Raw genomic sequence first — 72089 nt, forward strand, 5'->3', positions numbered from 1 at the left:
ATGATTGACGGTCGATGCCCGTTCCTCGAGTTTCAATGGACTCTATTTTTTTTTTCTTCCGACCTTCAACGTCGTCGGAGCTGCTGCTGAGTTGCAGGTAAGTTCTTTCTAACTCGTCGCCAGTGTTAAGTCCGTGAATGATTGAGACACGGACTAGCAGGAGAGAAACAAACAAGTCTTTACTGGTGAAAGGCATAAACGAAACTAACCAACAGAGGCTCTCTAGCGCCTTTTATACAGGGGTGGTCACTGCCGGTATTGCAGTCTGAGACCAGTTATTCTCTTAAAGGTACATACACAACAGACTAGACAGACTAAATGCAGGAAGGATGTTCCCGATGGCCGGGGAGTCCAGAACTAGGGGTCACAGTCTAAGGATAAGTGGTAAGCCATTTAGGACAGAGATGAGGAGGAATTTCTTCACCCAGAGAGTGGTGAACCTACATAAGAACATAAGAACATAAGAAATAGGAGCAGGAGTAGGCCAATCAGCCCCTCGAGCCTGCTCCGCCATTCAATAAGATCATGGCTGATCTGATCCTAACCGCCAATCTACTATCACAGAACCATCTTCTGAATCTAACAGAATTAGACACACGAAATAGGAGCAGGATCAGGCTACACGGCCCCTGGGCCCGCTCCGCTACCCACAGGGCCATGTCCGATCCGAACCTAGACTCATGTCCAAATTCCTGCCCGCTCCCCGTAACCCTTAATTCCCTTTACTTCTAGGAAACTGTCTATTTCTGTTTTAAATTTATGTAATGATGTAGCTTCTACAGCTTTTTGGGGCAGCATATTCCATGGACCTACCACCCTCTGAGTGAAGTAGTTCCTCCTCATCTCAGTTTTGAAAGAGCAGCCCCTTATTCTAAGACTATGCCCCCTAGTTCTAGTTTCACCCATCATCGGGAACATCCTCCTCGCATCCACCCGATCCAACCCCTTCACAATCTTATATGTTTCAATAAGATCGCCTCTCATTCTTCTGAACTCCAATGAGTAGAGTCCCAATCTACTCAACCTCTCCTCATATGCCCATCCCCTCATCCCCGGGATTAACCGAGTGAACCTTCTTTGTACTGACTCGAGAGCAAGTATGTCTTTTCTTAAGTATGGACACCAAAACTGTATGCAGTATTCCAGGTGCAGTCTCACCAATACCTTGTACAACTGAAGCAATACCTCCCTTTTTTTATATTCTATCCCCCTAGCAATGAAAGCCAACATTCCATTTGTAGTGTATGTACTTTGCAGAAGGAACTATATTCTGCAGCCCCTGTATACTGCAGTACCAGTAGTGACCACCCCTGTATATAAGCCTGTGTAGTAACATTTGCATAGTAGTTCCAGGTTGTCTCCATTCAGTAAAGACCTGTTATAACCAACTCCTGCCGTCCGTGTCTCAATTATACACGGACATAATACCATTGGCCTTCTTAATCACTTGCTGCACCTGCATACTAACCTTTTGAGTTTCGTGCACCAGGACCCCCAGATCCCCTTGTACTTCAGTACTTTCCAGTTTCTTGCCATTAAGATAATAACTTGCTCTACGATTTTTCCTGCCAAAGTGCATAACCTCACACTTTCCAGTATTGTATTCCATCTGCCAAATCTCTGCCCACTTACTTAGCCTGTCTATGTCCCCTTGCAGGTTTTTTATGTCCTCCTCACTCACTACTTTCCCTCCCATCTTAGTATCATCTGCAAACTTTGATATGTTACACTCGGTCCCCTCCTCCAAATCGTTAATATAGATTGTAAAGAGTTGGGGACCCAGCACTGACCCCTACGGAACACCACTAGTTACTGATTGCCAGTCTGAGAATGAACCATTTATCCCAACTCTCTGCCTTCTGTTAGATAGCCAATCCTCTATCCATGCCAGAATATTACCCCCAATCCCGTGATTTTTTATCTTAAGCAATAATCTTTTGTGTGGCACCTTGTCAAATGCCTTTTGGAAGTCTAAATACACTACGTCCACTGGTCCCCCTTTATCCACCCTATATGTTACTTCCTCAAAGAACTCCAGCAAATTTGTCAAACATGACTTCCCCTTCATAAAACCATGCTGACTTTGTCCTATTAAATTATGATTATCCAAATGTCCTGTTACTGTCTCCTTAATAATGGACTCCAAAATTTTACCTACCACAGATGTTAGTACCACATAGTTTCCAGCCTTCTGTCTACTGCCCTTTTTAAATAGGGGTGTTACATTAGCAGTTTTCCAGTCTGCCGGGACCTTTGCTGAGTCCAGGGAGTTTTAGAAAATTATTACCAATGCATCCACAATCCCTACCGCCACTTCCCTCAAGACCCTAGGATGTAAGCCATCAGGTCCAGGTGATTTATCCACCTTGAGTCCCATTATTTTACCGAGTACCACTTCCTTAGTGATTTTGATCGTGTTTAGCTCCTCCCCCCCTATAGCCCCCTGTTTGTCCAGTGTTGGGATATTCTTAGTGTCCTCTACTGTAAAGACTGATACAAAATATTCATTCAGTGTCTTTGCCATCTCCATATTTCCCACCATTAATTTCCCGGTCTCATCCTCTAAGGGACCAACATTTACTTTAGCCACCCTTTTTCTTTTTATATAACTATAAAAACTCTTACTATCTGTTTTTATATTTTTTGCTAATTTACTTTCATAATCTATCTTCCCTTTCTTAATCAATCTTTTTGAAATTTTTTGCTGTCTTTTAAAGTTTTCCCAATCCTCTATCCTCCCACTAGATTTGGCTACCTTATATGCCCTTGTTTTTAGTCGAATACTATCCTTAATTTCTTTACTTAGCCACGGATGGCTGTCTTTTCTTTTACACCCTTTTCTTCTCAGTGGAATATATATTTTTTGGAAGTTGTAAAATAACTCCTTAAATGTACACCACTGATCATGTATCGTCTTACCCTTTAATCTATTTTCCCAATCAACTCTACTCAATTCTGCTCTCATACCTTCATAGTCTCCTTTATTCAAGCTTAGCACGCTTGTTTGAGATCCAACCTTCTCGCCCTCTAATTGAATATGGAATTCAACCATGTTATGGTCACTCATTCCAAGGGGATCCTTTACTAGGACATATTTAATTAATCCTGTCTCGTTACACAGGACCAGATCTAAGGTTGCTTGCCCCCTGGTCAGTTCAGTTACATACTGCTCAAGAAACCCATCCCTAATACACTCAATGAACTCATCCTCAAGGCAGCCCTGCCCAATTTGATTTGTCCAATTAATATGATAGTTAAAATCCCCCATAATTATAGATGTTCCCTTATTACAAGCCTCAACTATTTCCTGATTGATACTCCGTCCAACAGAGTTGCAACTGTTCGGAGGCCTATAGACTACGCCCACTAGTGTTTTTTCCCCTTATTATTCCTTACCTCCACCCAAACTGTTTCATTATCCTGATCTTTTGACCCAATATCATTTCTCTGTATTACAGTGATTCCTTCCTTTATTAACATAGCCACCCCACCTCCCCTTCCTTCCTGCCTGTCCTTCCTGATCGTTAAATAATCTGGTATGTTTTGTTCCCAGGCATTGTCACCCTGCAGCCATGTTTCTGTAATGGCCACAAGATCATACCCATATATAGTTATTTGTGCCATTAACTCGTCTATTTTGTTACGAATGCTACATGCATTCAGATAGAGAACTTTCAAATATGTTTTGTGACGCTTAGTTCCTGCTTTTGCCCTTTTTATTACTTTACCTTTTACTCCATACCTTCTGCCCCTTCCTGACACGCTCTGGTTTTTAATTTCCCCACTGCTACCTAAGTCTATGATGTTTCCTGTTGTCATTTTTATTATTTGCTCTCTAGGAACCTCCCCCCCACTAGTTAGTTTAAAGCCCTCTCTACAGCCCTAGTTATATGATCCGCCAGGACTCTAGTCCCAGCACTGGCCAAGTGAAGCCTGTCCCAATGGAACAGCTCCCTCCTGCCCCAGTACTGGTGCCAGTGTCCCAGGAAGCAAAACCCATTTCTCCCACACCAGTCTTTGAGCCACACATTTAACTCTCTAATTTTATTTGTCCTAGCCAAATTCGCTCGTGGCTCAGGTAATAATCCAGAGATTATTACCCTTGAGGTTCTGTTTTTTAATTTGACCCCTAGCTGCTCATATTCCTTTAACAGAACCGGCTTCCTAGTCCTATCTATGTCATTTGTACCAACATGGACCACGACAACTGGATCCACCCCCTCCCACTGCAAGTTTCTTTCCAGCCCAGAGGAGATGTCCTTAACCCTGGCACCAGGTAGGCAACACAGCCTTCGGGACTCTCGCTCTCGGCTGCAGAGAACTCTATCTATCCCCCTAATAATACTATCCCCTACCACTACAACATTTCTATTTACTCCCCCCTCTTGAATGGCCCCCATTCCACGGTGCTGTGGCCAGGTTGCTCATCCTCCCTGCAGTCCCTGCTCCTGTCCCCACAGGGAGTAAGAACCTCGAACCTGTTGGACAAGAGCAAGGGCTGCGGCTCCTCCAGCTCTACCTCCTGGATCCCCGTACCTGCCTCACTCGTAGTCACACCATCCTGTCCCTGACCATGGGCTACATCTGAATTAATTAACTTCATAGGTGTGGCCACCTCCTGATACACAGAGTCCAGGTACTTCTCCCCCTCCCTGATGTGTCGCAGTGTCTGAAGCTCAGACTCCAGCTCATCAACACGGAGCTGGAGTTCCTGTAGCAGCAGACACTTGTCACAGACGTAATCACCGTGAGCCTGAATGGGGTCGACCGGCTCCCACATATCGCAACAGTAACACATCACCTGCTCCATTCTATGTAATTAATTAAATTTTTTATTGTTAGTTATGGACACCCTCTGCCCGATTTTAGATGCTAGTATCCCCTTTAATTAATTGGGTTTAAATTAAATCAATCCCTCTAATTACACCAGTTAAATGGTTTACCAACGTCACTCTGCACCAGAAAGGCCTTATTAACTACAACCCACAGAGTTAAAGTTTGAAAAGAGCACCTAACACCCCACTTACCCTAACTCACACTTACCCAAACTCACAGCACTCTCTGCTGACTCGCACTAGCCTGGTCTTTTTATATTGTTTGTTTGTTTACAGCCAAATGAGTCACCCCTGCTGATTTGTTAGAAAACTGGTTTCCACTGCCTGCTGTGCCAATTTACTCCTACTGCAGTGTAACCTTGTTTTACTCTTCTTAAACCAACAGAATCCCAAATATTTAACTTTTCCCCTTTACTTAAACTGCTTAAGTAATCTTATCAAGAATGATTTAAAGAGAAATAACAATTAAAGAACTCTCACACTTACCCAAACTCACAGCACTCTCTGCTAACTCGCACTGTGGAATTCTCTACCACAGAAGACAGTTGAGGCCAATTCATTAAATATATTCAAGAAGGAGTTAGGTATATTTCTTAAGGCTAAAGGGATCAAGGGATATGGGGAGAAGGCAGGGACAGGGTACTGAATTTGGATGATCAGCCATGATCTCATTGAATGGTGGAGCAGGCTCGAGGGGCCGAATGGCCTACTCCTGCTCCTATCTTCTATGTTTCTATGAGAGGATTCGAGTACAGGAGCAAGGAGGTCTTACCATGCACAGGGCCTTGGTGAGACCACACCTTGAGTATTGTGTGCAGTTTTGGTCACCTTTTCTGAGGAAGGCTGTTCTTGCCATGGAGGGAGTGCAGCGAAGATTCACCAGACTGATACCTGGGATGGCAGGAATGATGTATAATGAGAGATTGGATCGATTTGGCTTATATTCACTGGAGCTTAGAAGAATGAGAGGGGATCTCATTGAAACATAAAATTCTAACAGGACTAGACAGACTAGATGCAGGAAGGATGTTTCCGATGGCCGGGGAGTCCAGAACCAGGGGTGACAGTCTATGGGTAAGGGGTAAGCCATTTAGGACAGAGATGAGGAGGAATTTCTTCACCCAGAGAGTGGTGAACCTGTGGAATTCTCTATCACAGAAGGCAGTTGAGGCCAATTCATTAAATATATTCAAGAAGGAGTAAGGGATCAAGGGATATGGGGAGAAAGCAGGGACAGGTTACTGAATTTGGATGATCATCCATGATCTCGTTAAATGGCGAGCAGGTTCGAGGGGCCGAATGGCCTACTCCTGCTCCTATCTTCTATGTTTCTATGTTTCTATCTAGGAGTTGAACCCCATGCCTGTGAATGATGTAACTGAGAGGCAGTATGTAAATAATGATAGGGGCCAAGCAGAGCCCTTGAGGAACTCTGGAAGTGAGATTGTGGAGGTAAAAGAAGCCATTTGCAGGAGATGCATTGGCTGCTATAGATACCTGTGGAAATTGTAAATGGACCATATTAGCAACAATTTACAGAATATTGGTCCTTTTTAAATGTATCATTTAGAACCCAAACTCATTGAAATTATCAAATACAGATGGCACAAAGCCATCTGTATAATACTGTGGATTATTATCCAAAATGACTAGATAAGATGCAATAACACTCATCTCAACCCCACCGAAGTTATATGGTGAATCTTTCCACATATCCAGTATTGATGGGCAATGCATTGAAAACTGCCATTTATAAACAAGCCCGCATTCTTCTCTTAATAGTACTCTCGTTTTTTGTCCATTTTATCTTATATATATACTATTATTATTACTCTGTGGTCGGTGTTATTGTCACTCCGAATATTTGACTGTCGGAAAATCTAAAACCCTAGGTTGCACATAGCGCAGTCTCTGTCAGCAATAAGACTGGGTCAGATTGGGATGAGGGTGGCCAGGTCTGAGATTGCCGGTCTGGAAGACTCCCCCTAGTGGAATATTACTGAACCCATGTACCGAACCACCTCCTCTGTCTGCAGCAGTTCAGCGACAATCAGCACCAGAGGCAATGGGTGTATCCAGTTTTTCTCGCGGTTATTGAACCATCCCCCTACCCCCCAGCGAACGTGTTGAGGATGAAACCCCCGGGCGGTATCTTCGTGTCGGTCTTTCTCTTCGCTGCTGAGATGGTGGCAGCCCTGTATCTCAGCAGCACCTACAGATCTGCTGGGGACAGGATCTGGCAGGGGCTCACGCTGGTCTTCGCCCTGGTGCCATCGATCCTGGTCCAGTTCACTCTAACCTTCGTCCACCGGGATGTGAGCAGGGACAGACCCCTGGTGTTGTTCCTTCATTTGCTGCAACTCGGACCATTCGTCAGGTAGGCGCCTTTCAATCTATTGGAGATTTTTTTGCCCCTGGTCGGGGTCAGGAATCGGCGCGTCTGAGAGATGTGACTCGGAGATGGACCAGGACGTGTGACGAGATGCTGTGCGCGATACTGATTGCAAGTGCATTTATCGGGGAACACACGCTTTCTTTTCTGTGTTCGGGTGTCTCGGCGGTGAAGAGAGAAGTTGGGATCACTGTTAAGATGGGATCGTTTGTACATATCAGTTTTGAGTTAGCTACGAACACTGCCCTCAGCACCATGCCCTCAACACCAACAATGTTACGAATTCGATGTTGTCATCAAAATGGGGAGAATAAAGGATAAGAATTATTGCTTATGTTGCTATGCTTTAACCCGAAGCTGTTTCACGCAGATTCGGTTCACTAACCAACTAACTCAGCGCTCTCGTTTCCGATTTCATTTGCCTCCGTGACACAACATTTAAACAGCAGAGCAAATATGCATAAAAATCGCATAAAATCTGATTATAATAGAGGAAAATGCATGTAAAAAGGAGGGGGTCCTGTTTCTGCAGATAACAGGGCGAATGACAAATATTTGGTGAATTAAGAATATCCAGTGTCTCCTTATAGGAGGTGTGAGTAATATTGAAAAATACGCGGTGACACTCTATGTATCCATGCACACCGTGGGACTTTCTGTGGGCCTGCCTCGGCTTGTAGGACCATAGATCATCGCTGCATTCAATTATTTTGATTTTCAAACACTGTTCAGCTGGACTAAATCAGGTTAGCGACTGGATTCTTGAGTAGCGCGTGGGCTCATTTCTGTGTATTGAAGTTTGCATTAAACGTTTTAGGAAGAAAATCATCTCCGGGTAAAAATATTTCGACAGCAAAATCACCAAGTAGCCATTTATATGAAATAATAATTTGCCACTGTCCATCCTTCCTCGCTGTAACTGGACCCGATGAACCGGAAACTGCAACCTGAACATTTATGCATAATACAAAGGGCATTCTGCACAGAGACAGGTTCCACACTGACACACCACCACAATGAAATTTAAAACTCGACACAGAAATGTTAGGCCGAGAATTCAGAATTCCAAGGGATAGCTAGCTTTGCCCCCACACTCAGCTTTTCAGGAATCACCCATCATGGAGCTCCAGCAGCAACGCCTTTATCCTTCTAGAAGATTTGACAGCTAAAGGTGATACAGTCCAAAGGTTACTATAATAAAATCACCTTATCACGTATATGAATGTGTCTATTAGAAAAAAACCATAGCATTATTAAATAGCAATAGGCATCTCTATAAAAGGCCACGGAAGATGTGGCTAGTGGGGAGGGGGTTGCGTCGAAATTAAACAGCAATGCAAAAAATGATATTTCACGCAGTGATCTTTGTAATATTCTGTTTCAGCAACATTGTGTTAGTCTCTGGTATGTTAACCTGTTCGTGTTGAGCCATCACTGTGTGTTTATCCAGGCGTGTCTAAGCAAGCAGTTCCTTTCATTGTCGGCCTTTTATCACGCTGAGCTGCTTGTGTTGCAATGGATGCTGACGGAATTATTATAGCTCTTTATTAAAGTTTCACTAGCAGCAGTAGATCGTGGCTGTAGATAATGGCGAGCAGATAGTGCGGATTGTATTAACCATGTTGGGAAAGTATAGCATTGTATATCATATGTATAAATAACCCTTCATCCCCGCTCTATTAAAATAAATAATTATATGCTTTATTTTAAAGGTCATTCGCCAGTTCCAATACTCAGTAGCAGGTCATAATGATTAAACAATAAAATACCAGACAAAATAATTAGATTGCAATATCTTTTAATATATTAAGTATTGCATATAGTTTGCACTTCATGTAATACTATCCCAATCACACTTTGTTGATAATCCTCCTTTTGTTAAAGATCAATACACCCTCCAATTCACCAAAAACAGTGCAGTGGGAGGCCTACACATAACATTCTCTTGAAGCGTTTATTTGTCAACAAAAAAAGGTTGAAGACACTGGGTAAGGGCAACGCAGGATAAAGAAGGTGCAGTAATCCAATCTTTTGGGAAGACCTCACCACTATCAATCGTGAGTGTGTGCTAGCAGATTTGTATGTGACGTTAACTCAAATGCATCAACCACAGATGACTTTCCTTTGGAGAACGGGGAAATATCCCTGTGGAAAACCAGGGACAGTGAAGACTGAGTAAGCAATTAATGTTGGAGTATGGAGACAGTGAATCAATGGCTGTATGTGAAAGTACTGCCAGTGAACATATGCCTGTTTGTTCCTGGGATGCGGGCGTCGCTGGCAAGGCCAGCATTTATTGCCCATCCCTAATTGCCCTTGAGAATGAACCGCTTCAGTCCGTGTGGTGAAGGTACTCCAAAGTGCTGTTAGAGAGGGAGTTCAGGATTTTGACCCAGCGAATGGAGATATATTTCCAAGTCAGGATGGTGTGTGACTTGGAGGGGAACTTGGAGGTGATGGTGTTCCCTTGTGCCTGTTGTCCTTGTCCTTCTAGGTGGAAGAGGTCGCGGGTTTGGGAGGTGCTGCCGAAGAAGCCTTGGCGAGTTACTGCAGTGCATCTTGTAGACGGTACACACTGCAGCCATGGTGCGCTGGTGGTGGATGGAGTGCCAATCAAACAGGCTGCTTTGTCCTGGATGGTGTTGAGCTTCTGGAGTGTTGTTGGAGCTGCACTCATCCAGGCAAGTGGAGAGTATTCCATCACACCCCTGACTTGTACCTTGTAGATGGCAGAAAGGCTTTGGGGAGTCAGGAGGTGAGACACTCGCCACAGAATATCCAGCCTCTGACCTGCTCTTGTAGCAGCAGTATTTATGTGGCTGGTCCAGTTAAGTTTCTGGTCAATGGTAATCCTCCAGGATGTTGATGTTGGGGGATTTGGCAATGGTAATGCCGTTGAATGTCAAGGGGCGGTGGTTAGACACTCTCTTGTTGGAGATAGTAATTGCCTGGCACTTGTGTGACGCGAATGTTACCTGCCACTTATCAGCCCAAGCCTGAATGTCATCCAGGTCTTGCTGCATGTGGGCATATACTGCTTCATTATCTGAGGAGTTGCGAATGGAACTGAACACTGTGCAATCACCAGTGAACATCCCCACTTCTGACCTTATGATGGAGAGAAGATCATTGATGAAGCAGCTGAAGATAGTTGGACCTAGGACACTGCCCTGAGGAACTCCTGCAGCGATGTCCTGGGGATGTGATGATTGACCTCCAGCAACCACAACCATCTTTCTTTTTGCTAGGTATGACTCCAGCCAGTGGAGAATTTCCCCCCTGATTCCCATGGACTTCAGTTTTGCTACTGAAACGTTGATAACGGTTGGGAAACTTTAAACTTTGTTCCTGAGAACTAGATCTATGTCAGCTGGCACTAAAATCAAACAGTCAATAGTAGAGCCATTCCTCTTTTAAAATCAAATCGATTTATGTTAATGCTATTGTAAAAGAATGGCAGATTGAATAATATCAAATTATTATAATGTTTGATGCTAAGTAGAGCCACTGGGCTTCACGTGAGAAATGGCATGAAGATTTAATAATAAAAAAACAAATGTGTGCACAGGCAAAGTGCCAGTAATGTTCCTATTTTGAAATTGTTTTAAGGTTCTTTGTAATCCAAGATTGAATGATCTGAAGGGACAGCTCTAAATAATTATAGGGGTGATTCCACGATCCCATGTTTCCATTGGGGAACTGCCCTTGCAGAAAGCTTGGCCCGAGAATTGGGGCTATAATGGTGTAGATTTGTCTCCGACCCGTGAGATAATAATTATTTCATTGCAGTGCTCACATGCGCACAGTAATTTAATTAAAAAAATTTAAACTTTAAGCTCACACTTTTCTTCAGCTGGTATACAGATATCAACTAAGAGAAGCAGAGTAAGATGGTGCAAGCCAACTATAATGTAGCAGGAATGTGCAGGGAGACACCAGTCATGTTCTTGAGGCAGATGTTATGTTCTTCTCTACTTGTCAGCTAAAAATGTGTTTATGGAGTACATGGGGCAGCCTTCAGAGCCAGCACACACAAGGACATTGGAAAATGGACGAGGCATGACATTGGTAAGTGCTGGTAAAACTATTGCATCTCTAGCAGAGCGGCAGGAGTGAAAAGGCTTGTGACAGTCTGCTGGAGAAACCACCCTTTTACAAACAGAGTCATTTAGTCAGCAGGGAAATGGGTTCTGTAGTGTATGTACCCGTCTACCTTTAAGGGAACGATTGAGTATAACCGTTCACCTTTAAGAGAACTACTTTAGGTGTGGCACTATTTGATTGGCTTCTGTATACGGTAATACCGACAGTGACCACACCAGTATATAAGTGATGTTACAGGATAACTAGGGCAGATTCGCCCTGACCTCTGAATAGTAAAGACCTGTTTGTTTGTACTTCAAAAGTCTGTGTATTTATTTACTGCACAACCCACAGACTTTACAGTGGCGACGAGTCCGATCGTACCCTGCGGCAAGAATAGCAAAGTAACAAAGAGCGTCGAAGAGAGGCAACCGCCCTCGTCGTGCTACCAAAAGAAAACACGAGGCTACAACAACAAGAAGTGTGGTACTTTACAGAAGCTGGAAGACTAGCAACAAAAGCTTCATCAGCAACAGGCACTGATTACCCTGCTACCACGGTGTGGAGTGAGCCGACCAGCAAGAAACAAGGCGGCCGAAGAGACTGTGAGTAGGGGAAGGGGTAGAAGTATCCGGAGGAGAAGGGCAGAGCACTCGACCTCGGTCGAGGGGGAGCTGTACCGGCCAAAAGTCGGGTCCAACGGCGTCGGGTGACAGCCGGACCGCGATCGGCGGGAAAAATCCGGGCAGCGACCGCAGCCACGAAGCGCTGAACCTGCGAGTAGGCGCGGGAGGAGAAACCCAGCCGCAGCCGGGGAGGGAAACACCGGTCTGCGAGAGGGCTGGGGAGGCGAACGGGAACCGTGCGGGTGAGAGCCGGGTGCGGAGTGAGAGACTGCGAGGAGCCAGTCCAGCGGCTGAGCTGTTCTCCACCAACGGGGTACTCAGAGCCGGCAAAACCGAACGTGCGGGAGTGGGAGAGCGAACAGGAGCCGAGAACGGGGAGAGAGACTGCGCGAGAGCCAGTCCAGCGGCTGAACTGTTCTCCACCTACGGAGTACCCAGAGCCGGTAGAACCGAACGTGCGGGAGAGGGAGAGACAGAGCCGAGCACGGGGAGAGAGAGACTGCGCGAGAGCCAGTCCAGCGGCTGAACTGTCCTCCATTAACGGGGTGTACCCAGCGCCGGTAGAGCCGTGCGGGCGGGAGGAAAAGACAGAGCCGAGTAAGGGGAGCCGTGCGAGAGCCAGCCCAGCGGCTGAACCTGTCCACTGTGGGGAAAGCGTATCCCTTACACCAGGGAGAAACGCGGAAAGCCGCCATTAGGCGGAGAAGACGACAGAGGCGGGAAACCGCCATTGAAGTGGGCGGGGAGAGAAAGGAAGAGCGGGAAACCGCCATTTTCGCGGGAAAAGAACCGCCATCTTAACTGCCATTGAAGTGGGCAGAGAGAGAGAGAGAGAGAGAGAAGGGAAGAGCGGGAAACCGCCATTTTCGTAGGAAAACCGCCATTTTAGAAAAGAAAAAAAAAAGATAATAAGTAATACTTAAAGAAATACTGGTGCTGCTCCCAAGGTAAGAAAAATGCCTAAGCGAGGGAATATTAACGACTTTAATTCTGAAATAGAAGACTGGGCCACGTACGTGGAACGCATCGAGATCTATTGTGAAGCCAACAAAATAGAGGAAGACGACAAGGCGATAACATTGTTAAACTCGATGGGCGCAAAGACATACGGGCTCTTGAAGGGTTTACTAGCACCAGCTAAACCGGCGGATCAGTCTTTCGAAGAGATTGTGGTTGTTCTGAAGGACCACTTGAACCCCACACCGTTGATGTTGGCTGAACGATTCAAATTCTATGCAAGAACGCAACGGAAAGACGAAAACAACGCAGAATACTTGGTCGAACTGCGTAGGCTAGCGAAATACTGCCAGTTCGGAGGGAATCTGACAGAGGCACTGCGAGACAAGTTCGTAGGCGGATTGTCCAAGGAAGGGACGCAAAAGCGCCTACTAGAAGAGAACGACCTTACACTTGACAGGGCTGTCCTTATAGCCGCATCACACGAAGCCGCAGCGAAAGGAATGGCGGAAATGCAACTAAAGGCGGCGGCGCTCGGGGTGGACCAAATTACCTCGAGTACAACAAAATGCTATCGTTGTGGGAAGACAACACACGACCAGAATCAATGCTGGTTTAAGAACCAAGAATGTAGGAAATGTGGCAAACTGGGTCACATCGCTAAGGTATGCCGGTTAGGGAAGAAGACCAACAACCAAAGGAAGCCATCACAAGAAAAGTACAACAAGGTATACAAGGGGGCTGAGAAGAGTTCAGACGAACAGAATCCAGACTCAGATCCAAACGGCCAGGAGCTGGGTAGTCTGAGTATCCACCATGTGAGTAAGGAAGCTGACCTACAAACTATCTGGGTCATGCTAAAAATAGCTGGAGTCCAAGTGAAAATGGAGTTGGACACTGGATCAGCTGTATCAGTCATAAATCGAGGGGATTACCACCGGCTATTCTCACACATACCCTTAAGAGATACCAAGTTCGTATTGCAGACATACACGGGGCATAAAGTATACCCCATGGGAAAAATAAGAGTCAAGGTGAGAGATAGGGGTAAAGAACACCCAAGAATGAACTTGTATGTACTACATGAGGGAGGACCAGCACTTCTAGGATGGGAGTGGATCAAGAAAATAGACATGGAATGGCACTACCAACAAGCAATGACGAGTGAGGACTCGGTGCAGACAAGCAGCTCAGACTCTGAGCCGGAAGACGATAAGTCCAGCCCACGTATGAAAAACAAGGTTAACATGAACTCACTGACTAAGGTTGGAAAAACGATGGCGTGCATAAAGACAGAGAATTCTGAGTCTGTTCAAGTCACAGACATATGCATTACGGAGGAACACCGAGCTCGAACTCAACGTTATTTCAAAGTACGACAACAATTCGAACAATTAAGTTACCGTCTCGTACAGGAGATGAAAACAATGAAAAAGTTCTATGACACCGAATGGGAGAGTCTGGAAAGACAACAGAACCTGCTGGCTCAAGCAGAGAGCGACCATAGAGCCATCGTGACCAATTCACCGATCACGCCTCCCTTATGATGTTCAGGAGTTAGAATATTTGCATGTTCTAGAGATACAGCATAAAGGCAAACCACGCTACACTGAGGATTTTGTTCTGCAATTGGAGACGGAGCTAGGGCAGGCAAGGTTAAGAGAAGCTGAATCGCAGTGTGCACGTAAAGAGATGCAGAAAAAAATCTTGGACATGGAAAAGAGAAACGCTTCTTTACCTGATGTGAATAATGTGGCCATGTTGCAAGAGGAGCTTATCACTCAGTTAAATGAAAATAAAGGGAAAATGACTGAGATAGACTGCAAGAATAAAGAAGATTTGATGGCAGTGAGACTTCAAGAGGCAGATAGCATAGCAGCCTTGGCTGAACTCCAACAGGAAATTGCGAAAGAAGCAAATGAAGAGGAATCTTCAGGAAGCCGGGATTTTATTCCAGTTCTTCTCTACGACTCCCTACAAGCAGAGTGTGAGAAGTGGAAAGAACAGTATGAACAGGCCCAGGCTACAATTCTGGAGGGGATTAACTCGGCAACCTCCGAAAAGCTAGTTTTAGTAGAAGCATATGAACAACTAAAGGTTGAACATGAGCAAGAAGTCCAAAGGCTGCAGGAAATTCTTGATGAGCTCAAGGCCAAGACAGACTCATCGGTAGAGATTCCATCCGTAGATGGAAAATTAGAGGTGGAAGACATAGCAGAACGTGAAATTCAAGATGTCCAAGAACTCGTTAAATTATTGAAGGAAACCCAAGACAAATATGAGGCGGCAATGGCAGAGGTCCAACAACTTGAAGAACATATTCAACTAGGAATCCGGGCAGTGGAAGGAAAGGCCAATGGAAGGAACACAGAGACTGTAGGAATGGCCCCTGATCAGGAGTTAGAGAACACCAAGGCGCAATTTCTTCGAGCGCTTAAAACCAAAGGACCGGAGGAAAGGAAGGTGAAAACATTGGAGGGAAAGGTGGATGAAATGGAGAAGGCGCTAATCCACAGTGTCCCCGTAGAAGAGTTAACGGCCAGCCAACTCTTATACACGCTGAGGGACAAGACTCCAAAATGGGAACACGAGTTTCAGGTTTCAAAGGGAAAGAATTCGGAGCTTCCAAAAGTCACGGAGAGAGCTGAGGGGGCAACACAGCTTGCACATGGATGTCAAAAGTATGCTGAATTACGTCAAGGGGAACAGAAGAATGCGGAAACAGCTACTTCAGTAGAAGGATTAAATAGCCTGATAACGGAATCCCCGATGGAAGGGAAGGTATTGAACTCACAAATGAGGCCAGGCGTGAAGGAATGGCAGACATCCCAGGAAGAGCGGGATGAATATGAATGCTTGAAGAAGCCTTTTCAAGAAAGATGGTCAGAGAAGGAACCACCGTCGGCTAACGTCCAGTTGGATAAGAAGGAAGTAGAAGGGCCCCTCACTGGCCTAACTCAGGACGACCCCGAATACTATCATGACCTATTGAGTGACACTGAATATTACGAAGATCTGGTCTGCCCAGTTTGTGATGAAAACTCCCAAAGTACAGAAATCCGCATGAAGCACTTAAGGTCTAATGAACATAGAGAGTTGGTGGCGCTACAGATGGCCGCAGAGAAAGGAGCTCCGAGAGTTTCAAAAAGGCAGAAAAGAAAAAGAAGAAGCAGGAGATAATAACTGTCTAAAATACTATCATCTCAGGCGGGACACCATGAAAGGAGCTAAATTAGTTGAAAACCCAAAAATTATCAAGACAGCCAGTTGGTTGTAAAAGTCCGCACTGCTGGTTCAACAGGACGGAAGGTCAAGCTGTTACGTTAAGAAAAAGGCTATGGAGGAGTCACGCTAGCCACGTGAACCGGCTACACCAAAGAGATGCTGTTCGGAATGAGTCAAGATCAGAGACTGAATCTATGAACTGTTTCCGCAGAGACTGAACCTGTGAACTGTTCCCACCGAAAGTATATCTGTAAACTGTTTTATATGACGTTGACTCCACCGGAATTATCTCTGTAAATTGTTTGTTCTCCACCGAGAGTATATCTGTAAATTGTTATGTGAAGTTGAAGATATGTATGTTTAACGGGGACCCTGTAAGTAATAAGCTAAAAAGGGAGGATTGTAGTGTATGTACCCGTCTACCTTTAAGGGAACGATTGAGTGTAACCGTTCACCTTTAAGAGAACTACTTTAGGTGTGGCACTATTTGATTGGCTTCTGTATACGGTAATACCGACAGTGACCACACCAGTATATAAGTGATGTTACAGGATAACTAGGGCAGATTCGCCCTGACCTCTGAATAGTAAAGACCTGTTTGTTTGTACTTCAAAAGTCTGTGTATTTATTTACTGCACAACCCACAGACTTTACAGGTTCTACATCAGGACTCAGTATCATAGTAATTATTTAGCAGCTGAGGCTTGAAATCAATCATTCCTCCCAGCTTCCTCACAGTATGAATTGGAGCAGATTTTGCATCTTAAAGTGATACACCAATTTAACAGAGCTTCAGGATACTTTTTTATTCTCCTTTCTCTTTAATATTTTCAGGTGTCTTGAAGCATTTTGCATCTACCTTAATGTTGGTAAAGTTGAAGAACCTTATGTCAGTATTACCAGAAAGAGACAGATGCAAAAACATGGCTACTCCGAAGAAATTGAGAAGGAAGTGGGTCAAGCTGAAGGCAAAATGTTCACACACAGAGCTGCTTTTAACCGGACTTCGGTGATTCAGGCTTTCATAGGCTCTGCACCCCAGCTTACCCTCCAGCTGTATGTTAGTGTAAAGGAACAGATTATAACTCCTGGTAGAGGTACGTATTGTTTGTAATGCTGGAATTGCACATTTAGCTAAAGTTACTTACACCTTTGGGACCTGGGCTTGAATTCACTCTAGACTAATTGGATGAAGGTCTGTTATTAGGTCAGATGCTCCCGTTATATTCAGGGATCAGTAGCTCTGCTATTGAATCTGGTGCTGCATTTTTCTTTTAATTTTTATTATTAAAAGAAATCTTTAAACTATAATCTATTATCGTCAAAGAATTACTCTGGTCACCAGGGATAGCAACATCACAAATGTGTTCAAAAGAATCAAAACAATTCTTCTGCTATTATTCATGTAACTGGAATAACCCCCTTAGAACACTAAAGGCTGAATTTTCCGATGGATCAGCGGGCGCGATTGATGGCGGGTCGGGTAGAAAAGTGTTTTTTCCCCCAGCAAGTCGGGACCCCGCTGTGAACTCGCTGCCACGCGCCTTTACCAAATGTCGGGTCTGTCAACACTGAGCAGACCCGACACGCAGCGGGGGCGGGGGGGGGGCAATTAAAATCATTAGTGGCTTGTTTACAGCCACTTATCAATGGTCTTTCCCCAGCTTTTTGGATTTGACTGGTCGCCCACCGCTTTCCCGCTGTGCCTAGACCTCGTCTGTGAAGCTGAGGCGTGAGGTCAGTGGCCATTGAATCAGCTGATGAGTTGACAGCTTCAACTGTCAAGTCAAAGCTCCCAGCTGATTGAGAAATGTTCCCTTAACCACCAGATTCTCTAAACTGCATTCCCACTACAGATTCAGGATGCTGCAAGTCTTTACACAAGTCTCCATCCAGTCTGACCTCATTACCTCTCTCACCATTGACATATCACTTCTGTCATTTCTACTTCACCTGCCACTTATTCCATCAGCAAGGGTGCCCTTGAAACTCTCTCACCTTGATCCGAAGAATCCCACCATGATCAGCCCCAACACCAACATCACCAGGCACACCAGCAGCACCAACAACAACACCTACCTTCTCCGCAATCAACTGATGCTGCACAGGACACAGGGTATCAGCACCCGACCACATTGCTGCCCAAGAGGCCAGGGATGGCCTCACCATGGTCAGATTTACTTCACTTGACACTGTACACCCTGGCTGCCATATGATACGCATGGTTGGCACCACCACGCAACAATACCATAAAGCATCCCTACAATGCCCAAGCTATTCCTTTCACACTCATCACCATTGCGGGAGGTACTATTATGTCTCACCATTCACTGTAACTCACTAAGTCACTTCCAAAGGTGCGCACACATCTGTCCAAGAACGCAACGTGTTGAAAATAAAGGTTTCAATGTTTGACACCACATTAACAGAAACTTTACATGAACATTGCATAAAACACCCAAGTGCCTACCCTTGTGTGTTGTCAGTTGGTATGATTGCACTAGGATGAGGGTGAGTGTGAGGGGTGGCTAGTGAGATGGGGAAGTGATAATGTAGATAGAGAGGGATGGGTGGAGGTGCAAGTTAAGTTGGTGTGAGTAAGGATGTGCAGGAGTAGGGTAGGGAAAGCAGAGTGATGGGGATGTGATGAGAGGCACAACAGGATGAGGTTGAGTGTGGCTTTGTACCAACATTTTGTGATCTACTGAGATCATTGAAGCATTTACGACACTGCACCCAGGTCCTCCTGACCACATTCCTGCTTGTGGCCTCCTCTGCAATGTGCAACCAGGCTGTGTTGATATCCTAGGGAGGTCTCTTCTGCCCATGGGAAGGGAAGAGGGCCTCCCTGTATGCTGTGACTCCCTCTATAAGCACATGGAGGGAGTCATGGGAGAGCCTTGGTGCAGCCCTGCACCTCTGTGCAGTGCTTGTCAGTGTTTACAGCACCCCAATGCTGTAGAACACTGACAGCACAAATGTCAAAATCAGTTTGCGCATGGTCCCTTTAAGGAAACCGGCTGATGACGCGTCATCACGCGACGTCACCAGATCCGCTTCATTCAATTGGCCGGGAAACGCGCTGGGCGAGCTTAACAAGACCAATCTCGGGAAATTCATTTCAGAGGCCGGGATGGAGACAGCCGCGGGGCCGGGATCTGCCATGAACCTGCCGAGGTTCGTAAAATCCAGCCTTAAGTTTTTGTAAAACACATACCCAAAGTGAAATATTTTACACTTAACTTGTGTTTTAAATGACTGAAAAATGTAAAAATGTAAGAAGTCACACAACACCAGGTTATAGTCCAACAGTTTTATTTGAAATCACAAGCTTTCGGAGCGCTGCTCCATGAAAAATGTAAGTTTTTATTGTGACTACCTCAGATGCGTGCAACTGCAAATATTCTTATTGAGAAATCTAGAAGCAGGGCAGAAGCCAATTGTACAGAATACCACCAAAGTTAAAAAGAATGGGAGAAGATGTGGTAAATGAAGAAGTTTACCTCCAATTAGACATAGAAACATAGAAGATAGGAGATAGGAGCAGGAGTAGGCCATTCATCCCCTCGAGCCTGCTCCGCCATTCAATGAGATCATGGCTGATCATCCAAATTCAGTACCCTGTCCCTGCTTTCTCCCCCTAACCCTTTAGCATTAAGAAATATATCCAACTCCTTCTTGAATATATTTAATGAATTGGCCTCCACTGCCTTCTGTGGTAGAGAATTCCACAGGTTCACCACTCTCTGGGTGAAGAAATTCCTCCTCATCTCTGTCCTAAATGGCTTACCCCTTATCCTTAGACTGTGACCCCTGGTCCTGGACTCCCCGGCCATCGGGATCATCCTTCCTGCATCCAGTCTGTTCAGTCCTGTTAGAATTTTAAAAGTTTCAATAAGATCCCCTCTCATTCTTCTAAACTCCAGCGAGTATAAGCCCAATCGTCCCAATCTCTCCTCATACGTCATTCCTGCCATCTCAGGTATCAGTCTGGTGAATCTTCGCTGCACTCCCTCCATGGCAAGAACATCCTTCCTCAGATAAGGCGACCAAAACTGCACACAATACTCAAGGTGTGGTCTCACCAAGGCCCTGTACAATTGCAGCAAGACATCCTTGTTCTTGAACTTGAACCCTCTCGCTACGAAGGCCAACATACTATTTGCCTTCTTAACCGCCTGCTGCACCTGCATGCTTACCTTCAGCGACTGGTGCACAAGGACACCCAGGTCTCATTGCACTTCCCCTTCTCCCAATCTATTGCCGTTCAGTTAATAATCTGCCTTCCTGTTTTTGCCACCAAAGTGGATAACCTCGCATTTATCCACATAATACTGCATCTGCCATGCTTCTGCCCAATCACCCAACCTGTCCAAATCATACTGGAGTTTCTCGGCATCCTCCTCACAGCACACACGCCCACCCAGCTTTGTGTCATCTGCAAACTTGGAGATATTACATCTAGTTCCCTCGTCAAGATCATTTATATATATTGTGAATAGCTGGAGTCCTAGGACCGATCCCTGCAGTACCCCACTAGTCACTGCCTGCCACTCGGAAAAAGGGCCGTTTATTCCAACTAATTGCTTCCTGTCTGCCAACCAGTTCTTTATCCAAGTCGGTACCTTGCCCCCAATCCCATGTGCCTTAACTTTACACGCTTATCTCTTATGCGGGAACTTATCGAAAGCCTTCTGAAAGTCCAAATACACCACATCCACTGGCTTGCCCTTATCTATTCTACCAGTTACATCCTCAAAAAATTCCAGTAGATTAGTCAAGCATGGTTTACCTTTTGTAAATCCATGTTGATTTTGTCCGATCCTGTCACTGTTTTCCAAGTGCTCTGCTGTTACATCTTTTATAATGGACTCTACCATTTTCCCCACTACTGATGTCAGGCTTACTGGTCTATAATTCCCCATTTTCTCTCTAACGCCTTTTTTGAATAGTGGGGTAACATTAGCTACCCTCCAATCCATGGGAACTGTTCCAGAGTCTATCGAATTTTGGAAGATGACCAGCAATGCATCTACTATTTCTAGGGCCACTTCCTTAAGTACCCTAGGATGTAGATTATCAGGCCCTGGGGATTTATCGGCCTTCAATCCCGTCAATTTCCCTAACACCATTTCCCTACAAATATTGATTTCTTTTAGTTCCTCCCTCTCATTAGACCCTATGTTCCCCGACATCTCTGGGAGGTTATTTGTGTCCTCCTTTGTGAAGACAGAACCAAATTATGTATTTAATTGGTATGCCATTTCTTTGTTCCCCATTATAAATTCCCCTGATTCTGACTGCAAGGGACCTACGCTTGACTTCACCAATCTTTTTTTCCACATATCTATAAAAGCTTTTACAGTCAGTTTTTATGTTCCCTGCAAGCTTACTCTCATACTCTATTTCCCCCCTCTTAATTAATCCCTTTGTCCTCCTTTGTTGAATCCTAAACTGCTCCCAATCCTCAGGTTTACTGCTTTTTCTGGATAATTTAAATGTCTTCTCCTTGGATCTTATACTATCCCTAATTTCCCTTGTTAGCCACGGCTGAGTCACCTTTTTGTTTTATTTTTATGCCAAACAGGGATGAACAAATTCTATAGTTCATCCATGCGACCTTTGAATGTTTGCCATTGCCTATCCACCGTCAACCCTTTGAGTAACATTCCCCAATCAATCCTACCCAACTTGCGCCTCATACCATCATAGTTTCCTTTATTTAAATTCAGGACCCTAGTCTCTATCATATTATGATCGCTCCGACCCAAGGGGCCTCGCACAACAAGATTGCTAATTAATCCTTTCTCATTACATAATACCCAGTCTAAGATGGCCTGATCTCTAGTTGGTTCCTCGACATATTGGTCCAGGAAACCATCTCGTATACATTCCAGGAATTCCTCCTCCACAGTATTGTTACTAATTTGGTTAGCCCAATCTATATGTAGATTAAAGTCACCCATGATAACTGCGGTGCCCTTATTGCACGCATCTCTAATTTCCCGTTTAATACCATCCCCAACCTCCGCATTACTGTTTGGAGGTCTGTATACCACTCTCACTAACATTTTCTGCCCCTTGGTATTTCTCAGTTCTACCCATACAGATTCCACATCATCAGAGCTAATAGCCTTCTTTACTACTGTGTTAATCCCCTCTTTAACCAGCAATGCTACACCACCTCCTTTTCCTTTTTGCCTATCTTTCCTGAATATTGAATACCCCTGGATGTTGAGTTCCCAGCCTTGGCCACCCTGGAGCCATGTTTCCGTAATCCCAATCATATCATATCTGTTTACCTCTATTTGCGCAGCTAATTCATCCACCTTATTATGAATGCTCCTCGCATTAAGACACAAGGCCTTCAGGCTTGTTTTTTTAAAACTCTTACACCTATTAGAATTATTATTTACTGTGGCCATGTTTGATTTAAACCCTTGATTTCTCTGACTGCCACCTTTGTTTTTCTCCTTCCTTTCTTTTGCTTCTATCCTTGTTTCCCTTTCCTCTGTCTCCCTGCTCAGGTTCCCAACCCCCTGCCATTTTAGTTTAAACCCTCCCCCAGAGCACTACCAAACACTCTCCCTTGGACATCGGTCCCGGTCCTGCCCAGGTGCAAACCGTCCGGTTTGTACTGGTCCTACCTCCCCCAGAACTGGTTCCAATGTCCCAGGAATTTGAATCCCTCCCCCTTGCATCATTCCTCTAGCCACGTATTCATCTGAAATATCCTTCTATTTCTACTCTGACTAGCACGTGGCAATGGTAGCAATCCTGAGATTACTACCTTTGAGGTCCTATTTTAAAATTGACCTCCTAACTCCCTATCTTCAGCTTTTAGGACCTCATCCCGTTTTTTACCTATATCGTGGGTACCTATATGCACCATGACAACTGGCTGTTCACCCTCCCCTTCCAAAATGTTCTGCAGCCATTCTGAGACACCCTTGACCCTTGCACCAGGGAGGCAACATACCATCCTGGAGTGTCGTTTGCGGCCGCAGAAACACCTATCTATTCCCCTTACAATAGAATCCCCTATTACTATAGCTCTCCCACTCTTTTTCCTCCCGTCCTGTGCAGCAGAACCACCCACGGTGCCAGGAAGTTGGCTGCTGCTGCCTTCCTCTGATAAGCCAGCTCCCTCACCAATATCCAAAGCGGTATATCTGTTTGAGAGGGGGATAACCACAGGGGACCCCTGCACTACTTGCCTGCGCCTACTACTCTGCCTGGTGGTCACCCATTCTCTTCCTGCCTGTGCAGCCTTTACCTGCGGTGTGACCAACTCCCTAAACATGCTATCCACAATGTCCTCAGCATCGGGAATGCTCATGTATGTATCCACTCGCAGCTCCAGTGCCGCAGTGCGGTCTGTCAGTAGCTGCAGCTGGATACACTTCCCGCACACATGGTCGTCAGGGACACAGGAAGTGTCCCTGATTCCCCACATAGTACAGGAGGAGCATACCACGGGGCCGAGCTCTCCTGCCATGACTTACCCTTTAATTAATTCAAATTAAATTAAATCAAATCAATCCCATCAATTACACTACAATTAAATGATATACTTAAGGGCCCTGGTTTACCAGCAGTCCCCGCTACACCACAGACACCCTATAAACTATAAACCACAAAATTTAAGTTTGAAAAAAAGGAGAAAGAGAGAAATATTCACCAACCAATCACTTACCTGCTTTCTGCTGATGTCACACTTCGATTACTTTTTACTTCTCTCTGAGCTCAGGGATTGGTAAGCCTACCTGCTTCGCCGCCTCTTTATATCCTCAGGCTCCCGCTCCACACAGGTCCACCGCCGCCACCGCTGTATACTGTACTTTCCTGTTGCCATGCCTGGCGGAACAGGAGTGGATTGGGTGATCAGGAACTGGAAAATTAGGAGCAGATCAGTATAGCTGGATCTGCAACACTTTTATGCTGAGCATGATAGTCCACCACCCTTTTAGGCTGGCCTAAAATGCTCTCACTGAAAGTAGTTGAGAGCTTCATTTAAGTATGATCATTCATTCATTTTACATCCACTTAGGAAGGAATTGTGCAGGACACTCATTTTGTCCACCCGAAGTGGGTGTAAAGGAAGCTTCACAGGATAAATGATCTGTTTTGAAAAAGAAACTGGTGCATTAATGGAGCTCCATTACCAAATGCATTTTTTGGAGGTGCTCTGAGAAGAAGTGCAGGAAAGGGGGTTTGCCCTCTTTGCCATTCTATGACACCCCACTCTCAGAAGAAATGTACAGATTGCTTGGCAGAAGGTAGCTTTCAGAGTAAGTATAGTCTCCAGCATTCAACAGACCTGGAGGAAACAGTTAATAATCCCAGGAAGTCTGCCAAGGTAAGGCTAGCCAGCATTGTACATATCAAATGGGTGGAAAAAGTGCACAGGCCACTAACTGTTACATCTCACCATTTGCAGCCTGACTGAGGCTGCATGCTCAACCCTCACAAAATAGTCCATTCCAAAGTTCACATATACTGGAGCAGGGTGCACTGCCACATTGACCATTTGGAAATGTGACCCCCACAAAGTAGCCTTACTACACAACTAGTCTCATGATGCAGGGTGTCCACTCGCCTGAGTTCTTCAAGTTTCCAGCATCTCAACACTACTTCTCTCCTTGCAGGAGACACCTGAATCAGAGAAGATCTTCCTCAGTTTAGACTTCATCCCCTCCCCACTCCCCCCTCCACCACCGCCCCCCCCCCCCCACCCCAATGCCAGTGAGTATGAACCGGCCATGCTGGACGTGGCGGTAGCCGTGAATCATGACAACAACGATTTGTATTTATGCAGTGCCTTTAACATCGAAAAACCTCCCAGGAGTCTTCACGAACACATGAGGAAAATGGATGCTGAGCCAAAGAAGTAGAGATTAGGATGGGTGACCAAAAATTTAGTCAAAGAGGTTGATTTTAAGGAGTCTTAAAAGAAAAGAGGGAGTTGTGGAAGCAGAGGGGTTTAGGGGTGGAATTCCACAAAGGCAAGTTCCGGAGGTAGATGCACAAGAGGTCAAAGTCAGAAGAACAGAAAGTTCCGGGGAGGGGTTATAGGGCTGGAGGAGGTTACAGAATTAATGGGCGAGGCCACAGAGGGGCACAATTATGAAAATATTAAATCTGAGCTTTTGTGGGACTGGGAGCCAATGTAAGTCACCAAGGACAGGGCGATGGATGAGCAGTACTTGGTGCAGGATATGGGCAGCAGAGTTTTGGACAAGCTCCGACAGTCAAAATTCTTAGACAAAATCCTTAAAAAATAACCAACACAAAATAGCATTGAAAATAACACAGAGCACAAAACTAACAATGAATTATCAGTAATAGAGACTGCTTTGCTGCAATATAGGTACGGATGTGAACTTGAAAGAGCTGAAAGTTTGTCTTGCTGCTTTGCCCGTGGCCTTAATCAAGCTGTACCAGATTGTGAGGAAACTCTTGGGCCATGCATACTTTGCACATATATTTTATATAGACAAATCCTGGATAATCTTCCTAATCTGGTCCTAGTTCCTGGGTACTTTGGTTAGCATGTTGGCCTTTTTTGCCACCCATTCCCACGTAGTGCAGACTGCTCTTTTTGAGTAGGATGTCCCCTTGCCACAAAAATGCTTCCCTGCTCAAATGACTACAGATGTGTTACATGGCATTAAGGCTATTGCAACAATATCCTTGGAATCTGTAGTTTCAGGACCATCTATTGTCCCAGCACAAGGAGGCAGTGGACCATCTCCATCCCTAGAGGAAGATTGTGACATCCTGCAACCATCCACACCACTTCCTCCTCCCACTGAAGAAACAATTAGAAGGTGCACATGGTTAGGAAATAAAAGATACACACCATACATATGAACCAATGGGAAGCACATGGATGAACCAAATTGAATACACCTCTCCCACACACTGAAGGAATTCATAACAATTCCATGAGTGACACTGTAATGTGCCCTTGCTTTTGATCTGAGGCAGATTAAAGTAGTTGGAGAGAAGTGATATAACAACAGAAAATGCTGGAAACACTCAGCAGGTCAGGCAGCACCGAGGAGAGAGAAACAGTCAACGTTTCGGGTTGAGGACCCTTCATCAGAACTGGAAAAGGTTAAAGAGAGATTTTTAAGCAGGGGCAGGGAGGAGGGGAGGAAAGAACAAAGGGAAGGCCTGTGATAGGCTGGACGGCATGAGAGATTGACTGACAAAAGAGATGATGGTGCAAAGCAAAAGGAGGTAATGGGACAAGTTGAGAAACAAAAGATGACTCTAGGTGAGGTGTGAATGGTGATGGCAGAATCATAAACAGTTACCATGTGAGAAAACAAGAGAAAACAATATATAGGAGCCAAGGTTATAGTCTGAAATTGTTGAACTCGATGTTAAGTCCAGAAGGCTGTAAAGTGCCTAATCGAAAAATGAGGTGCTGTTCCTCGAGCTTACGTTGAGCTTCGTTTTAATAGTGTAAGAGGTCAAGGATGGAGAGATCAGAGTGGGAGTGGAGGGGAGAATTAAAGTGACAGGCGACCGGAAGCTCGGGGTCATGCTTGCGGACTGAATGGAGGTGTTCCGCAAAGTGGACACCCAATCTGCATTTGGTCTCCCCATTGTAGAGGAGACCTAATCGTGAGCAGTGAATACAGTATACTAAATTGCAAGAAGTACAAGTAAATTACTGTTTCACCTGGAAGGAGTGTTTGGGGCCCTGGACAGTGGAAAGGGAGGAGGTAAAAGGGCAGGTGTTGCATCTCCTGCGCTTGCATGGGAAGGTGCCATGGGAAGGGGAAGGGGTGTTGGGGGTGATAGAGGAGTGGACCAGGGTGTCGCGGAGGGAGCGGTCCCTTCGGAATGCTGAAAAGGGGGGGAGGGCGGGGAAGATATGTTTGGTGGTGGAATCATGCTGAAGGTAGCGGAAATGGCGGAGGATGATCCATTGAATGTGGAGGCTGGTAGGGTGAAAGGTAAGGACAAGGGGAACCCTATCGCGTTTCTGGGAGGGAGGGGAAGGGGTGAGAGCAGAAGTGCAGGAAATGGAACGGACACGGTCAAGGGCCATTTCAACCACGGTAGAGGGGAATCAGAACAGATGCGGCGGAGACGGAGAAACTGGGAGAATGGAATAAAGTCCTTACAGGAAGTGGGGCAGGAGGATGTGTAGTCCAGGTAGGTGTGGAAGTCAGTGGGCTTAAAATGGATGTTTGTCGATAGCTTATCCCCAGAAATTGAGACAGAGAAGTCGAGAAAGGGAAGGGAAGGGAAGAGTAGGAGATGGACCATGTGAAGGTGAGGGAAGGGTGGAAATCGGAAGCAAATTGAATGAAATTTTCTAGTTCAGGGCAAGAGCAGGAAACGGCACCGATACAGTCATCAATGTACTGGAAAAAGAGGTGAGGGAGGGGATCTGAGTAGGTTTGGAGCAAAGAATGTTCCACATATCCCATGAAAAGGCAGGCATAGCTAGGGCCCATGTGGGTACCCATAGCAACACCTTTAATTTGGAGGAAGTGAGGAGTCAAAGGAAGTGTTGTTCAATGTGAGAACTAGTTTAGCCAGGCGGAGGAGGGTGGTGGTGGAAAGGGACTGGTTGGGCCTCTGTTCAAGGAAGAAGCAGCGTGCCCTCCGGCCATCCTGGTGTGGGATGGAGGTGTAGAGGGATTGGACGTCCATAGTGAGAAGGAGACAATTGGGGCCAGGAAACTGGAAACTGTTAAAGTGGCGGAGGGCGTTGGAAGAGTCGCGAATGTAGCTGGGAAGAGACTGGACAAGGGGAGTAAAAATAGAGTTGCGATAGGAAGAGACAAGTTCCGTGGGGCAAGAACAGGCTGAAACAATGGGTCTACCAGGGCAGCCCTGTTTGTGGATCTTGGGAAGGAGGCAGAAGCGGGCTGTATGGGATTCGGGGACTATGAGATTGACAGCCACGGAGGAAAGATCTCCACAGGAGATGAGGTCAGTGACAGTCTTGGAAACGATTGCTTGATGTTCGGTAGTGGGGCCAAGGTCCAGGGGGGTTCCAGCATCTACAGTATTTTGCTATTGTATTTGTGTGGGGAGAAGTGATGTTGTATTCATGATGTTTGATATAGGCTGGAGCTAGTGGAGGCACTATTTTATTTGGCAAGGCGTACAAATGCTGATAACTGTTGTGCTTTGGATATTTCAGACATTTAACTAAATGTGACATCTATTACAGTCGGCCTTACAACTCTTGCTGAGCGACCAGATCCTAGTGCAAACAAGTCTTGTGTCTCCTAGTTTGGATCATCATTTGCCACTGGTTGCTATCACCCATCTTCATGGCAGGACCCCTTTGCAAGGCAAAGTCTGTAAGATGCAGCAGGCAACAATAACTTTGGAAACCTTGGCCAACTAAGTAGGTGTTGTCTGACCCTGCTCTTCCTCCTCCAGAACCAGCAGTTAGAGAAAGATGACCATCAGTATACTCAGACATTCTGTTTAGGCAGAGCTGAGTTACAGTTTCCTTGGCTAATACCCCAAAAATGACAGACAGGGTGCAGCTTTAACAAAGTGTGAATAGCTGCAGTAGTGAAGACCAAGGGCAGCATGAAATAAACAATGAAACCGATTGTTCAACATGCAACAACTTGATGCAACTACCAAGCAGACACTGCCTTTAAGGACAGGAACTAAATTGGGCCACCTTATATGTGTATTGAGCTCCAGCAGCACAGCTCAAGTGCTGAGTCCGCATATGAGGTAAGGACATCATTGAAAAAAATAATTTGAGGCCTTAATGAACTTAGGACATGCCTGGTGCACAGCACAGGCATTTCTAGTATGGAGTTGTGACAAAACTGGATCTGAAGAAGTTGTACAAGCACCTGAAGGGTTTAGAGAATAGTCTGTAGAGGAACAAACTGGCTGATAGGAGAAGAAGAAAGTATGGAGGTAAGCCTCTAGCAAGAAACCGCTGAAAATGATCAGTAATGGTTGGAGCTCAGGTGGGGACTGTCCCAGGCCTGGTAGTATTGTGAAAGGACTGAGAGATCAAGTCTGAATCAGGATCCCCAGCACAATGAGGAGGCTGGGTTGTATCAGGCTGGTTGTATCAGGGTCTTAGTAACAATAAAACCTGGTGCATACATAATGTAATTTGCTTGTAGTACTAAAGACTGTATTGCTCTGGTACCAGGAGCCTCTGTTGGCAATCACTTGAGTGCTGGTGCAGCACAGAATGAAACGACAAATTATATTTCTTTAAAATATTATTTTGAGCAAACACAAATTTCCAGTTGTTTACACAGTTTGTTTTACTGACAATTAGGCAGGAAGATTGCAGGAGACCCAAGCTGACCTCATCTATGGTACCGGTTTGCACTCTTTTCCAAATCAAGCAATATATTCAGATTGCACTGCACTGTACTGATGAGGGCTTCTGTTGCAACTGCTGATAGATGATGCATTGCTCTTACATAGCAAAGCACCCCAAAGCACTTCACAGAGAGAAACTAGACATTGAGCAGGAATTTGGGAGGAGGATTAGGGGAGGGAGCTGAAAACACTGTTGAAGAGGTAGGTTTTGAAGAGTCTTTTCAAAGTGCTAATAATTGTGGCAAGGAGTAGGACTTTAGGAAGGGAGTTCCATAGTGTAGGGCTGACGACTGAAGGCTCTTCTATTGACAGTGGAGCGGAGGAAAGGAGAATATGCACAGAAAACAAGAGTCAGAAGAGAAGATTGTGCAAGCTGGGTTGTAGAGCTGGAGAAGGTTGCAGGGGTAGATGGGGAGAGGTCATGGAAGGATTTATAAACAAGCGTGAGAAATCAATGTGGATGGGAATCCAGTAGACACTGCTGAGGACATGGGTGATAGGTAAGCAGAACTTTTTGTGGGATAAGATACAGATGGTGGAATTATTGATGAGTTGGAGATTGTGTAAGGTTGAGCTACGGAGACCAACAAGGAGAGTGTTAGAAATTTGAGCCGTGAGATGATGAAGGCATGGATGGGAATTTCAGAACTGGCAGAGTTGGTGAGGGTAGGGGAGGGGAAAAGGCAAGTAATGCTGAACAGGTGGAAGTAAGCACTTTTGTTGATGGGCTAAATGTGAGGTATGAAGTACAGCTCAGGGTCTAAAGTACAGCAAAGTTGCACACCATTGGATTCAGCCTGAGCAAGCAACAGGAAGAGGGAGTTCAATGACTTGATGTCAGGCAGTGAATTTGAGGACGGTGCAGAGAAGTAAAGCTGGAATCATCTGGGTACATATGATGGCTCCCGGGCTGGCAACTCCTTATTGAGCTCCTCTCCTTTCCAATTCTATCTATGGCCATCCATGACCATCCTTTGCCCTCCCCCACCCCCTCCAACCCCCACCCAGTCTCCTCTCCGCCAATGTTTAAGATCCCTGCCCCTAATAGTGATTACGTTTTAGTTCGATCTACAAATTTAAGCTACGCTAAAGCTACCTGTGCAGAGCACATTTCCCATCCCGATTCAGCTTGTTCTGTCTTTTTACCTGTTCTCTTTTCAACGGCTAGGACTCTCCTCACATTTGCTTTCTGAAACACGTCTGCCATCAGGACTGCACTGCTCTGATGGACTACATCGTATACTTTGTCTGCCATGGTCCAGCTCTGCCACTCTTCAAGTTTAAGGTAACCTGTTCCAAGCTCATTGCCGATCTGCTGCTGTTACCTGTTGAGCTTCAGGACTGTACTTCAGTGCACTGCTGGATTCTCACCTTTACTCTGCTGCTGTGTTGGATCTCGGACGGAAATCTCATTCTCCTGAGCCGAATCCTATCTCTCCAATAGCTTCTGGGCTTTACTGTGACTTCCACCTTCGCTGTCACTTTCTATTGAGATTGTATTCTCTACTGGACTGCTTTCATTCCAGTACCTGGTCTACTACTGCAGGCTCAGTTTTCTGCCCCTGCGCCGGGAACTTTCAGTCTATGCTGAGCAAGCTCTGGTCTGTTACTGGTGATTCCCATCCTGTCTCCAGCCACCTCTTGCTCCATTTACCCCATTCCCACTAATCTGCTGGCCACCTAACTCCCTCCGACCTCCCATGCTGGCATGGTAAATTATTATTTCTCTTCAGGGACTGCCTCTCTTTCAATCATCTTCATTACTGCCATCCTCAAATAAGCCAGCCTCAACCCATCTGTCTTTGCAAACTGCCACCCCATTTCAAACCTCCTTTTCCTCTCTAAAGTCCTTAAATGTGTTGTTGTCTCCCAAATATGTGCCTATTTTCCCGCAACTCCATGCTCAATTCTCTCCAATCAGATTTCCATCCCAGCCACAGCACCAAAACAGCCATAACTAAAGTCACAAATAGCATCCTCTATGATTGTGACCGTGGGGCACTATCCCTCTTGTCCTTCTAAACGTCTGTGCAGCCTTTAACAAAGTTGACCACCATCTTCTTCCAACGCCTCTCCTCCACTGGCCAGCTCAGTGGGACTGCCCTGCTTCGTTTCACTCTTCCTATCCAATTATAGCCAGAACATCTCTAGAAATGGCTCTTCTTCCTGCACCGTACCATTATCTCTGGATTTCCTCAAGGATTTATGTCCTCCTCTTCCTCATCTTCACGCAGTCTCTTGGTGACATTATCTGCAGACATGGGGTCAGCTTTCACATGTACACTAATGAAGCCAGCTCTACCTCTCCATCACCTCTCTTGACCCTTGCACTGCCTTTGTGTTACCAGATTGCTTGTCTGATATCGTCTTGGATGAGCTGCAATTTCCTCCAGTTTGGAAGAGCAAAGCCATCATCTTTAAACTTTCTACCATTGCCAATGATTCCATCCCTTTACCTGGCTAGTCTAAGGCTAAACCAAACTCTTTGCAACCTCGGTGTCCCATTCAACCCCAAGGTGAGCTTCCAATCCCATATGTTGTTCATCACAAAGATCGCCTACTTCCACCTCTGTAACATTGTCCACCTCCCCTCCTACCTCCACCTATCTGCTGCTGAAACCTTAATCCATGCCTTTGTCACATCCAGACGTGATAATCTCATGCTGTCCTGGTCAGCCTCCCATCTTCTGTAAACTGTAAACCTTCTGTAAACTGCAACTTATCCAAAAACTTTCTGGCCCCCACCACGTCCTGCTTACCTCTTGCTGACTTACATTGGTTCTCGGTCCCCCAACAACTCCAATTTAAAATGATCATCCATGTGTTTACATCCCTTCACGGTTTGCCGCTCCCTAAGTCTGTAACCTCTTCCAGCCCTACAACCCCACCCCACCCAAATTCTCTGTTCCTTCAACTCTGGCCTCTTGTGTATTCCCCCTTCCCTTTGCCCCACCATTGGTGGCCATGCCTTTAGTCACCAAAGTTCTGTGCTCTGTAATACCCTGCCTAAACCCCTCCACCCCTCTCTCCTCTTTAATGACCCTCCTTAAAACATACCTCTTTGACTAAACTTTAGGTCACCCCTCCTACTATCTCCTTCTTTAGCCTTCCATCCATTTATTTCTTATTATGCTTCTGTGAAGTGTTGTTCTATGTTAAAGACAAATTATAATTCCAAGTTGTTGTTGTTGTTGTTGAAGCTGATTCCATGCTTATGGATGCTATTGCTGAGAGGCAGCATTTATGTGAGGAACAGAAGGGTGCTAAGGATGGAATCTTTGAGCAAGCCTGAGGTGATCATGTGAGCTTGGGAGGAGAATCCATTGAAAGAGATGTGCTGGCTCCATTCACATAGGTCGGAATTGAACCATAATGCAACCGTGCCCTTGCAGAAGAGACAGCGGAGGAGGATGGGGGGGGGGGTCAACCCTGTCAGAAGCCACAATAAAGTCAAGGACAAAGAGAAGAGATGAAGCAACATGGTTGCAGTTGCAAAGGATATCTGGGCAGTCTCATTGCTGTGGGCAAGTTGGAAGCCAGACTGAAAGGATTCATACAGACTTATTGGAAATGTTAGCATGAAGTTGGGTGACAACGATGTGTTTGGGAACTTTAGATAGCAATGCAAGGTTAAGCACTGAGGTCAAGAAATCAACTTCAAACATGATTTTATTTCTTCCCTTCATATTCCTTAATACACAGACAGAGCAATGTATTTATGAACTGAGCTCTTGCGTGTTATTACTATATCATTATTGTAGAGGTTTTTCTTATCTAATGCATTTTGAAATGCAAATATTTCAGCTTTACACTCAAAACTACGGCCATCCCCAAACTACAGATACCCTTCCAGTTTCAAGGGGGTAGATATTGGTATGTGTTGCGCCCATTTTTTGGGAGCATGGCATACCAATTTAGCAGTGGGGCAGCCTGGACCCAATCTGTGCAAGTGTTGGGACCACTTCTAAATTAACGTGGCCCATGTGACCAAAGTCGGCAGCTTGCCACGAATATGTAGATGAGAAAAGAAAAGAAATACTTGCATTTATATAGCGCTTTTGATGATCACCGGATGTCCCAAAGCACTTTACAGCCAATGAAGTACTTTTTGAAGTGTAGTTACTGTTGTAATGTAGGAAACAAGGCACCCAATTCCCACAAACAACAATTTGATAATGACCAAATAATCTGTTTCTGTTATGTTGATTGAGGGATAAATATTGGCCAGGACACCAAGGATATCTCCTCTGCTCTTCTTTGAAATAGTGCCATGGGATCTTTTACGTCCACTTGAGAGAGCAGAGGGGCCTCGGTTTAACGTCTCATCTGAAGGACGGCACCTCTGACAGTGCCGCACTCCCTCAGTACTGCACTGGAGTGTTAGCCTAGATTTTTTATGCTCAAGTCTCTGGAGTGGGACTTAGAACCCACAACCTTCTGACTCCGAGGAGAGGGTGCTACCAACTGAGCCACGGCTGACACTATAACCAGATGATACCCAATTCCTGGCAATCCTCGGGCCTCTTGGTTCAGGCATGCATTGCATTTGCAGCATCGAGTCTGAAAAAGCGGGCCCAGTCAAAAATCTATCTCAAGGTGTCTGGATAGTAGGGATATGTTGATGGGGTTAGATGAAGAGTGGTGGGAGAAGGCTCATGTACAGCATAAATGCCGACATAGACTGTAAAGTCTGTAGGTATTATGGCGAATTAATACACAGACTACAAGAGTAACTTTTAACAGGACTTTACTATTCGCAGGTCAGGGCGAATCTGCCCAATAAATCCTGACACAGCACTTATATACCGGTGTGGTCACCATCGGTATTACAATATACAGCAGCCAAGATAAAGTAGTGCCACACCTAAAATAGTTCTCTTAAAGGTGGACGGTTACATACAATAGTTCTCTTAAAGGTAGAACAGTTACATACACTACAATCCTCCCTTTTTAGCTTACAACATACTTATTCCCCATTAACATAACATCATAACATATATACAACTTATGCAAAACAGTTCACAGATTCAGTCTCTCTGGAGGCTTCCTGACTCTGTCCGGATAACGCCTCGGTGGTGTAGTAGTTTTCGGCGGGGTAGTAGGTTCTTCTGGCAAGGTCGATTCGGCTTGAAGGACAGTGTCAGGTTCATCTGATTCTAGTATTACCAGATCGGAGGTAGGCGCTCTGGGTATCTCTGCTTCAACATTAGCCATGTAAGGTTGTGGAGTAGGTTGGTCCTTTGTGGATGACCCTATGATCTGGTCAACATGTCGCCTTATGATGCTGTCACCAATGTCCACGGTATACATCAGCGGCCCTAGCCTTTTCCCAATAGTTCCAGGCTGCCATTTCTCGGTACGGTAGTCCCGGGCCAAAACTTGTTGACCTATCTGAAAGGATCTAGTTGGCCTTTCATTCATGCCCTGAAATTGCTGGTTCTCTACGTCCCTTCTGACGTTTGGCTTAATCAAATCCAGCCGGCATCTTAGTCTTCTATTGAAAAACATCATGGCGGGAGTTTGGTTTGTGACCGCATGTGTTGCATTCCTGTATGCCAACAAGAAGTTATCTACCTTATGTTGTAGGTTGATGTCTTCATTACCCATGGCCTTTATGGCCTTCTTGAAGGTCTGGACAAACCTTTCAGCTAATCCATTGGTGGCGGGATGGTATGGGGCTGACGTGTAGTGCTTAACCCCATTCCTTTTTAAGAACTTCCTGAATTCTTCGGACACAAATTGCGGTCCATTATCAGAACAGATCTGTTCCGGCAGCCCATTCCTGGCAAATATGGTCCGTAATACTGTGATGGTTTTTTCCGTGGTGGTGGAGGACATCTTTATTACCTCCGGCCACTTGGAGTGTGCATCCACCGCGATTAGAAACATTGAGTCCATAAATGGACCAGCAAAGTCGACGTGTACCCTTTGCCAAGAAGATGAGGGCCACTCCCATGGATGCAGAGGAGCTTGTGGTGGCGCGTTTTGGACCTTCTGGCATCCTAGACAGCTCTTGGTTATTTCTTCGATGTCTCCATCAATACCTGGCCACCACACAAACGCTCTTGCTAGGTTCTTCATTTTCACTCCACCCAGATGCCCCTCGTGAAGCTCCTTTAGCACCTTATGCTGAAGTTTGGGTGGAATCACCACTCTAGATCCACACATCAAGGTTCCTCGGCACACTGACAGCTGTTCTTTTCTTTGCGAAAATGCAGGCAGCGTTGGTTCGCCATGTGCTGGCCATCCCTCCACCGTTAAATCGTAGACTCGTGAGAGAGTCGGATCATTTCTTGTTTCATTTTCGATCATCGAATTTGTTACTGGTAGACATTCCACTATGGATGAGTGGAACATCTCTACCGGGTCCACTGTAGCCGCCTCTTCTACTACTGGCAACGGTAGGCGCGATAACCCATCAGCATTTCCATGCTGTTTGGACCTTTTGTATTCGATGTCATATTGGTGTGCCCCAAGTAACACGGACCACCTCTGTAGCCTTTGCGCTGTCATAGTGGAAACGGCCTTGTTAGGGTTGAATATGGACACCAACGGCTGGTGGTCTGTCAGTAATGTGAACTTCTTGCCCTGCAGGTAATGATTGAATTTCTTTACTCCCCACACAAGGCTGAGGGCCTCCCTATCTATCTGAGCATAATTTCGCTCAGTGGAGGTCAATGATCGGGACGCAAATGCGACTGGCCTTTCCGAGCCATTTGGTAACTTGTGTGAAAGTACTGCTCCAATTCCATAAGGGGAAGCATCACAAGCTAGACGAAGAGGTAACATTGGGTTGAAATGAGCCAACACTTCCTCAGAGGTAATCAACGCCTTGCTTCTGCGAAAGGCCTTCTTACAGTCCTCGCTCCACTTCCATGGTACTTCTTTCCGCAACAGAGCATTCAGCGGATGCAGCACCGTGGATAGATTTGGCAGAAACTTGTGGTAATAATTAACCAACCCCAGAAACGATCTCAACTGTGATACATTTTCCGGAGCGGGGGCCTTCACGACAGCTTCTATCTTGTCAGGTGACTTGTGCAGCCCCTCTTGGTCAATGACATGACCGCAGTACGAGATCCGTTTCTGGAAGAACTCACATTTCTGGCGATTAACTCGAAGGCCATATTCCTTCAACCTGGTGAGCACCAGTTTCAAATTTGCGAGGTGTTCCTCCTCGTCCTCTCCTGTAATCAGGATATCATCCAAGTAACACTGAGTGCTTGGAATCCCCTGTAAGACCTGCTCCATGGCCCTCTGCCAAATTGCTGGAGCCGAAGCTACTCCAAAAACCAGTCTATTATAACGATACAAGCCTCTGTGTGTGTTGATTGTGAGATACTGGCGCGACTCTTCCTCGACTTCCATTTGTAAGTATGCTTGTGCCAGGTCTATCTTGGTGAAGTGTTTCCCGCCAGACAATGAAGCAAAGATATCCTCAATCCGCGGAAGCGGGTATTGTACCGTGTGAAGCACCGGATTAACTGTGATCTTGAAGTCTCCGCAGATGCGGACCTTTCCCGGTCCCCCTGGCTTGTTACTTGATGAAGACTTCATGACGGGAACAATGGGCGTGGCCCACTCACTCCAGTCCACCTTAGACAGTACCCCTGAACGTTCAAGCTCTTCCAGTTCTGCCTCCACAGCAGGTCGTATCGCGTAAGGTACCGATCTGGCTTTGAAAAATTTTGGGCTTGCATGTTCTGCAATCTTGATTTTTGCCTTAATTCCTCTCAGTGTTCCCAGTCCTTGCTGAAATACCTCTTTAGCTTCGTCCAATATTCTGGACAACCGTTCAGGTTTGACATCTTCCTTTCCGGAATCTACCGTCATTGTGTTTAGTGAGTGCCAGTCTATCTTTATTTTCCTGATCCACTCCCGTCCCAGAAGTGGTGGACCTCCCTCGGGTAGCACATACATGTCCATTCCTCGGTGATCTTTGCCCTTGTGTCTCACCTTGACTTTTATCTTTCCGATGGGGTATACTTTATGCCCCGTGTATGTCTGCAATACTATCTCCGTATCCCGTAGGGGAATATGTTTGAACAACTTTTTGTAATCTTGCTTATTCATGACCGTCAACGCCGATCCAGTGTCCACTTCCATTTTCACTTGGACTTTTGCAATCTGTAGTGTGACCCAGATAGTTTGTCGGTCAGCTTCTTTACTCACATTGTGAATCCTCAGACTACCCAGTTCCTTGCTGTTGGAGTCTGAATCCGAATTCTGTTCATCTGTACTCTTCCCAGTCACCTTATGTACCTTTCTGTACTTCTTCTGCGGTGACTTATTATTGCTGGTCTTCTTTCCTGACCGGCATACTTTAGCTATGTGACCAGGCTTGCCACATTTCCTACATTCCTGGTTTTTAAACCAGCATTGGTTCTGATCGTGTGTTGTCTTCCCACAACGATAACATTTCGTTGTACCCGAAGTCATTTGATCCATACTGAGTACCGCTGTCTTCCGCTGCATTTCCGCCATGCCTCTCGCTGCGGCTTCGTGCGATGCTGCAATAAGGACAGCCTTCTCAAGTGTAAGATCGTTCTCTTCGAGCAGTCGTTTTTGTATTCCTTCCTTCGACATTCCGCACACGAACTTGTCTCTCAGTGCCTCTGACAGATTTACCCCAAACTGGCAGTATTTTGCTAGTCTACGCAGTTCAACCAGGTACTCTGCGTTGCTTTCCTCTTTTAGTTGCGTTCTCACGTAAAATTTAGATCGTTCCGCTAACATCAGCGGTGCGGGGTTCAAATGATCCTTCAGGACAGCAACAATATAAGTGAAAGACTGATCCGCCGGTTTAGCTGGTGATAGAAGATGCTTCAATAACCCGTATGTCTTCGCACCCATTGAGTTTAGTAAGGTTAGAGCTTTGTCATAATTTGCTATCTTATTGACCTTACAATATATCTCGATGCGTTCTACATACGTGGCCCAATCTTCCACATTGGAATCGAAACCGTTGATGTTACTACGCTTAGGCATCTTCACACTCTTCCTGAGAAACAACAACGAAATATTTCTTTAACTTTTTTTTTTCCAAACTGGCGGTTTCCCGCGCTTGTCTTCTTTCCTCGCCCACTTTCAAAATGGCGGTTTCCCGCTTCTGTCTTCTTCCCCGCCTACTGGCGGCTTCCCGCGTTTCTTCCCCTGGCGGGAGGGGTAAGCTTTTCCCTCGGGCGACGACCGCTGGCTTTCGGGGTTCGCAGCCTGCGCGTCGGCTTCAGTGCGTTCCTTGTTCCCTTTTCTCGGCAGGGCAACCGGCGCTGGGTACAACCCGTTGACGGCGAACAGTTTCAGCCGCTGGGCTGGATCTCGCTCAGTCTCCCTCGCTCGGGCTCTGTCTCTCCCGCTCGCTCGGGCTCTGTCTCTCCCTCAGCGGCTTCCAATCGCGCCTCCCAGCCCTCTTGCAGTCCGGTGCTTTCCTCCCCGGCTGCGGCTGAGTTCTCCGCGATTTATTTATTTTTATATCTTCCCGCGCCTTACGATCCCGGTCGCAGCGCTTCGTGGCCTCGGTCGCTGCCCGGCCTTTTTCGCCGGTCGCGGTCTAGCTGTCTCACGACGCCATTGCGTCTCCCAGCCCGCTTGTACCGCGGCTTCCGTGCTCCACGCTGCCCCAGTCTCAGCGCCTCTGGGCCCGACTTCTGCCTGGCTCCTTTCCCCCCGACCGTGGTCGAGTTCACCGCCCTTATCCTCCGTTTATTTTTTTATTTTCCCTTTACTCACAGTCACCGTGGCCGACTTGCTTCTCGGGCTGATCGGCTCACTCACCACCGTGGCAGAAGGGACAATCAGTGCCTGTTGCTGATGGAAGGCTTCGTGTCTGAATTCTTCTTTCTTCCTTGCTCTGCAGACTCGAGTTTTCTCTCAGCAGAACGACGAGGGCGGGTGCCTCTTCTCGACGCTCGTTAACTGCTTCGGAAGTATTGTTGCCGCAGGGTAAGATCGAACTCGTCGCCACTGTAAAGTCTGTAGGTGTTATGGCGAATTAATACACAGACTACAAGAGTAACTTTTAACAGGACTTTACTATTCGAAGGTCAGGGCGAATCTGCCCAATAAATCCTGACACAGCACTTATATGTGGTCACCGTCGGTATTACAGTATACAGCAGCCAAAATAAAGTAGTGCCACACCTAAAATAGTTCTCTTAAAGGTGGACGGTTACATACAATAGTTCTCTTAAAGGTAGAACAGTTACATACACTACATAGACCAGTTGGGCCGAATGGCCTATGCTGTAGACTCTATGTAAATTACAGTACTGCTGCAGGGTTCTCATGGGATACTGGTGTATTGATGGCCCTCGTGGCTTTTTTGGTGGGAATAGGCGTTTTATGGGCCACTTTTAAGAAATGCAGAAATTCTATAAATGCAGGACTTATAGTTCTCCACAAATTGAATCTTTTACTATTTTGACATCTGTTAAAAAGGAGTACAATCAGATAAAAGCTTGTGAGCATAACCACTTATATCAAAGGATCGTAATTTTTAAATTGGGAATACACGTACTCATTATACACTTCTGGAATTTCCCACTCGGTTGTTGCTTGTTATGCAGATTCTGTGTTCGATTTACAGAAATTTGTCACTTTATATTATTCACTGAAGTAAAAACTGCAGAAAAAAGCAAACAGATTATGAGATTGGCTTTAATTCAAATTTTACTAACAGACGATATTTATCTGTGTCTGTTATTAGACCTGCTTTTCATTGTGCCGGTGTATTTGTTATTGTTTTGTAACAGCTATGTACTAATTTTGTTAAAATTTCACCCTATTTATATCTCTGCTTTCAGTTTGCTCCCTTCCTGGCTGCCCCCTCCCAATAATAGAATCAGAGGCCGAGAAATTCATTTGCGCAGTGCCCGTTTCTCAGTTCAATTTACCTTACCAAAACCGCTCAAAACTTTCTCTTTCAGATCTCCTCTTAACCTTCTTTATTTGTTCTAATGAAAAGTGCCCCAGTTTCCTGGTTCATTACTAAAGCTTCTCATTCATGCACATCAGCTTAGTGAATCGCCTTGACACCCTTCCTAAAGTATGGTGTCCAAAATTGGACAGATATTCAAACTGCAGCCTAACCAATGTGTTGCATAGGTTCAGAATTAACTCTTTGCTTTTGTTGGGATACCTCTATATACAAAATTAGTATTCTATATGCTTTTATTTTGCAGCTTTTAAAGATGTATCTGAACCCCCCAAGTCTCTCTGTTCCTCTCTTTTTTCAGGTTTTACCATTTAGTCTATATTTCCTAAGTTCATTCTTCACTCAGTAATGTATCACCTCACATTTCCCTGCATTAACATTTATCTGACATCTATGTACCCAATCCATTAGTTAGTCTATTTCCTTCTGAAGCCACATGCGACCTCTTCACAGTTTACAGCGTTCCCTATGTCTTTGTTGCCTGTAAATATTGATAATATGCTCCCAAGTCCAGATCATTTCTAAATATGGAGAAGAACAGGGGCCCCAACACTGAACCCTGAAGGACACCAATGTTTACGTATTCCTCCAGTCCAATAATCATCCATGAACCACTAATTTCTGTTCTCTGTCCTTTAACCAATTTTCAATCCATGTTGCCACTCTTTTAATACCTTGGGGGTGAATTTCCATGGTGATTCTCCCGAATTTCCATCATAACTTCGGAAGAAGAACTGCGGAAATCTCAGAAAAACGATCTAAATGTGTTTAGGCTGTTTTTCCTGGTTTCCTCAGCTCTTCCGCCAAAGTTACAGCAGACAATCGGAAGAATCCCAGTGGAAATTCATCCATATATGTCTTCATTTTATCAATCATCCTTCCACCTTGCCTTTTGAAAGTAAATATACACAGTATTCATTGCATTGCCTTCATCAGTACACTCTGTTATTTCCTAAAGAATTCCATTAAATTTGACAGACATGATATGACTTTTACAACTCCCGTTTGTCCACCCATTTATACTACGCTACCATTCAGTGCCACTGCTGGCTTAGCTACCAAACTGTGACTAGGCTCTGTTTTAATGCATTTATATGAAAATTGATTGTCGTGATCGTTGCAGCTTTGTGTTTTGTTTCAACACTACATTCTTAGAAAAATAACTACAAGTCCTGTTTCATTTTCAGGAGTACTGATGGTCATTTCCCTGCTTACCATTGTATATGGAGCCTTGCGGTGCAATATCCTCGCTATCAAAATCAAGTATGATGAGTACGAGATACACGTGAAGCCTGCAGCCTACATCTGCATATTTTTATGGAGGAGCTTTGAGATTGCCACAAGAGTTGTTGTTTTGGTCCTTTTCAGTTCGGTCTTGCAGATATGGATCCTTCCTCTGGTTCTCTTGAACCTTTTAACATTTTTTTTCTATCCATGGATATTATTCTGGAACAGTAAATCGCCTTTCCCTGAGAACATAGAAAAAACATTTACCAGAGTAGGTACAACAATAGTATTGTGTTGCCTTACTTTTCTTTATGCTGGCATTAATATGTTCTGTTGGTCAGCAGTTCAACTCAAGCTAAACGATCCTGATTTAATTAATAAATCCCAGAATTGGTACCGACTAGCTGTGTACTATATGTTAAGATTCATTGAAAATGCTGTTCTTCTTCTCTTATGGTACATCTACAAAACTGATATGTATAGCTATATATGTGCTCCTTTGTTGGTCATGCAGTTGTTAATCGGGTATTGCATTGCAATATTTTTTATGCTTGTGTTTTACCAGTTCTGTCACCCATGTAAAAAGCTTTTCACCTCCAGTATTTCTGAAGGATTATTAGCTTGCATCCATTTTGCTTGTTTTATATGCCATTGTCGCAAATCCTCTGAACCTGCAGAGAAGGCTGACTTGGAACCAAACAATGCCAGTGACCATGAACAGGGCACTCAATCTATCAGTAAATCTCAGGATTAGAAGAACCTTCAGAGTGCAAAAGACGATGCACAGATGGTCTTTTTTTGTACATGTCCATGTTGTTTGGACACAGTTCTCACTATAAATTATAAGCTTGTCTTCAGAGGAGCTCTGCAGCTTATAATTCCCATGAAAAGTGGTTGTGTTGCAATGTTTAAAGTTCTACCTGCTATTGATTTCAGTGAGACACGACAGTAAACTTTAGGCTCCCAGCATGAAGCCTCATCTGCCAGGAGGACAGAGCAGGAAATTGCAGGCACAAGTCACACAATTTTTCATCCATTAATATTAATGGATGGAAGTTAGTCAGGAATGTGACCTCAGTTTCCCAAAATGCACTCGCGGATATTGAAAGTTACCCTATAGCCTAATCCTATATGAAGTGCCACTTCCACCTGCTGCTATTAGCTCATTTGCTTTTTATTGTATAGATCCTTGAGTGTGCATAACAAAAGTAGAACTGGAGCTGAATGACAAACAGAATTGAAAAAAAAACTCTGCACATTCAGCCAATTTGGATAAATTCAAGCAAATGCAATGTTTCCCAACTTGTATTTATGATCATTTTATAAAATGCAAATTTCATGGTTTCTTTCAGTGGAAAACTCATTCGCCTTGAAACTATTTGCGATAATAGTGGTGTTAGTACATTCATATGATAATCCTCTTTCTGCTATTTTAACAGAAGCCTTAACCTTTATTTTAAGTGGTTAAAATAGTGGGCACAGGAATATCATACAAACATAATATTGTACATAATAATTTCTAGACTGTTGTTCTCCAACTGAATTTCCTGCAAAAGTTGTGACACAGTATAAGTTTCGGTGTAAAAAAGCCAACATGATTTGGGAATGATCTAGTCTTCATTACTCTATGTTATATTTTCTGAAATTTGAATATCACAATTCAAATCCCAGCCAAATTAACATTTCCTATCCTACAAATACAGCATTTGAAAATAACCAGAGATATAAGGGGGAATTTTTACTTGAAAAAACAGGTGGGTTTGGAGCATTGGGGTAGTTAAATTGTTAAAAATCTGATTCACAACCTGAACCCGCCTCCAACCAACCCACTTCCGGTTTTAACGGAGGCGGGACGAGGTGGGCAGCCAGCCCACTCCCAGGAGGCGGGACATCAATTTCAAAATGATAATGAGGCTGGAAGCCTCTTCTTTAAACTCCATTTTATTTTTAACTGCATCTGGTCAGGTTTTACACACTTCGTAAAACCCGACAGTTACAGCAAGGCAGGGACTGCTGCATCCAGGAGGTAAGTGCCTTTATATCTACCTACTGGATCCAGGGTCCCTATGTAACACACCCCCCGCAATTGAAGAACCCCTCACGAGGCTTCCGATCGCCTTCCTGGATATCCCCCCCTACCGATGATTCTGAATCCTGAGGCCGGCCTGATCCTCTGGTAGCCGGCCCCAATCTCCTCTTGCTTCCCTGCCCCCCTCCCCCTGATGATCCTGAGGCCGGCCCAATCCTTCGGTGGTCGCCCCCAATCTCTTGCTTCCCTCCTCTCCCCCACCCCTAGATAAGGGATATGGGCCTAGAAATTCAGTCGCGTTTGCGCCCACTTGTTGGCTATAAAGTGGTTTGCGCCTGAAGTTTTTTATCGCCCGAAATTCAGATGGACCCTAACATCGGCGTTAGCTGGTAGCGCCGCGCCGGCACCGATGACGTCATCGGTGTGCGCAGCGCCCCGGTTGCAATGCTATTCCGGCCCGATGGCCAAATTCAGTTGCGGCCGCCTCGCCCGTGGCAGCCGCAAACAGCGTTTGTGAAACGGGGTCTTGCAGCTCCGAAAGGCCGGCGCATAAAGGTGGAGCGGCGGCCGGCCGCTTTCCCGGCGGCCGCCTGCCCGCACCTCCCTCCCCGGACTCCTGCACCACTCCCCCGCGGCATTGATGTCTGAGTCCCGCGAGCCCGGCACTTCTCCGTGGTGCCGGGCTCATTTGCCGGGGGAATCCACCGGTGATCTGACGGCTGCAGGCAGCTCCTCCTTAAGAGAAGGAGGAGGCCTGCAGTACCCCAGCCTGCCGCACCGCATCGGGTGCCGCAGCGGGAGCTGGACGCCTGTAAGTGACATTCATCGCCCCTAGCGAGGCGGCCAAACCCTGCAATAACGCTCGCCGCCGTCTTGGCCTGTCGCAACTGAATTTTAGGCGGGCGCTACGGGAATCCTGGCGGGCACAAAATTTCGGGCGCAAAAGACCTGGCGGGGCCATACCGAATTTCAATTTAAAAAAAAATCCCCCTCCAATCTTTGGGAATTCAGGCCGCAGGTGGGCCCCATTTTTCCTGGTTTTAGTTCCAATACTACGCCAGGTCTTGACTGAGGGTCAAAGAACAGGAACTCCCCAGCCCTGCCCCCATACATCGATGACCTTGCAGGGGTGGGTGTAGGCTTACTCTTTATTCTCATCATACAGCTTGTTTGGGGAAAATCCATGACAGTGCAGGTTGTACACAGTCTATTGGAAGGAAAATGCTTAATGGGCTGAATTGCCTTTTCAAATTTTAATACTATGCTGATGAACCACCTACTAAAGCTGTCATATGTGAATGAATAGGAAATGTAGAACTTGCTAAATTTTTCACTGTAGCTTTAGATCTAATAAACCTCAGCCAATAGATATTTACTGAACTGATTGTACTTGTTTGGCAAAGCGAATCATTGTTATATGGTTCCTTGGTAGCAAAATAGAGGACGGATTTTGAGTCTCATAATGCACTAAAGCCTATTTAGCATACTCATTAAAACGTGAAAGCCCCATTAAAACATATAAGTGCTAAACATGGCAAAGTTCTTCAAAGCCCATGCAAGCAATGTCTAAAAAAATAAAGATTTTGTAACATCAGTATAAGCTGGTCAATAAAAAAAAAATACAGTTAAATAACTTGTAAATTAAGTGTATATATTTCTTTGGGACATTTTACAGATAAAAATTGACTGCATCAAAACTTAAGATTCTTCATCCAAATTGAGGATTTCTGTGGTAAGCTGTTTGGTATCCCAGCATATCTATCTGCTTTGTGTGTGAGAGAGGAATTAGAAGAAATCTAGCACTTACGCCACATGCAGAACATCTAACATGAACATTAAGAACAACACCAGTGTGGCAAACTAATAGCCTGATAGTTGATCTCTTGACTGGTCATCAAGTTTTCTTGGGTTCAACTTGCCTGTCACTATCATATTATGTTTCTTGAACTGGGCTTTATAAGTCAGATAGCTGGATGGAATGCCTCTTATCATCCCCATCCTCTGATACAAGGAAAAACTGGCGCAAACAGCCTTTCACTTGAGGTTAGGAATGTGTTAACAAGTTAGAATAAATCACATGAATTAATATTGAAAGTAAAAAGGTTGTAAACTTTTGCACATTAATTCCAATAATATTGTAATTATCAGAAAAATTATTTATAATTTCAAGTGACTAAAATCTTTACTGGAATGAGTGCATGATGTACTAACTACTTCAAGACTAAGGCTGGGTATTGATGAGATGCATGGATCCAACATGTTCATAAAAAATTGAGAACCGATACTATTTCAAAGACAAAAATAGAATCTTGTAAATATTTGCAATGGAAAGAGTCATAAATATTGAATGACGTTTGTATATATTAATAGTAATTTTTTTAAGTATAATGTCTTGTGTTTCCAATGGAACTGAAAACAGTTGCTTCATTTTATGGATATTTGACAACTGTAGCCGTAATGTAAAATAAATGGATGCATAGAAACAGCAATTTTGTATTTTTGGGTGCATTTATTTGTATACATTTTATGTAAGAATAAATTGGGTACTTAAACCCTGCAGCAGCACACAAGTTCCCCTCCCCCTGCACCCCTACCACCACCATAAATGATAAGCTTCCAATCAGAGATGTTATTACTGCCAGGAATTCACCAGGATTATTCAAGTTAGGATAGCTGTGGAAACTGCAGTAGGGGCAGCCTATTTGACTTCATATTGCCTGAGAATAAAAATATCATGGGTGCAGAGTAATATACACTGACTTGTGAAATTTTCCACCTGCTACACCACACATCATCTACACATTTATGAATCGAATCCTTTCTATTAACATGCATACTGGAATTGCAACTGGAGTCACTCCCTGAACATTGAGGAACCTTGCCATTCTGTAAAATACCAATTGTTCCTGCGGCTGCTCTCTGCTGAACTCAATACATTGTTCTGTATTGGCATTAAGGGCCTATCAACCGGCCCCTGTAATGTCACTTGGTGCTTGAAAGGAATCAATGGCAAATCATACTGGTTCTTCGCATGGTCATGTGGCACAAAATGTGTTAATGTTACTGTTCTCTTTACAGCAACTGTTAGAGCAGCACTAATGGTGAACCAGCTGCAGTTGTAGATAGAACAGGTACAAGTACAACACTGTGTCCTTTGATAGTCAAGTCTCATGAGGCATCGCTCCTCTCCAAAATCATAGTAGCTGCATCCACATGCTAGATCCTGCTGCAAAGCTAATTTGTTGACACCATGCTGTCTCTCCAATGCCTTCTGTGCTCTGTCTCTGCAGTCTGTTGCAACTTCTGTTCTACCATCTCAAAGCTAGTCCTACATTACAACAGTGACTACACTTCAAAAGTACTTCATTGGCTGTAAAGCACTTTGGGACGTCCGGTGGTCATGAAAGGCGCTATATAAATGCAAGTCTTTCTTTCTAGTCAGTGGACTATGGTATTTTTTGAATTTTTGGACTGCCCAGCATACTGCAATAGTCTTTCCTGGTTTTAAACTGGTCTTTCCTGGTCTTGTACTGGCCTTTCCTGGTCTGTACTGGTCTTGTACTGGTCTTTCCTGGTCTGTACTGGTCTGTACTGGTCTTGTATTGGTCTTTCCTGGTGTTGCTATAGACGAGCATCCATGCTTTCTCTTTCAGATATGGCCTTTTATATTGTTGAATTAATCAGTGTTGCACAGAGCTGAATACACACTTCCATTCTGTTGCAAATTAATGTCTGCTCTGCAATGCTATTAACAGTACTGTTACCTTTTATCTTGTGTACAGTGCAAATTCCAGTGAATTTTGTGTTCTCAGACCTCAGCGAGGCTATTTCAACAAAACATTTACATAATGCCTCTAATATGGCAAAACATTCCACAGCAAATCACAATTGGTCATCAGATCTGAGCAGGAATAGGACTAGAGTGCACTCCCTGACCAGACTTTAACAAACTGGATTTATTTTTAATGGCCAGCCCATTTGTTTTCAATGTTACTATCTCAGCCCTTTACTCCTTTGATGAAATAACAACATTTTACTAAATGCCCTATTTTGTGTTCATAACATATGACACATAAAGACATATTCCTTTACATGTTTACACATTCAGAAAAATATTGACAGAAGTCACTCCCTAGTTCATACTTTGATGAGCAAGAAACAGACTGGAAATGGAAGGGAATGACACAGCAAGTGATAATACCCTGGAAAACAGGTCACAAAAGTTTCTAGATTATGGGTATTGCAGGGAGTTTGAATGATAGTAACCCCACTTATTTTCTGCTCCCAACAGTCAGCAGGTGTTACAGAAATTCGAGAGTACACCCCCATATGTTTGCCAAAAAAATTGCAAGTGCAGATGGTAAAGTTACTGCAATTCCAAGTCACATTTAAAATTCTCACATTGAAAGGGGCATCAACTTTATCAGCAAATATACATAGAAACATAGAAGATAGGAGCAGGAGTAGGCCATTCGGCCCCTCGAGCCCGCTCCGCCATTTAATGAGATCATGGCTGATCATCAAAATTCAGTACCCTGTCCCTACTTTCTCCCCATATCCCTTGATCCCTTTAGCCTCAAGAAATATATCCAACTCCTTCTTGAATATATTTAATGAATTGGCCTCAACTGCCCGGTGTGGCAGAGAATTCCACAGGTTCACCACTCTCTGGGTGAAGAAATTCCTCCTCATCTCAGTCCTAAATGGCTTACCCCTTATCCTTAGACTGTGACCGCTGGTTCTGGACTCCCCCGCCATCGCGAACATCCTGCATCTAGTCTGTCTAGTCCTGTTAGAATTTTATAAGTTTCAATGAGATCCCCAATCATTCTTCTAAACTCTAGTGAATATAAGCCTAATCGACCCAATCTCTCCTCATACGTCATTCCTGCCATCCCAGGTATCAGTCTGGTGAATCTTCGCTGCACTCCCTCCATGGCAAGAACATCCCTCCTCAGATAAGGCGACCAAAACTGCACACAATACTCAAGGTGTGGTCTCACCAAGGCCCTGTACAACTGCAGCAAGACATCCTTGCTCCTGTACTCGAATCCTCTCGCTATGAAGGCCAACATACCATTTGCCTTCTTAACCGCCTGCTGCACCTGCATGCTTACCTTCAGCGACTGGTGCACAAGGACACCCAGGTCTCGTTGCACTTCCCCTTTTCCCAATCTATTGCCGTTCAGATAATAATCTGTCTTCCTGTTTTTGCCATCTAAGTGGATAACCTCGCATTTATCCACATTTGTGATTAAATAACTCTGTGTTCTAGCATTTGTATTGTCTGTTGTTGTTGTACTTGCTAATGTCTGGAATGTTCTACAGATGTGACCACTAATGCTCCTCCCTAGCCCCGCCCCTCTGGATCCTCCGGATTGGTGTGAGTCTTACTCATAAGGGCTGGGTCGGTGATGAATGATGGCTGCCTTGTGTTAACTCGATGCCATGTTCTTACTTAATAAAAGCCTTTAGTTTTAAGCTTTAACCTCTTGGATTCAGGCAGTTATTTGGCACATCAATTTTATTAAGTAACAACTTTTGGAAGATGGATCGATTTTTGAAACCAGAGCGTCTGGATATCGATCCCCATTTGGCAGATGCGTCGAAGAAATTTATGCATTGGCTTCGATGTTTTGAACACTTCATCGCATCGATCGATCCGACGGTTAACAATTTGTGTCTTCTAACCAACTTGGTAAGTCATCAAACTTACTCTATAATTGAAGATATTACTACATATGAAGAGGCCCTCGCAGCTCTTAAGGCCCAGTACCTTAAGTCGGTTAATGAAGTATACGCCAGGTATCTTTTGTCTACTCGCAGGCAATTACCCGAGGAATCCCTGGACGATTTCCTGCAGGACCTTAAGGCTTTGGCTAAGGATTGCAACTACAAGGCTGTCTCTGCCATAGTGTATCAGGAAGAAGCCATCCACGATTCTTTCATATCTGGCCTCCGATCTAATTATATTAGACAGAGACTCCTCGAGAACGACTCGTTAGTTTTAAAAACGGTCGTCGCTACTGCTCGATTGTTAGATGTAGCCCAGAAGAATTTAGAAGTGTATGCATCAGCCCATGCGTCTCTCTTAGCCTCGTGTGTTCCGAGTAGGGAGGCATCCATAACACCAATGGAGCCTCCACTTAATCCTATTGTTGCAGCTGTACCCCATGGGTCTAAGTGTTATTTTTGTGGCCAATCTAAACACCCCAGGCAAAGATGCCCAGCCAGATAGGCTACCTGTTTTAAATGTAAGAAACGGGGACATTTTAGTAAAGTGTGTAAGGGTAATCCTGTACCCGATGTCTTCTCTGCTGCCGCCTATCGTTTTACTCTAGCCTCGGCTACGGTTGACCAGGCCATACCGTGTTCCTTGTCGAAATCTATGATGGACATCAGATTAATGGTCGTCCTACTGGGTGTTTGATAGACTATGGCAGTACTGAAAGTTTTATACACCCCAACCTTGTTAACTCCTGTTCATTGAAGGTGTATCCTACTCAAAGTGAAATTGTGATGGCGTCCAAGTCCCTTACTTCGGAGGTAACTGGATATTGTAAAGTTACATTGATCATTAAGGATACGGAGTATAAGGACTTTAAACTCCTCATATTACCTCAGTTGTGTGTGAACTTAATTTTAGGCTTGGACTTCCAGTGTCAGCATGAGAGCGTTACCCTTAAGTATGGTGGATCTCAGCCTCCACTCACAGTCTGCGGCCTTTCTACTTTAAAAGTAAGTCCGTCTTCTTTGTTCGTGAACCTTGCTCCTAATTGTAGACCTATAGTGATGAAGAGTCGATGGTATAGTTCAGAAGATAAAACATTTATAAAAGAGGACGTGGAAAGGCTTCAACGGGAGGGAATCATCGAACACAGTAATAGCCCGTGGCATGCCCAGGTGGTGGTGGTTAAAACTAATGAAAAGAAAAGACTTGTGGTCGATTATAGCCAGACTATAAACTTGTATACCCAATTAGATGCCTATCCTTTGCCTCATATTTCTGAGATGGTGAACCAGATAGCTCAGTACCGCGTGTTCTCCACCATTGATTTAAAGTCTGCCTACCATCAACTCCCCATCAAAATAGAAGACCGACCTTATACGGCCTTCGAAGCTAATGGGCGCCTGTACCAATTCCTTAGGGTGCCCTTTGGAGTGACGAATGGGGTATCCGTCTTCCAACGGGAGATGGATCATATGGTGGATGAATACGCGTTGGAAGCAACATTCCCATACCTGGACAATGTTACTATCTGTGAGTGCGACCAACGGGAGCATGATCAAAATCTCGCGAAATTCCTAGAGACTACAAAGAGGTTAAACCTGACCTACAACGAAAACAAGTGTACCTTCAATACTACACGTTTGTGTATTCTTGGTTGCGTTGTGGAGAATGGGGTAATCGGGCCAGATCCTGAAAGATTATGCCCACTTAAGGAATTACCTTTACCTCACACTGTAAAAGCTTTAAGAAGGTGTCTGGGATTCTTCTCGTACTATGCCCAGTGGGTGGCTAGCTACTCAGATAAAGTCCGACCTCTTATTAAGTTGACGTCTTTTCCGCTATCAGCGGAAGCTCAGGAGGCTTTCTTTAATATCAAACGGGACACTGAGAAGGCAGTGGTATGTGCCGTGGATGAGAAGATCCCTTTTCAAGTGGAAAGTGATACATCTGATTTTGCGTTGGCAGCAACTCTTACCCAAGCTGGTAGACCAGTAGCTTTCTTCTCTCGTACATTGCAAGGACCAGAAGTTCGACATTCTTCAGTGGAAAAGGAGGCACAGGCGATTATCGAAGCAGTCAGGTATTGGAGACTTTGGGCTGGATTTTGCTACGGGGGCGGGTTGGAGGTGGGAAACCCACATTCGGGCTTGTTGTCCCGCCTCCATGGAGATGTGGCCAACCCACTGGATTTTCCTCTGATTGACCTTGTTGAGCCCGCCCTGTGGGCTCAGCAGGCCAATTAAGGGCCACCCGGCAACAGGTGACGTCAGAGATTGACATTTCATCTGTCAAAAGCTTTTGGCAGATGAAATATCAGTGTTTAACAGCTGTTTGAAGCTGTCAAGCACTGAAAAACTGCTAATTCAGCCTCAGTCCTTTCTCAGGATAACTTTAAAATCATTTTGCTGCAGAAACCAAGAAGCTGATTTTTTTTTTTAAATCGGAGCTTCTGTGGTTCTTGCAGCCGACTCCCGACACCGGAATGCAGGACTCCTGTAAAGGTAAGTAAAAGTAAGATAAACTTATTTAAACACTTTAAACACTTGCAAAACACTTACCTTTGCACTCCTGCACCCCTCACTCACCTGAACACTGGGCATCTCGACCCCTCCAAGACCTCAGACCCACGTCCCGCCTCGAAAACTTTTCGTGGTTTGGAGCTGTCGGGAAGCCCACAAACCAGCAATAAAAATCGCGAATAGGCAAAAAACTACCTGTTAACTACCTGTTAACAGGCAGTTTAATTGCCTTTAATCCCTTCCCGCCTCTGGGAGTCGGGTTCCAGCACTTGTCGGCAACCCGACTCCTATGAAATTGACATGGAGGCGGGTTGGAGGCGGGATGGGGTCGGGACCCCCGGATCTCCGATTTTTATCGCCCGCACGCCTCCAACCCAACTCCAGGGGCTTAGGAAAATCCAGCCCATTATCTCGCTGGCCAACGTTTTACGCTTATTACGGACCAGCGATCTGTGGCCTTTATGTTCAATACTAAGCAGAGAGGCAAGATCAAAAATGATAAGATTTTAAGATGGCGAATAGAACTGTCAACATATGACTATGATATTCAGTACAGGCCTGGAGTATTCAATGAGCCATCGGATGCTTTGTCACGAGGAGTATGTGCTAGTCTAGGTATAGATAAGCTTCAAAATCTCCACGATGCACTCTGCCACCCTGGGGTTACCAGAATGAACCACTTCATTAAGTCCCACAATCTACCCTACTCTATTGAGGAGGTCCGGACAATGACCAGAACCTGTCGTGTTTGTGCTGAATGCAAACCCCGCTTCTATAAGCCGTCCAAGCCAGCTCATCTTATTAAAGCAACTCGACCATTTGAGCGTTTGAGTCTCGATTTTAAAGGTCCCCTTCCATCGAGTGACCGTAATGTCTATTTTCTTAATATTACAGACGAGTACTCTCGGTTCCCTTTTGTTATCCCCTGTCCGGATATGACCAGTGCTGTTGTAATTAAATGCCTCTGCCAACTGTTTTCCTTGTTTGGCATGCCTAACTATATACATAGTGATAGGGGTTCTTCCTTTATGAGCGAAGAGTTGCGACAGTTTTTGCTATCGAAAGGGATTGCAATGAGTAGAACTACCAGCTATAACCCTCGTGGTAATGGGCAGGTCGAGAAAGAAAATGCGACAGTGTGGAAGGCTATCGTACTGTTTCTGAAGTCGCGAGGCCTGCCGACCTCTCGCTGGCAGGATGTCCTGCCAGACATGCTGCATTCCATAAGGTCTCTTTTGTGTACAGCGACGAATGCCACCCCTCATGAAAGGATGTTTAGCTTTCCAAGAAAAGCTACTAATGGAGTATCGTTACCCACATGGTTGACGACCACGGGCCCTGTGCTGTTGCGCAGACATGTGAGAGGCCACAAGACTGATCCACTGGTGGAGGAAGTACAACTCCTCCATGCTAATCCCCAGTATGCGTACATTCAATATCCGGATGGGCGAGAGGATACGGTCTCTATTAAAGATCTTGCACCTGCTGGAGCTCGAAAAGAGTTCGACTCTGAGAGTAGAGTTTTCAATCGTGGTATTGGACCTTCAGAGACACAAATTCTCAGTGTGGAAAACACTGATGATTCTGGGAATTTGAATGAACCGGAGTTAGTACTCCGGGAGGAGCCTCAGCTAGAGTTACGTCGTTCCCAGAGGACTATCAGACCTCCTGACAGACTGAATCTATAGCAGGGGGTGAATGTGATGAAATAACTCTGTGTTCTAGCATTTGTATTGTCTGTTGTTGTTATACTTGCTAATGTCTGGAATGTTCTACAAATGTAACCACTAATGCTCCTCCCTAGCCCCGCCCCTCTGGATCCTCCGGATTGGTGTGAGTCTTACTCATAAGGGCTGGGTCGGTGATGAATGATGGCTGCCTTGTGTTAACTCGATGCCATGTTCTTACTTAATAAAAGCCTTTAGTTTTAAGCTTTAACCTCTTGGATTCAGGCAGTTATTTGGCACATCAACATTATACTGCATTTGCCATGCATCTGCCCAATCACCCAACCTGTCCAAATCGTACTGGAGTTTCTCTGCATCCTCCTCACAGCACACACGCCCACACAGCTTTGTGTCATCTGCAAACTTGGAGATATTACATCTAATTCCCTCATCTAGATCATTTGTATAAATTGTGAATATCTGGGGTCCTAGCACCGATCCCTGCGGTACGCCACTAGTCACTGCCTGCCACTCGGAAAAATATCTTATTATTCCAACTCTTTGCTTCCTGCCTGCCAACCAGTTCTTTAGCCAAGACAGTACTTTACCCCCAATCCCATGTGCTTTAACTTTACACGCTAATCTCTTATGCAGGGCCTTATCGAAAGCCTTCTGAAAGTCCAAATACACTACATCCACTGGTTCTCCCTTATCTATTCTACCAGTTACATCCTCAAAAAATTCCAGTAGATTAGTCAAGCACGATTTACCTTTTGTAAATCCATGTTGACTTTGTCCGATCTTGTCACTGTTTTCCAAGTGCTCTGCTATTACATCTTTTACTAGCTGGAGTGCCCGGCAGTGCCGAGGGTTTTTTGAGGGCATGTTGTTATGAAAAAAGAAAAAATAATTTTTATATATATCTAAAAATGAGTCTGTCTGTCTGTGTGGGAAGGAGAGAGAGAGAGACGGTAAGAGAGAGAGAGAGGGAAAGAGAGAGGGGGAAGGAGAGAGAGAGAAAGGGGGAAGGAGAGAGAGAGTGGGAAGGAGAGAGAGAGAGAGAGAGAGGGAAGGAGAGAGAGAGAGAGAGGGAAGGAGAGAGAGGGAAGGAGAGAGAGAGAGGGAAGGGGAGAGAGAGACAGAGAGAGAGAGAGAAAGAGAGAGAGAGAGGGAAGGAGAGAGAGAGAGAGAGAGGGAAGGAGATTGTTCAGGAGTCTCAGTTGATCTATCAGCAGCATTTCTGTCCTGGTTAGCTTGAAGGCGAGCCTGTCTCAGCTCCTCAGTTGCAGCAGCTCTCCGAGCCTTTTTTCGGTATGCATCAGAAGTGCTGCGTGCAAGTCTGCTACGTTTTCTTGCGGGCATGCTGTTATGAAAAAAGAAAAAACAATTGTAATAATATATATAAATGAGTCTGTCTGTCTGTGTGGGAAGGAGAGAGAGAGAGGGAAAGAGAGAGAGAGAGGGAAAGAGAGAGGGGGAGGGAGAGAGAGAGAGGGAAGGAGAATTAAAATCCCGACCTGTTGACCCGGAGCCCCCGGTACACCGCCGCTCACCTGCTCTCTTCCCTCTCTCCCGGGCTCTCGGGACACGTGGTTGAAACCGCGGGGAAGGGGTAGGCAGTTTATCTTGCGCTCACCTGCTCGAGAGAGAGACAGAGAGAGAGCGGGAAGGAGAATTAAAATCCTGACTTGGTGACCCGGAGCCCCCGGCGCGCTGCCGCTCACCTGCTCGCTTCCCTCTCCCCCGGGTTCTCGGGACGCGCGGTTGAAACCGCGGGGAAGGGGTAGGCAGTTTATCTCGCGCTCACCTGCTCGAGAGAGAGAGACAGAGAGAGAGAGGGAAGGAGAATTAAAATCCTGACTTGGTGACCCGGAGCCCCCAGTGCACCGCCGCTCACCTGCTCGCTTCCCTCTCCCCCGGGATCTCGGGACGCGCAGTTGAAACCGCGGGGAAGGGGTAGGCAGTTTATCTTGCGCTCACCTGCTCGAGAGAGAGGCAGAGAGAGAGAGGGAAGGAGAATTAAAATCCCGACTTGGTGACCCCCTCTCTCTCTCCTTCCCCCTCTCTCTCTCGCTCCTTCCCCCTCTCTCTCTCTCTCCTTCCCTCTCTCTCTCCCTCCCCTTCCCTCTCTCCTTCTCTCTCTCTCTCTCTCCTTCCCCCTCCCTCTCCTTCCCCCTCTCTCTCTCCTTCCCCCTCTCTCTCTCTCTTCTTCCCCCTCTCTCTCTTTCCCTCCCTCTCTCTTTCCCTCCCTCTCTCTCCTTCCCTCTCTCTCTCTCCTTCCACCTCTCTCTCTCTCTCCCTCCCCCTCTCTCTCTCTCTCCCTCCCCCTCTCTCTCTCTCTCTCTCCCTCCCTCTCTCTCCCTCTCCCTCTGACTCACCTCGGTACCAGAACGGAGTCAGTCCGACACCGGGAGGCCGGGTGCCCATCGCTCAGAAGCGAGCCCGGGGTTCCTCATGTTTAACCAGACGGGCCTTTGGACCCGGTTGGCCGGGCGGCAGTCGAAAGCCTTTCGCTCTGGACTCCCGTGTCCGAGAGCCCGGCGGGTGAAGACGGGCGGCCGCCATTTTGTGAGGTCGGCGGGAGAGAGAGAGTGAGGGGGGGGAAGGAGAGAGAGAGAGGGGGGGGAAGGAGAGAGAAAGCTGCCGCTCCTCTGGTCGATGTGTTGCGGGCCGACCCCTGATGAGCGCCCGATCCGCTGAGCCGGAGCCCTCGCAGCTGCTCCCCTGCTCGCTGTCTCTCGGGCCGTGTGGTTCCCTGTTTTCCCGCGCAGCCGGCCAGAGAGAAGAAAAACAAAAGAGATGAAGAGAGACGCGACTGAGTGAACGATCTAATTTAAAGCAGCCTCTCCCCCGCTAAAATGTGAGAGCCAGAGGGAGATTTTGCGGGTGAAGCAGGGTGGCCGCCAGCGCTTCAGGCCCGGCTGGTCTTTAATGGCCGCCACTCAACTCAGCTCAGCTCCCACCCAGCAGTTTGAAGCAGTAGGCCCCGCCCACAAACGCCATGAAATGCCCCCCAATTGGTCAACCATCAAGTCACTCAAAGCTAATGAGCGGTAGGATTGGTCAACCGCTAATGAGCGGATTTTGTCCTTTTTTTGAACATTTTTTGTACACTGTCCGAACAATTTTTGTCTGACCAAAAAGTAAATATGCCTATGAGACTCCCCTAATCATAAGCTTTCTTTTGATATAACATATGTGTAGGTACGCAAATAACTTATGAGTGATGCCCCGGACAGACAGACGGAAGGACGGACAGACAGACAGACAGACACCACGATCTTTTTATATATATAGATAATGGACGCTAGCATTTTCCCCACTACTGATGTCAGGCTTACCGGTCTATAATCCCCCATTTTTTCTCTGCCACCCTTTTTAAATAGTGGGGTTACATTAGCTATCCTCCAATCCATGGGAACTGTTCCAGAATCTATAGAATTTTGGAAGATGACCAGCATTGCATCTACTATTTCTAGGGCCACTTCCTTAAGCACCCTAGGATGTAGATTATCAGGCCCTGGGGATTTATCGGTCTTCAAGCCCGTCAATTTCCCTAACACCATTTCCCTACAAATACTGATTTCATTCAATTCCTCCCTCTCATTAGACCCTATGTTCCCTGACATCCCTGGGAGTTTATTTGTGTCCTCCTTTGTGAAGACAGAACCAAAGTATGTATTTAATTGGTCTGCCATTTCTTTGTTCCCCATTATAAATTCCCCTGATTCTGACTGCAAGGGGCCTACGCTTGACTGCACCAATCTTTTTCTCTTCACATATCTATAGAAGCTTTTACAGTCAGTTTTTATGTCCCCTGCAAGCTTACTCTCATAATTTATTTCCCCCCTCTTAATTAATCCCTTTGTCCTCCTTTGCTGAATCCTAAACTGCTCCCAATCCTCAGGTTTGCTGCTTTTTCTGGCCAAATTATATGCCCTCTCATTGGATTTTATGCTATCCCTAATTTCCCTTGTTAGCCACGGTTGATTCGCCTTTTTTGTTTTAATTTTATGCCAAACAGGGATGAACAAATTCTGTAGTTCATCCATGTGATCTTTAAATGTTTGCCATTGCCTATCCACCATCAACCCTTTAAGTAATGTTCCCCAATCCATCCTAGCCAACTCGTGCCTCATACCATCGTAGTTTCCTTTATTTAAATTCAGGACCCTAGTCTCTGAGTCAACTACTTCACTCTCCATTTTAATGAAGAATTCTATCATATTATGATCGCTCCTCCCCAAGGGGCCTCGCACAACAAGATTGCTAATTATTCCTTTCTCATTACATAATACCCAGTCTAAGATGGTCTGATCTCTAGTTGGTTCCTCAACATATTGGTCCAGGAAACCATCCCATATACACTCTAGGAATTCCTCCTCCACAGTATTGTTACTAATTTGGTTAGCCCAATCTATATGTAGATTAAAGTCACCCATGATAACTGCTGTGCCCTTATTGCACGCATCTCTAATTTCCCATTTAATGCCATCCCCAACCTTAGCATTACTGTTTGGGGGTCTGTATACAATTCCCACTAACATTTTCTGCCCCTTTGTATTTCTCAGCTCTGCCCATACAGATTCCACATCATCAGAGCTAATATCCTTCCTTACTATTGTGCTAATCTCCTCTTTAACCAGCAATGCTGCCTCACCTCCTTTTCCTTTTTTCCTGTCCTTCCTGAATATTTAATACCGCTGGATGTTAAATTCCCAGCCTTGGTCACCCTAGAGCCATGTCTCCGTAATCCTAATTATATCATATCCGTTTACATCTATTTGCGCAGCTAATTCATCCACCTTATTATGAATGCGCCTCGCAGTAAGACACAAAGCCTTCAGGCTTGAATTTTTAACACTGTTAGTCCTTTTAGAATTCTTATTTACTGTGGCCCTATTTGATTTACACCCTTGATTTCTCTGCCTTCCACTTTTGCTTTTCTCCTTCCTGTCTTTTGTTTCTATCTTTGCACAGGTTCCCAACCCCCTGCCATTTTAGTTTAAACCCTCCCCAACAGCACTAGCAAACACTCTCCCTAGGACATCAGTTCTGGTCCCACCCAGGTGCAAACCGTCCAGTTTGTACTGGTCCCACCTCCCCCAGAACCGGTTCCAATGTCCCAGGAATTTGAATCCCTCCCCTTTGCACCATTCCTCTAGCCACATATTCATCTGAAATATCCTTCTATTTCTACTCTGACTAGCACGTGGCACTGGTAGCAATCCTGAGATTACTACCTTTGAGGTCCTATTTTAAAATTTACCTCCTAACTCCCTATATTCAGCTTTTAGGACTGCATCCCGTTTTTTACTATAGCGTTGGTACCTATATGCACCACAACAACTGGCTGTTCACCCTCCCCCTCCAGAATGCCCTGCAGCCGCCCTGAGACATCCTTGACCCTTGCACTAGGGAGGCAACATACCATCCTGGAGTCTCGTTTGCGGCCGCAGAAATGCCTATCTATTCCCCTTACAATAGAATCCCCTATCACTATAGCTTTCCCACTCTTTTTCCTCCCGTCCTGTGCAGCAGGACCACCCATGGTGCCAGGAAGTTGGCTGCTGCTGCCTTCCCCTGATAAGCCATCTCCCTCAACAATATCCAAAGTGGTATATCTGTTTGAAAGGGGGATGGCCACAGGGGACCCCTGCACTACCTGCCTGCGCCTACTACTCTGCCTGGTGGTCACCCATTCCCTTCCTGCCTGTGCAGCTTTTACCTGCGGTGTGACCAACTCCTTAAATGTGCTATCCACGATGTCCTCAGCATCGTGAATGCTCCAGTATGTATCCATTCGCAGCTCCAGTGCTGCAATGCGATCTGTCAGTAGCTACAGCTGGATACACTTCCCGCACACATGGTCGTCAGGGACACAAGAAGTGTCCCTGATTTCCCACATAGTGCAGGAAGAGCATGCCATGGGGCCGAGCTGTCCTGCCATGAATTACCCTTTAATTAATTCAAATTAAATTAAATCAAATCAATACCACTAATTACACTACAATTAAATGTTATACTCAAGGGCCCTTGTTTACTACCACTCCCCGCTACACAACAGAGACCCTAGAAAGTATAAACCACAAAAATTAAGTTCAGAAAAAAGAAAGAGAGAAATACTCACCAACCAATCACTTACCTGCTTTCTGGTGACGTCACACTTCAATTACTTTTTACTTCTCGTTGCTGATGACTATAGGAGGATTGGATGCCTAGGTGTTTCTAACAGGTCATTTGCTGCAGAATTGAAAACTTTAGCAATGGCTCTTTGGTACGGACTCTGGACAAGCTAGATTTCCTCTGTGGAAATCCTGCTTCAAATTTCATTTTTGCTGGAGTGAAGAAAAAACAGAGGACTGCACATTTGGCATATGGTCTACACAATCTTGCTAATCCAAGATCAACATAGGAAGAAGAAACACGGGGCTTGTGACTCTTGAGGAAATCTACATATTATAAGGGGTTAATTTCAGGTGCTTGCTGGGTAAAAGTTTTCAGACTTGACACCGGTCAAGAGTCGATGTGTAACTAGAGCTATTGCATGTACTTGGATTACAGCCAAGAACAGATGTCTGCCCACCTAATGAGAATGTAGAAGTGAAACAATGGGTTCCGTTTGAAGTACCCAGTGACCTGACAACTTGCGACCGTAAGCAAACCTAGCCTCCCGATACATGATTAAGATTAAAGAGGACCTCCGGTTACACGATTCATGTCCTGTTATAGATTAACGGTTGATTTATGTGTCCAGGATCCTTCTGTCAATATGTCATAAGATCTGATGATTAATCTAAAATGTATCCTGATAGAGGAACAAAGGAATGTCAATCAAACTTGTTTGTTACACTGTATAAATATGGAACGCTTACGCTGTATCATTGGAATAGTAGCCTCACCCCTTGAGTGGAGGTACTGATTCCCCTTGCAAGTGAAATAAAAGGCCTGTCCGTCTGACGAATCCAAGAGTGTATTGAGTCATTACCCAGAGCTAAGAAGTAAGGCACTTCAACAATTTGGAGGTTCCACCGAGATGGCTTGCTGTACCAATTGGTGAGTTAACAGACGCCGAGCACGTTGCTCGGTTAGGAAAAATCCCATCGGCCGAAGGTGGTGTTTTGCCACATTTTTGGGACTTTCCCTGCCAGAAGCATAGCTGCGCATAATCTGTTTATTCCATTGGACAGTACTGCCATCGGGTAATTGACTCACAAGGTTTGGAGGTTAAACTGCCGTTGTGACTGCTTCCCTTTCAGAAACGGAACAGAGGATCAGCCATGAGGCGCTGACGCCCCGCGAACAGGATCATGCAGAAAAGGACGGTAGGAAGCGCTGAAATAAAGGTACCAGAGAGAGAAGGTTAAGTCACGAATTTGATTAACTAAGGAGCTAGCGATTTACTGGAAATTGAACTAGCAAGGTTCCAGCTTGCTAAGAGAGAGGGTTAAGTCACGAATTTGATTTAACTAAGGAGCTAGCGATTTACTGGAAATTGAACTAGCAAGGTTCCAGCTTGAAGTTAGTTGGGACAAATTGAAGGCCCTTTTTGCTAAAGATTTGGCTAAAGGGAGTAGGGTAGAAGGAGAGAGAGTGGGTGAAGTTAGTTGGGACAAATTGAAGGCCCTTTTTGCTAAAGATTTGGCTAAAGGGAGTAGGGTAGGAGAGAGAGTGGGTGAAGTTAGTTGGGACAAATTGAAGGCCCTTTTTGCTAAAGATTTGGCTAAAGGGAGTAGGGTAGAGGGAGGAAGAGTGGGCGATTGTCTGAAACACAGTGTCAATGTTTAATGTTTATGAGAGTGAGTATTTAACTACTTGTTATTATCAATCAACTTTGTCCAGTAAGGCTGCATAGGTTGGGGATTTAGTAACACTTTGGTTGTTGTTTAACAAGTGTATTGTTTATTGTTTATTGTTACATGTATTAATGTTTAGTCATGTCTGATCTGTAGAGGCGTCCCACTCAGATCATAGAATGTTACGGAATTGTTGTATGTTTTAACACTAAAGTATTTACGCTGCTACAATGGGTTCTAGTAACAGTAAACTGCCTGAAAAAGGCACGCCAGCCGCTTTTATGTTAAAACATTGTGGTCAGTCAGCTATTGACCACTTACCAAATTGGTCCAAATGGACCTCAGGTAGTAATCACCCCTTTCCACCAGATGGAACATTTAATATAGACAGAATTACTTGTCTCGAGGAATGCCTGCTAGAAAGAGACCCCGGAAGAAAAAGGAATAAGGGTGTGGATTGGTCTGCATTTTGTGATTGGAAAAGAGAAGCCGAAAAAAGAAGGGAGATGAGTGTTATTGCCAGCAAAAGGGGGAGAGAGCAGGAAAAGCAGAAAAAGATCCCTCAAGCTCTGCAATGCCCATTAAGTAAAGAGAAGAAATCCCCCACGGTAGATGAAGAAAAGGAGGATAGTGATGATGATTTAGTCCAAACAACTAGGAGGTTATATCCTCAGTATGAGCCACCACCAGCAGCATTGCCAAAACCCTCCCCACGTCAGTCGGTATCATCACCCCCTCCATATAGAGAGCGGGCTCCTGCCCCCCACTTATCATCACCATGGCCCCATACCAGCCCGGGGGTATCATCTAGAACCCGAAGTAAGGACCCCCGTAGTCCGGATTTAGAGGTGCCCCCCACGGCTCCTCCCTCCCCCGTAGAACTAGAATCACCGGTTTTACCGGTTAGACAGGCTCCCATGAAATTATTTCTGAACCCTCAAGGAAACGGCAATGTTGCTGTTCACCGTCCGTGGTCCCCGTCTGAGTTGTGAACTATAATGGGTGAACTCCCAGATCCAGAATTAGAATTAGAAAAAGCAATAGCAAAGTTAAAAATGATTGTTCTGTGTCACCAACCTAGTATCTTGGATATGGAAATCCTTTGTAAAGGTTGGTTGAAAGAACCTCAGTTCAAGAAATTAGAAGAAACCTTTAAAGGTTTCTCTACCCATCGTAATTCAGCCACTGCAGGCCCAGCCAACCCTCTGGCGGATGGACTATGGACCCAGTTGTATACCGACTTGCATACTACCTTCCCCAAGAAAACTAACTGGTCAAAAATAATGGAAACTACCCAAAGGAAGGATGAGGATGTAGAAGATTATATAGAGCGAGTAGAATCACAAATGAAACAGTTTTCAGGATTGGCTGAAAAAGAATCACGAGGACCCTTGGTAAGTGCTCTTGTAAATGGCCTCCACCCGGAATTGAAAGAACCATTACAATTGATTTGTTTGGGGTGGAGGCAGAAGAAGCTTCCTGAATTGACTTCTATACTTAAAGATTTACAAGAAAGAAACAGAGAGCAAAAAGGGAAAAAGACTTATAACATGTTAGTAGAGTATGAGAAAAGTGAACCACTGGGAGAACCGTTTCCCATAGCTGCCCAACAACAATATCAACAACAGCAATATCAGGGAGGATATGGAAGGGGCAGAGGAAGAGGTGGTTACCGGGCAGGAAGGGGAGGAAATTATAGAGGCAGAGGATCAGGTCAGCAGGGATGTTTTGGAGGATCAGATCAGCAGGGATGTTTTGGAGGATCAGATTAGCGGGGATGTTTTGACTGTGGACAAATGGGCCATTGGAAAGCCCAATGCCCAAATAAGGGAACGGGAGGTGGAATACAGAATCCCGATTTTACCACTTCCAATCCTTTCGCTACAAGAGGTACTCAAGGACCGAGCCAGTGACAGTTAGAACCAGGTGCACCAGAAACCCAAATGCCCGTAGTTTCCAAAGATGCCCGAAGTGAACCAGAAATAGAGATTGAAGTGGCAGGTCAGCCAACCACTTTTTTGGTAGATACAGGAGCTACCTTTTCCATGATAGGAAGAGACTTGGCCAAGAAAATCCCAGCAAGCGGAACAAAGGTTTCCATAATAGGAGTGACTGGGATTCCCCAAAGTTTAAAAAGATCGGCGCCAATAACAATACAATTCGATCAATATGAACAAGGACATACGTTCTTACTATCTGAAGATTCCGGTATGAATTTATGTGGGAGAGATTTACTGTGCAAGATGAACGCGACTATAATATGTTCCCCCACGGGAATAACGGTGCAAATCCCAGAAGAAAAGGCTTGTATTTGCCCAATGAAAGAGACCCAACACCCTGTTCTGTATACATGGGAAGTGCTACAAGGAAATTTACGATCAGATTTAGTAGACCAAATAGAGGTATGGGAAGAAATGACATATGTCTTGTCTGACTATATTAATACCTTAAACATAAGAAGCTGGCACTACGATTTGCATTGTACCGTTTATTATGATAAAATCGGACACGACTGGAAATTGGAAAAGTTTTACCACCCGTTTTTAAAACTAAGTTACCTTTTATCCACCGAGATGGTTTTTGTTGGGCCAGAAGGAATCGCAGCCTTAGTTAATTTAACCATGACTTCAAGGTCGTTGTTCAGGATAAAACATTCTAAGCCACATCTGACTTTAGCTGTGGCACAAGGATACCATTCAAAGGACTTAGGGCCAATGGTACTGAGAATGAGCTCACTACCAGTAACGTATACATGGTATAAAGAGGGAGCCGCCTTCTCCAGTATGACAGTAATGGATTTGCAGTAAAGTTAGCTACAAAGGAAATTTTTAATGGATTTCTCGAAAGAAGAGAGTTGGGACACAATGGAGTATGGTTATCCAAACAGGTTGAAGAATGGCTTGAACAAGTCCCAGGGAAATTATGGGCACAACATCCTAATGAAGTAGGAAAAATGTATACGGCACAACCCTATAAAGTTACCATAAATCCAGCGGCACCATTACCACGAAGACAGCAGTACCCATTGTCTGAAAGAGCAGAAAGGGGGATACAGCCAGTAATCGAATCACTTTTAGAACAAGGTATTATTGTTCCTACTAAAAGCCCTTGCAATACCCCGATTCTGCCAGTAGAAAAGGCGGAGTCCCAAAAATGGAGGTTTGTGCAAGATTTAAGGGCAGTAAATGAAGCAGTCTTCCCTACCTATCCGGTGGTCCCCAATCCAGTCACCATTTTAATCAGCATACCGGCAGACACTACTTTCTACACGGTAGTTGATCTATGTTCCGCTTTCTTTTCAATACCAATACATCCAGAGTCACAATTTTTATTTGCATTCACCTATAAAGGCCAGCAGTATACTTGGACTAGACTCCCACAAGGATTTACCGAAAGCCCTACGATTTTCTCTCAATGCTTAAAGAAGGATCTGGACGATGTAATCCTAGCAGCGGGTTCAACATTAATTCAATATGTAGATGATTTGCTATTAGCTTCACCAAACCGAGAAGCCTGTGTCCAAGACTCTTTAACTTTGTTAACGGCGTTAGCGGATAAAGGACATAAGGTTTCCAAAACCAAGTTACAGATGGTTCAAGAAAAGGTAAAATATCTGGGACATCAGTTAGAACGAAATACCAGGCAGCTAACAAGTGATCGAGTAGCGGCAATTTGCAATTCACCTAAGCCAGTGACAAAAAGGGAAATGAAACATTTCCTAGGAATGTCTGGCTATTGCAGACAATGGATTTTAAATTATTCCAAGATATCCAGACCATTACTTGATATTAGTATGCCCACCATGCCGGAGAAATTGGAATGGAACCCAGGTACCGAGGAAGCCTTCCGGCAAGTTAAGCAAGCTATGGTATCGGCCCCAGCTTTGGGACTCCCAGATTACAACAAGCCGTTTAACTTATTCGTGCATCAAAAATCAGGGTTCGCACAATCAGTGCTGACGCAGCTGCATGGAGATAAACAGCGGCCGGTAGCATTTTTTAGCACTCAATTAGATCCAGCAGCAAGAGGATTACCCGGATGTCTGCCTGCTTTAGCAGCAGCGTATTATGCCGTTCAGCAGGCACAGACGATCACTCTAGGTCACCAGACCGTTTTGTATGTTCCTCATGCGGTTGAAATTCTTCTCACCAAATGTGCTACCCAACATCTAACCTCAGCCAGGTTAACTAAATATGAGGTAGAACTTTTGTCAAATACAAGATTGGTAATTAAAAGATGCAACACCCTGAATCCAGCTACTTTACTACCCACAGAGGAAGAAGGAGAACCACACTCCTGTGTAGAAATCACCCAGTTGGTTTCTAAACCAAGGGTAGGTCTGACTGAAGACCCTATACCAAATCCAGATTGTATATTTTATGTAGATGGATCAGCATTGAGAGACTTGAAGGGAAGTCCAAAAACAACATATGCAGTGACTACCCAGAACGGAACAATAGAAGCGTTTCGTCTCCCAAGTTCATTTTCAGCACAACAAGCGGAATTATTTGCGCTAACCAGAGCATGTATATTGGCTACAGATCAATCTGTTAATATTTATACCGATTCTAGATATGCGTTTGGAGTAGCCCATGATCACGGACAGATTTGGAAACTTCGTGGTTTTTTAACATCTTCCGGAACCCAAATTAAAAACGCACAAGAGGTGAAAAGCCTTTTATTGGCAATCCAAAAACCTAAACAAGTTGCGATTATTAAGTGCCAAGCGCACACAGGGCATTTGGATGAGGTTGCACTAGGAAATGCAGCAGCAGATCAAGCTGCTAAAACCATAGCCTTATCACAGATAGGATCACAGGTTAAGACTTGTCCAGTTAAAGAAAGTATAGATCAACAACAAACCCCACCCCTGAATGATGTGCTAGCCCATCAAGATAGGGCTAGCCCTGAAGAAATAGCGGAGTGGGATGTTAATCACTGTTTCAAAAACACGGACGGCTTGTGGGTCCATCATGACGGCCGCATGGTGGCACCCAAATCATTATTATCACCAATTGCCCGATGTGTTCATAAATTCACCCATGCGGGCAAAGGGGGGATGGCAGACTATATCCTCAAGACCTGGGCCTAGAAATTCAGTTGCGTTCGCCAGCCGTTAACGCCATAAGAGGGGTAGATTTCCAGCGCTAGGCACTTAGCGCCCGGGCGCAGAACGAACTGCGCCTATGCCCAACTTCAGTTGTCATTTAGCGCCGGCGCAAAGTGTTTGCGCCCGCTCAGCTGCGCGTGCAGCTTATGACGTCATTTCGTCGTGCAACGCTGTTTGTGCGCCCCAAACCGGAAATTCAGTGGCGCCCGCCCAATGTGGGCGTGGCGCTGTTAAGAACTGTGAAGTGGAACGCAACAGAGGCCCTGCGGGCCTCGGGGAGTGCTAATTAAAGGGCACTTACACTGACCTATAAAGCCCAGCCATTTTGCTGCAATGACTTTAGTGCTTTGGATTTCTGGACAGAGACCAATGAACAGAGCTTACTGATTTGGGACAACATAGGAGAGGTATTTTTGGCTTCTGGCCAGAGCTTGGAAATTTGATTCATTGTGATTTCACTGTTTGCAAGTTTATTATGGGGGCTGTATGGGGTGGCAACCCTCAGTTGCAGCATTATGTGCGAAGGGCTCGCAGACGCTGTGTGAGAGGGCCAGCCATGCCTAGACGCAGAGGGGCCATCAGGCGTCGGCAACGTAGGCCTTACCCACTCAGGGAATACCGGCAGCAGGTGTCCTATCTCACCATGACTGCCGCGCAGTGTGTTAAGAGGCTGCGCTTCAGAAGGGAGGTGGTTGCAGAGATCTGCCAGCTGCTTCACCGAGATCTGCGTCCACAGCTGATGTGCAGGACGTCTCTCTCGGTGGAAGTGAAGGTCACGGTGGCTCTGAACTTTTATGCAAGCGGCTCCTTCCAAGCCGCTGCTGGGGACATAGCGAACATCTCCCAGTTCGCCGCGCATCGCTGCATCCGGCAGGTCACCGATGCCCTTTTTGCGAGGAGACACCAATTCATCTCCTTCCCCATGACCCTAGAGAGGCAGGAGCAGCGTGCAGTCGGATTTGGCAGGATCGCGGACTTCCCCATGGTGCAGGGCGCCATTAACTGCACGCATGTGGCTATGCGGGCACCTATCGACAATGCTGAGGATTACCGCAACCGGAAGGGCTACCATTCCCTCAATGTACAGCTGGTGTGTGACCACAGGCAGCGCATCCTAGCTGTCAATGCCCGCTTTCCAGGAAGCAGCCACGATGCATTTATCCTGCGCCAGACTACTGTGGCTGACATGTTCGAGGCACAGCCTCCACCAAGGGGATGGCTTATTGGGGACAAGGGCTACCCTTTGTGTACATGGCTCATGACCCCGCTCCGCACGCCCAGGACCCCTGCGGAGGAGGCATACAACGAAAGCCATCAAGCCACAAGGAACATCATAGAGCAAACGATTGGCGTCCTCAAGCAACGGTTCCGCTGCCTGGATCGCTCCGGCGGATCTCTACAGTATTCGCCGGATAGAGTCTCCCAGTTCGTCGTCGTTTGCTGCATGCTGCACAACCTGGCTATCCGCAGGACTCAGGCACTGCCACCTGACGTAGCACCACCACCTCAGGAGGACGCGCAGGAGGACCATGAGGAGGAGGAGGAGGAGGAGGAGTACCAGGCCAGGAGGGAGCCACAAGGTCCAAGGGCCGTCCGCCGGCGGCTTATTGAACGACACTTCTAGGCCCCCTGTCAGGGAATGGCTTGTGGCAATGAATGCACCTGAATGCAGCCGCTCCGCAAGCCCTCAGCCGCTTAACGCAACAACCACTGGAAACATGACACCTGGACAAGCTGAATAAATAAAAAGCTTTATTTAACAAACTCAGGGCCCTTCCCACATGAAACAGAAAAACAGACAACACCCCCCAAAAAACTGTGAAAAGAATATCTCACTCCCACAACCTGGGGAGGAATAACAAAACTTGCCCATCCAATTGGCCTTCATCCTCAGCCTTACCAAAAGAAGGCCCCCCCACAACACAAACACCCCCATATAAAAAACACCGTTGCCACCATACTCTACTGTGTGTGCCGAGAGGGCGAGTCCTTGTGCAGCCTTGTGCGGCCCCTGCCCGACCTGTTGCTCCGCCTCAACCTGGGCCCTGTGGGTGTTGCAAGGCTGGGGGAAGGCTCCTGAGGGGCAGAATGCGTGACGGCAGATGCCCTTGGGGGTCGGCCTAGACGAGGTCCGGCCCTGGAGGGGCCGGCTGCTGACTGCTGCAGCTGTGGCTGCGCAGCATCAGTCTCTGCAGCAGCTCGTCGCACCTTGGCTGGGGGAGTTGCAGTGGCAGCTGCAGCAATGGGGGCAAGCTGGCTGATGGCACGCGCTCGCTGTTCGCCAGAGACACTGGCACTCGGCCGGGCTGGCAGTGCAGCAAGCGCAGCAATCTGGTGGAGGCCAGACCACTGTGCTGCAGCAGGGCGGCGGGTGCCCTGGCGATGCTTCCGTGACACAGCGAGTGTGGCAGTAGTGAGTGCCCGAACTGCCCTGGTCTGTGCCCGCATCAGATCAGTGAGTGTCTGCACGGCACCACTCATGAACTCGCGACTCGCGTCCTGCGCTGCCGTGAGTTGGTGGACACCCCTGTCCTGCGCTGCCGCGAGTTGGTGGACACCCCTGTCCTGTGCTGCCGCGAGTTGCTCGGCAACCCTGTCCTGTGCTGCCGCGAGTTGGTCAACACCCCTGGCGTGTGCTGCCGCGAGTTGCTCGACAACCCTGTCCTGCGCTGCCGCGAGTTGGCGGACACCCCTGTCCTGTGCTGCCGCGAGTTGCTTGACAACCCTGTCCTGTGCTGCCGCGAGTTGGTCAACACCCCTGGCGTGTGCTGCCGCGAGTTGCTCAACACCCCTGGCCTGTGATTCCCTGAAAGCGGCCACACTATGAGCCAGGGACTCAATGGCCTGAGGCAACTGTCCCACAACCCCCATGAACTCCTTGTGGCGCTGCTCCGAATCTGCCGACATTTGATCAAGGAGGCGCACCTCCTGGGCGAGGTCCGTCTCCGGACTGGAGGCCAGACTCTCCCTCTGGGGAGAAGGCCGCCGAGCTGGCCGACCCTTCCCGCGTGCCTGGACGGCACTGGGCCCAGGAGCTACACCCCCCTGCAACACTTCCCCCTGGCTCTCCTCCAGGCAAGACGTGTCCCCTCCATTGCCATCCCCTGGCGCAGATGATGCTTCCCCCGATGTGCCGCCTTCCTGTTGGTCCTCGTCGTGCTCCTCTTCCGAGGGTCTGGCACTCTCTGCTTCAGGGACCTCCTCCTCACCAGCTGAAAGCAGGAAGGCACAAGAGTAGCTTTACAGTGAGGACAGGGCGTCAGCGAGGGAGGCATGAGTGGTGGCATTCAGCGCATTGGTCGGGCAGTGGCAAAGGATGTAGATCTGATGCGCTAGGGGAACGAGAGAGGTCCAAACGGTCATGTCCTTACCATTGGGTCGCAGCACAGGGTCGGCATCTCCAATGGCAACAGGGCCAACCACCCAGCCACGCATGAGTTGAGCCACGCTCTCCTCCAGCTCACTGAGCTCCTGGAACTGGGCACGGCCTCCCCCGGTGACATTCTGGCTCTTCAAATTCCGGGCCATCTTGGCCTGCAAGAGAAAGGACGGCCTCTAAGTACATTGTGGTGGCCTGTTGTTGTGTGCACTGCCTCCCATGGTGGAATAGCTTGGCCAGTGTGGTGGCCTGTTGTTGTGTGCACTGCCTCCCATGGTGGAATAGCTTGGCCAGTGTGGTGGCCTGTTGTTGTGTGCACTGCCTCCCATGGTGAAATAGCTTGGCCAGTGTGGTGCCCTGTTGTTGTGTGCACTGCCTCCCATGGTCGAATAGCTTGGCCAGTGTGGTGCCCTGTTGTTGTGTGCACTGCCTCCCATGGTCGAATAGCTTGGCCAGTGTGTTAAGTGCAGAAAGTGCTATTGAGGATCATGCCAGTGCCATAGCTGCGGGAGGAGGGCTGGCCATTAGGCCTTGGAGGTCCCTTTGCCCATAATGTGAGGTGCACATGCAAGGATGAGGAGGACACTGGAAAGGGTACTCACCTTGACCATCCGAGTGAGGTCGTTGTACTTCTTGCGGCATTGGTCACCAGTCCTGGGGACATCGCTGTTGACTGACACCCTGTGGGCGATTTTCCTCCAGGCTCTCCTGTACTGCCTCCTGGGAGCCTTTTTGCCACTGTCCGGGCACAAGATCTCTTTGTACCTTTCCAACCCCCTAACCAGCACCCTCAAAGCATGCTGGGAGAAGCGCTGCGCTCGTTCACGGGCCTTCTCCATGGCTTCAGGCGCTATTTGGGTCCACCAGCAGTGTTCAGGCCTAGCTGCAGGGCTCCACTATCCAGGGCGTGGCTGCAGACAAAGTCGACCCTTCCCCCTTTAAGAGCTGGCCGGCGTCAGGGTGTCTGCTGTCAATCAAAACATGACCGCACCTGCGCTGCGCCCGGCCTCGGCGTTATCAGTCCGCACCGCCGGCTTAGCGCCTGAAGATAGGAGTGCAACGCCAGTTTCAGCGCTCACCCAAACTCTTGGCCAGATCTACTGAATTTCGGCGAAGTGACCTGCAGTTTCCGGCGGGCGCTAACTTTAGCGACCGCCCGACTTTACCGCCCCAAAAGTGGCTATACTGAATTTCTAGGCCCTGGTATGCACCAGGAATCTCAAAGTTGGCAAAACAAATATGCGAAAATTGTACTATTTGCCAGACCATGAATGCAGGGAAAATAAAGAAGGTACAGCCCGCATCCCACCCAAACCCCATGGGCCCTTTTGTACACTTGCAAATGGATTTTATTGAACTACCTGTGTGCATGAGCTTTAAATATGTATTAGTTATTGTAGATATGTTTTCAAGATGGATTGAAGCGTTTCCTTGTAGAAAAAGTGACGCCACCACTGTTGCTAAATGTTTATTAAAGGACATTGTACCTCGCTTTGGGATACCAGCAAAATTGTCAAGTGACAATGGGTCCCACTTTACGGGGACAGTGATTAAGGAACTATGCAAAGCCTTACAGATTAATCAGCACCTCCATTGCAGTTATCATCCACAGTCGGCTGGACTAGTGGAAAGATATAACGGGATGCTGAAAAACAAGCTTGCAAAACTGTGTAAAGAAACTGGACTTAAATGGGTTGATCTGTTACCCATAGCTTTAATGACAATGCGGTCTGCTACCAACAGAACTACAGGATTGTCACCTTACGAGATCGTCATGGGAAGACCACAGAGATTGCCCTTTTCGGCACCTTTAACAGCTAAACAAATGGACATTCATAAAATGGAGGAAGATATGTTGAGTTATTGTATTGCACTAACCAAATGCATTTCTAGTTTCCATCAACAGGTAAAAGAAGCCCAGGTCGACCCCGCTGAAGGAAAGTGCCATACTTTTGAGCCAGGAGATAACGTCTACATAAAAATCTTTAGCGAAAGAATAGCCTTCAACCCAGATTTGAGGGACCCTTCCAGGTACTCCTGACCACAAACACCGCTGTAAAAGTAAAGGAGCGACCAACATGGATACACGCGTCCCATTGTAAGAAGGCATCAGTTGAAGACGATACACTGCCAAGATGAACTGGGTTTGGACTCGAATAAGATGATAGCAAAATACTGCAGATGTTGGAAATCCGAAATAACAACTGTTCCCTTTGTTAACGATAATTGAAACTGCCAT

General features: G+C 46.0%; 1 protein-coding gene across 1 annotated transcript; it reads left to right on the forward strand.

Annotated features, from left to right (window-relative positions):
* The first annotated feature begins 6839 nt into the window (after nucleotides 1-6839).
* xk (X-linked Kx blood group antigen, Kell and VPS13A binding protein) lies at nucleotides 6840-46130 on the forward strand. Its single transcript, XM_086006616.1, has 3 exons — nucleotides 6840-7212; nucleotides 16953-17215; nucleotides 41580-46130. The coding sequence occupies exons 1-3, from the start codon at nucleotides 6968-6970 to the stop codon at nucleotides 42371-42373; spliced, it is 1302 nt and encodes a 433-aa protein (XP_085862742.1). The 5' UTR covers nucleotides 6840-6967; the 3' UTR covers nucleotides 42374-46130.
* The last annotated feature ends 25959 nt before the right edge of the window (nucleotides 46131-72089 follow it).

The sequence above is a fragment of the Somniosus microcephalus genome, chromosome 14, assembly GCF_052327205.1.
Source record: "Somniosus microcephalus isolate GS21.2 chromosome 14, FLI_Smic_1.0, whole genome shotgun sequence".
NCBI lineage: Eukaryota > Metazoa > Chordata > Chondrichthyes > Squaliformes > Somniosidae > Somniosus > Somniosus microcephalus.

Excerpts from the sequence above, each read along its gene's own strand:
- xk (XM_086006616.1), top strand. The coding sequence starts at position 6,968 with ATGAAACCCCCGGGCGGTATCTTCGTGTCGGTCTTTCTCTTCGCTGCT. Across the intron at positions 7,213-16,952 it reads CAACTCGGACCATTCGTCAG|GTGTCTTGAAGCATTTTGCA; the intron begins GTAGGCGCCTTT and ends TAATATTTTCAG. Across the intron at positions 17,216-41,579 it reads GATTATAACTCCTGGTAGAG|GAGTACTGATGGTCATTTCC; the intron begins GTACGTATTGTT and ends TTTCATTTTCAG.